At 40.1% G+C, this 72,089-nt stretch overlaps 1 protein-coding gene across 1 annotated transcript; it reads right to left on the reverse strand.

Moving 5' to 3' along the window:
* Positions 1-19,554: 19,554 nt before the first annotated feature.
* Positions 19,555-48,777, reverse strand: FRMD4B (FERM domain containing 4B). The gene is made up of 11 exons (XM_044675803.1): positions 48,689-48,777; positions 48,340-48,520; positions 46,976-47,052; positions 43,980-44,088; positions 41,999-42,227; positions 39,605-39,661; positions 36,857-37,004; positions 35,921-36,040; positions 31,705-32,510; positions 24,701-24,827; positions 19,555-21,153 (listed from the first exon to the last, which is right to left on the reverse strand). Exons 1-11 carry the CDS (start codon positions 48,775-48,777, stop codon positions 21,033-21,035), a joined length of 2,064 nt encoding a protein of 687 aa, XP_044531738.1. The 3' UTR covers positions 19,555-21,032.
* Between the last annotated feature and the right edge of the window lie 23,312 nt (positions 48,778-72,089).

The following is a 72,089-nucleotide window of genomic DNA, read 5'->3' on the forward strand; positions in this document are numbered from 1 at the left end:
TTCCATTCCTCTAGCTTCCATCATTTTTGGAATATGGGCAGGTCCTGGGTATAACCTTCCTTTGGCCTAAACCTCTATTTGGTCATTCATTCTTGGGGAGTTCCTGAAGCCTTTGAGTAACTTAGAAACCAACAATGAGGGATACACTGTATTAGAGTTATTAATAAAAAAAATCAAAACATAATATTTTCTCATGACTATAGGTCAGAGCCCCAAACTAGGATGACAACAACAACAACAACAACAACAACAACAACAACAACAAACAAAATTCCAATCCTACCACTATTTTAGGTCAAGTTTTACACCTCTGGTCTATTTGTTTTCTATGTACCACAGACAGCTCCTACTATGTACTGTGCTAAATTCTGGGAAAACAAAGAAAGACAAAGTAAGTCTTTGCTCTATTATAATCTAATGGGAGATATGACACACAAACCAAGGCACATACAGAGATAATCAGCAGAGAGAAAGCTCTAGCATCAAAAGGGATAAGAAGAGACTTTTTGTAGAAAGTAACATTTTAGCTTAAATTTAAAATAAATTTAAAATAAACAGAGGTGAAGAAGGAGAGCATTCCGTGCATGGGGAACAATCAGTGAAATAAAGAAATCAAACAGAAATAAAGAAATGGCATAAGTAGCTGCTAGCTGGAGGCAGAGAAAGGATTTGAACCTTTACTATTCTCTCTCTGATCTTGGGTTCAGACTCTTCTAATCACATTCTCCTTTTGGTATTTGAAGACACTAAGGCAGGGAGTCAAAGAGTCTTTCAAAGTCCCAACTGGGAGTGCCTCGATCTCCCCTAAAGTCAGTCTGAACTTTGCACTATTGAACATGTGTTGGTTCTCTCTTTTCATATTTAAAACTGAGTGCTTATTCTCACAAGTAATCCAAGAGATTCAATAGAACTTCAGCAACCATTATGCGTTCTTCCACGTCCCAGAGGCACTTGAGTTACACATAAAAAGGATGTAATAATCACTGTAGCTACTTGATTGAGGGGATATGAGGCTCACACAAGAGAATGTATTTAAGGTACTTTTAACATCTTAAAACAAGGGCAGTTAGATGAGTCAGAATATTGGAGGTCCTGAGTTCATATTTGGCCTTAGACATGTCTTAGCTGTGTGAACTTGGGCAAATCACTTAACCCCCATTGCCTAGCCCTTACTTCTCTTCTGCTTTGGAACTGATACACACTATTGATTTTAAGATAGATAGATAGATAGATAGATAGATAGATAGATAGATAGATAGATAGATGGTTAGATAGATAGATGAGAGAGAGAGAGAGAGAGAGAGGGAGAGGAGTGAGGAAGAGAAAAGAAAGGATTTATATTAGATTTTGAAGGTAATAGAAAATCACTAGAGTTTATTGAGTAGGCAGGATCACATAGTCTCCACTTTAAGAAACCACTTTGGTGGCTAAATGGAGAATGGACTGGAGTGGGAAAGAGCTACCTTCAAAATAGTTTATAAAATCTGTAAAATAAGGGCAAATATTCACTCAAATATGAAATGGATTTAAGGGCAATAGTTTTGCACAAAGTCTTTAGCTATTCTCTCTCACATAGTAGATGCTATTTAAATACTAATTATTATTGTCATTGTAGTTAACCTATGTGATTTGGACATCACTTTCCTTTCTTGGGACTCAGTTTTCTCATCTGTAAAATGAGGAAGTTGGACTAAGGTGCTTGACCTCCAAGATTCCTCCCAGCCCTAGATTTATGATCCTTCTGTGATTCTGGAATTGAATCAGGATTCCACCTTAAATTATTTCAGCTTAAATGAAGCCTAAAATCCCGTGAGCCTCCTAGCACAACAGGAAAGTCAAAAGAAGATGACACCTAAGATTTGCTACTTAAATAATGTTAGCAAAGCAAAAGAAAAGAAAAGAAAGGGGGAAAGGGCACTCAAGTCCATCTGAGTGACATTTACTGTGAATCTGGCAAAATCCCAGAAGAGTTGTCATCGATGGCTGGAGAAATCAAGATAAATAAGGTACGGACTGTACCTTCTCCACCAAGGAAGAAGATATGCTGAGAGCGCTGTTTCCTTTGGTGAAGAATACCCCCATGGAGGAAAAAGATGGTAAGGAGTTCTCTGAAAGAGGAGATCATTCTGGAATTTTGAGTCCTTGCTCAAACCTAGGGAAAGAATTATTCATTTTTGCTCCAAAGAGGATTTAAAAAAAATAGAGAAATGCTCTCATTGAGTATAAATTACCAACATTAAAAACAGCCATGTATACCATAGATTGTTGAGGTCATTCAATTCAAGAAGCATTTAAGTCTGAAGAAGAATAATTAAGCCAGTTCCTGCCCTCAGAGAATTATAGTCTCCTGGAAGAAAACAAGATAAAAAGTATAAGATACTGTACATCCAAAGTAAATATAAAATAAGTTCAAAAGGAGAGAGAAAGACCACCAACTAGGATAATCAGGAAAGGGACTTTAGAGACCATCTGAACATAACCCAGGGCTCATATCCATCCGCAGAAGACTCTCCTCACTTGTTGACTTTGAATATCTCACTCCCAAGACAGCTGGGTGGAATGGTGTATATATATATACATATGTATATATGTATATATATAGTTGAGAGCCTGGATTCAGGAAGACTCTTCTTGTTGAGTTCAAATCTGGCCTTAGACACTTACTAGCTGTGTGACCCTGGGCAAGTTACTTAATCCTGTTTGCCTCAGTTTCCTCAACTGCAAAATGAGCTAGAGAAGGCAATGGCAAACCACTCCAAGTGAGAAAATGCAAATGGATCCGTGAAGAGTCATGAAACAACTGAACAAAAGTCTCCCTTCCAGTGGGCATAATGTAATCTCTTTGTTTTATAGATGAGGAAACTGAGGCTAAAAGAGTTCAAGGGATTTATCAAAGGATTTGAAGTTAAAAAAGACCTTAAAAATCAGAGTTTATTGAGTAGGCAGCACCACATTTAATAAATGAGAGGTGGGCTGTGTGGTACAATGGAAAGAATACTGGACTTGGAGACACAGGTCCTGGGTTAGAATCATAGATCCCTTATAACTATCTGTGCAACCTTGGGCAAATCATTTTGTGAGCAATTGGGGCGTGATGGATTGGATCCTGGACTTGGAATCAGGACAATCTGAGTTCAAATTCTGCTTCAGACACTTATTCATGTATGACCTTGGACAAATCATTTAACCACTTGATGCCTCAGTTTCCTCCTATATTAAAATGAAGGATTTTAACTTAATAGCCTCCAATGTCCCTTCCACCTCTTCCAGCTCTAAATTTTTGATCTTGCAAAACTGAATTCCAATTCAGGTAAAGGAATGAGGATTTGATAGAATGTAATGGACTTCTGTACTAGCAGCAATGCAATGACCCAGGACAATCCTGAGGGATTTATGGAAAAGATGCTACCGACATTCAGAGGAAGAACTGCAGGAGTGGAAAAACAGAAGAAAAACAACTGCCTGAACACATGGGTTGATGTGGACATGTTTGGGGATGTGGACTCTTAAGTGATCACCCTAATGCAAATATGAATAATATGGAAATAAGTCTTGATTGATGATACATATTATAACTAGTGGAAATGTGCATTGGCTATGGGGGGGAGGTGAAGGGGGGTGAAGGGGAAAAGTAAAAACATGAATCATGGAACCATGGAAAATTGTTCTTAAAAAAAAAAAAGAATGAGGATTTGAACTCACTTATTTTGCCACCAAATTTCATTCTTTTCCCCTTATACCATAGTGCCTTTCTATCCTAGGTTACTTTTACTCTGGGTAGGTATATATGCATATGTACATGTGTGTAAATGTTTTCCTTAAAGGGAAACTGAGGAGGGGAAGAAATGAAGGAACTATTTTTCTCTGGACAGATTCAGGTGCTGGCAGAACTTTTTGTTATCTTCAGGGTTTAACTGAAAGAGAGGGACAAAATTGGAGCATTACCTAATGATGTATATTGTTGCTTATGACCATGTGAAAGGGAACTAATGATATTGCACAGCAAATAAACTAAAAATCACATAGTGGTGAAAAAACAGACTGGATTTGGAGACAGAGAACTTTGTGTTGAATTCCAGCTCCTACACTTGCTAATCCTAAAACAGAATTCTTCCTTCTCCTCCCCCCAAGTCACTTTCCTTCTCTAAGCCTCAGTTTCCTCATCTGTAAAACAAAGATAATAGTATTTACACTATCACCCTTAAAGGATTATTTTGAGCAAGTTGTTCTTTGTATATAGTATGGAAAGGTGACATTCCAAAATGATGATAATTTCCACTTGGTTTTGCAATGTGAATTTTTGGGCTACAGATTAACTTTGTATGTTTTGCTTTGGATAAAATGTAAGTCATTCCCCACTCTTTAAATCCACATTGACATTTGTTTTAAATAAGCCCATGATCTGAAATGCCTTGGCTAAACCTAGCTACAGAAGAGCTCTCAAGAACCTGGTAGATTTTCATCATAAGCTTTCATACCTCAGAAATCACCAGTGCTACAAATGACAGCCTTACGAGGAATTCAGTCAAGTGTGAATTGGAGTTAGAAAAAAAAAGGGACAAATATCCTTGATGTCATTGGTCCTCTTTGAAATGAAGGATGAACAACTAAGTAATTGATGTTAGAGGTAGAATATGAGCCCAGATCCACTGACTCTAGAGCAGTGGTTCCCAAACTTTTTTGGCCTACCACCCCCTTTCCAGAAAAAAATATTTCTTAGCGCCCCCTGTCACATATATTACCGCACCCTTACAGTTATTCACTGCCCCCAAATGCACCTGTGGCCATCGCCACCTCTCTGGATTGCTGCAGCACCCACCAGGGGGCGGTGGTGCCCACTTTGGGAATCATTGCTCTAGAGTATCACAAGATCAAAGGAACAGAGACTAGAGCTGGAAGGAACCTCAGAGACCCTCTAAACCTATGAAGTCAAATTCAAATAGAATTTTTGTTGAATGAATGAAAAATGAAAGAAAGATAAGAAGCTGGTGTATCCACATTTGAAGTGAAAAGATTGTGATGTAGAATGTAATGCCCCAATAGAATGTAAACTTTTTTAAGCAAGGGAATCTTTCTTCTCTCCTTCCTTACTTTGTTCCTTCCTTCCTTCCTTCCTTTGTTCCTTCCTTCCTTCCTTCCTTTGTTCCTTCCTTCCTTCCTTCCTTTGTTCCTTTCTTTTTCTTTCCTTTCTCTCTCTCTCTTTTCCTTCTTTTCTTCCTTCTTCCTTCTTTTCTCCATTTACTTGTTCATTCATTTATTTGTTGGTTTGTTTTTGTCTTTGTATTCTCAGCAACCAATACAGTCCCTGCTTGGTATATGGTAAACACTTGATAACTGCTTGTTCATTGATTGCCTGATTAATCGATAGTAATGTGAATGGAGGAGAAAAACAAGATGTTAGAATTGAGTTGAGAAAGAAATAAAATAATGGGAAGGTAAAAACCAAAAGACAGTCAATCACTGGGGATAAAGAATCCTTAAAATGATTCATTTCCTTATTTATGTAAGAAGATGGATCTTAATTTAGTTAAATCACCTTGATTCCCATTTCCTTATCCATCCTTATCACTTATTATTCTGATCTGGATAGGGACTAAGTCAGAGGCCTGTGTATCCATTCAAAGTGCCCTCATTCACAAGCTCTTCCTGAATCCCTCCCTAGCTTGAGCTGAATTCTCTATCCAGATATAACCCCCTGGCTCTCTCTTGTGTTTCATAAGATTATAGATTTAGAACTGAAAAGGAACTCAGAGGTCATCTGGTCGAATCCCTTGATTTTATAAATGAAGAAAGTGAAGCCTAGAGGAGAAGCTTTCTGAGGATTCAGAAAAGAAAGTTTGCTACTAAAGTTCTTTGTAAGGTCAAATGGTTCAACATCAGAAATAGAAATGGTTTTATCAATGGAAATTAAATGAAAGGGGCAGCTGGGTAGCTCAGTGGATTGAGAGCCAGGCCTAGAGACGGGAGGTCCTAGGTTCAAATCCAGCCTCAGACACTTCCCAGCTGTGTGACCCTGGGCAAGTCACTTGACCCCCATTGCCCAGCCTTACCACTCTTCCACCAAGGAGCCAATACACAGAAGTAAAGGGTTTAAAATAAACAAATAAAAAAAATTAAATGAAAGATGGCAGATGACCAAAATGCTTTGTTGCTACACCTACCATCCACTAGTCCTTTCCATTTGACTTGCTACAGTATGTTCTTCTACAGATTGTTTCCCCTCTGTGTAGATTTGATATGCAGAAATAAAATAATTTCTGAAATTCTTTTTCATTCATTCCTTTTCTGTCTGTATCCACAGCTTTGTACGCAACTGGTTCTTAATTAATGCAGGGTTTCCCCAGAGACTTAGTGCCACTTTAAGCTATTTGAACTTAAAACTAGACCAAGACTCTTGGGACACCCTGGATAAGTTGAATTGTATGCACAAAATTATCCAAAGAGGCCTTGGCTAAATTCTTTTCCCTTACAACTGTGCTGAATAGAGAGGCGATTACCCACTAATTATTATTATATTAAACCTTTACCTTCTGCCTTAGAATTAATACTAAGTATTAGTTTCAAGGCAGAAGAGCAGTAAGGGCTAGATGATGGGGATTAAGTGACTTGTCCAGGATCACACAGCTAGGCAGTGTATGAGGTCACATTTGAACCCAGGACCTCCTGTCTCTAGGCCTGGCTCTCAATCCTGAGTCATCTAGTTGTCCCAACCTGCTAATTACTAAAGTGTAATTTTAACCTTATTATTTAGTCATCTCTGATTCTTTGTAAACTCCTGGACCATACTGTCCATTGAGGTTTTCTTGGCAAAGATACTGGAGTGGTTTGCCATTTCCTTCTCCAGAGAGTTAAGGTAAATAAGGTAAAATGACTTGCCCAAGGTCATATAGCTAATGTCTGAATCTGGATTTTGTACTCAGACTTCCTTACTACAGGCCCAGAGCTCTATCCACTGAGCAATCTAGCTGCCACCCAGGCAAACGGAGACTAAATGATCCTTGTAGCTACAGAATTTAAAATCTGGAATCATATTTCTTCTTCAGTTGGTAAGTTTCCAAAACTCGTGTGTCCAAGTTATTGCAGATTTCTAAAGTCAATTAAAACAATCCTCCAAAGGCAGGTAAGTCTCATTCTCATACAATTAAAACAAGATTGAATTTTTCATCCTCAAAACAAGATACTGAGCTCAGGCTTTCACTGAAAATGCCTTGTCCTTCTCTCTCTCTTTGCAGAAACCCTGTTAAAGAGATTAAACTTTGAGAGAAGATACTTAATTTATAATAATAGCTCACATATATGGAATTAGAGTGCTAGAATGGACCTTAGAGAGAATGAAAGCCAGGCAGATCTAGCGAATGGAAATGAACCATTTTGATCTGGAGTTGTGCAAGAAGTAGGTGTAAGAAGTATAGTGTCATGCCTAGAGTCAAATCCAACCTCAGATACTTTCTAGCTGTGTGACCTTGAACAAGTCACTTAATCTTGGTTGCCTCAGTTTCCTCATCCATCAAATGAGCTGGAGAGGGAAATGGCAAACCACTCCAGTATCTATGCCAAGAAAATCCAAAATGGGGTCATGAAGAGTCAGAAGACAGTGTAAGAAACATCATTTATGTTTGGCTGTTGAATCAGAACTAAATGTATACAAAAAGCACTAACTGGCTAAATGAGCTCTTTCCTTTCTGGTTGTTATCCAGGGAAGGACGGATTTTTGCTTCTGCGTAGAGAGAAATGGAACTAGTGGTCTGCTCTCTTCACTTGGGTGGAGGCTCATGAATACATGGCCGGCCTGTCCCTTGTCTCTGGTGTGTCTATTCTTTCTGGCCCTGGTTGAAGGAATATTAGAGATGGTACAGTCTAGGATGCCACCTCCTGAGCTTCATAGGATTGGAAGAACACGTGGGGTGGGGACTTGAGTCATTAGCATCAGAAAGATGTCCTTAGTCCCTTGTTGTTACCCATAGAACCCTAAGGGAGAGATATAATGCCCTCCTTTAGGGACATAACTGGCCATTGTGAATGGGATGGAGATAAGGTAAGGACTCCCAGAGTATATAACCAAGACTTGGAAGGCATAAAGGCTCACAGACTTTCTCTCTCTCTGTCTCTCTCTCTCTGTCTCTCTCTCTCTGTCTCTCTCTCTCTGTCTCTCTCCTCCCGCTCTCTTTCTGTTTGTCTCTCTCCCTCTCTCTCTTTCTCCCTCTCTCTGTCTCTCTTCCTCTCCCTCTCTTCTCCCCCCCCCCGTCTCTGTCTCCCTCTCACTGTCTCTCTCTGTCTCTCTCCGTCTCTCTCCCTCTCCCTCTCCCTCTCTCTGTCTCCTATCTGTTTCTCTCCATCTCTCACCCTCTTTTTCACCCTTTCTCCTTCTCTCTTTCCCTCTCTCTTCCTCTCTCTGTCTCTTTCTCTTTCCCCCCTTCTCTCCCTCTCCATCTCTCCTCCCCTGCCCCCTGTCTCTATCTGTCTCTCCGTCTCTCCCACTCCACTCTTTCTCCTTCAGGTTTCCAACAATCTTTGACTCAGTCATCATGATCAAAAGGAGTCTTTTTTGACCAGAAGAAAGTATAAACCCAACAGTTGCAAAATGCCTCTCCATACACTTCAGGAGAGCACTAGGCCTTTCTATTCTGTGTCATCATGGACCTCTGGAACCAGGTTTGCCAAACATCTACATGAGTGATGGGCTCACTTCTTCTGCTTCTAAGAACTGGGGGTCTCCCTGGACAGACTTACTATAGACAGGGGCTGGATCTATGATTTCACTGGTATAGAGAAAGCATGTAAGAGGGAACTCCCTTTATCAATCCAGGTAGGCACCCACTCTGTAAGTCAGAGTTCCAGACAATTGCCTGCAGCCTTGGGAGACTAAGTGACTTGCCCAAGGTCCTACGGTCAGCCAGTGTGTATCTGGGGAAAAGAACAATTTCCCCAAAGCTGTTACTCTGCAACTAATGCATGTTTATTCAGCTGAGTATTAGCAAAGGCTTTATCTCTGGGTCAAATCCACTTGTGTATGCAGTTTCACAGAAGTTCACTACCCAGAAGCCCATTTGGCAAAACTTCGAGGTGCCCTTTCCCTTTTAAGTCTACAATCCAAAGTAGTTATAGATACCTTTTGGCCCTTGTGATGTATCGTATCAATTTAATATTTCTGAAATGTGCTCAGGAAAGGAATTTCTGGACTCTCCCTCCAGGAGCCGTTGGCAAGGGTATGAACTATATACTCCAGCAGATACTTTCCATCTTGAAATTCTTGAGATCTATTTATTCAGACTTCTGATAGCTTGGGGGGATAGGAGTGAAGAGTGAGGAAGGTGGCTAGAAAGGAGAAAAGGGCTGGAATGGACCTAAATCTGCCCCCTTGCATGAAGAGAGCCATAACTTTGTCTAAGAAAGAACCTGTGTCATTTGGTATTGGGGCACAAATTGGAGAGTCATTGATGATTTAGAGCTAGACTGGGGGCATAGAGGACATTGGACTTGGATCCAGAAGATTTATGTACTCATAGATTTAGAACTGAAAAAGACTGCAGAGACTGAGTTCAAGTCCTTCACTTTATAGATGGGGAAACTGAGGCACAGGTTAATTTAAGAATTGCTGATAGCAGCCACTTCCCAGCTGTGTGACCCTGGGCAAGTCACTTGACCCCCATTGCCCACCCTTACCAATCTTCCACCTATGAATTGCTGATAGTCATATAACCAGTGAATGCTCAAGGCAGGATTTGAACACAAGTCATCTGGACTTTAAGTCCATTGATCTATCCCCTATATTAAGGTGCCAAAGTTTGCAAAGTTTTCTATTCCAGTTGCATTACCAATACTTATTGTATCATGATCAAGAAGTCATTTTATCCTTTCTGGGCCTCAGTTTCTTTATTTATAAAAGGAGAATTGGGTTAGAAGATTCATTTTGGATTCACCTGCTATAATTCTGTTTCTAAATGGTATTAGTTCTTTCCCCCTGCTCCCAAACCCTCACCTTCCGTCTTAGAATCAATACTGTGTATTGGTTCCAAGGCAGAACAACGGTAAGGGCTAGGCAATGGGAGTTAAATGACTTACCCAGGATCACACAGCTAGAAAGTGTCTGCAGCTAGATAGAATTTTTATGAATATTGATATTTTATGTATAAATGTATTTATTTATATTTTACATATGCAAAATATATTTAGATTTATTTATAAATATATTTAGATTTATTTATAGCATACATATAAATACATTTATTTACATATAAACAAATATATTTATAAATATTATTATATTTAGAGTGGTAAGATGGTGCAGTCATCATGGATGACATCAAAGACTCAGTTGAAAGGAACATTAGAAGTCATCAAGCCCAACGCCTATATTTTATAGATAAGAAGGTCAGGGGGGGCCCAGAGAGATCAAGTGACTTGCCCAAGTCATTTGCCAGGTGAAGGAGGTGAGATTTAAACCCAGGTCCTCTCACTCCAAATCGATCAAGCTTTCTATTGTATTACAAATTGACAAGTCAACAAGTCAACAAATATTTATTAAATGCCTCCCATGTATCAGACTCTACAGATCTGTATTCAAATCCTGCCTCGAGGTCTGTATTAACTCTGTGACTTCATGTATGGTAGCTGCTGCTGTAAAATGGGGTTAGGAATTCATGCCGCCCTAATACAAGCCTATTGTGATGTTCCAATTAGATAAGACATGTAAAACACCCTAAACATGTACAAAGAATATTTGAATAAAATATATTCAATGATAATGTATGATAATGATAGTATATGATAATGATAATAAAATATTACATATTATTTTATATATAACATAAATGAAATAATTTCTTATTATTGAATTATGGTAAGCCAGTTTCCCTTGGCCTCAGAGTACTTTCTGGCTGCCAGCTTCTAGTTATGGGTGGGAGCGCGGGCATGATGAAGGGGAATTATGAATAAATTCAATAATCATTCAATATCTCCGTGTGCTGCTGAGTACTGTATCAGGCGCTGGAGATACAAAGACAAGGATGAAGCAGCTCCGGTTCTTCTATTCTGTTGGGGAGGGAACCATCCATAAACAGAAAAGTAGATGCAAAACATTTTCTATATTTGTAAAAATTGAAAAAAGTTTTGTTTTCACGGATAATTCGTAATATTTTGTAGAAATGGATAGACAAAATCGTTTGCATCCAATTCAAAGTGATCTATAGAGTTGTTTCTATTATTATATATGATGGATCTATTATATTGATTATCACAAATAACCTGAGGTAATAGGAGGAGAAGGATCCTAGGACACTGGGGGAGAGGCTTCCTGTAGGAGGGGGGATTGAAGGTTTTTTTTTTTTTTAAACCCTTAACTTCTGTGTATTGGTTTCTAGGCAGAAGAGTGGTAAGGGTGGGCAATGGGGGTCAAGTGACTTGCCCAGGGTCACACAGTTGGGAAGTGTCTGAGGCCGGATCTGAACCCAGGACTTCCCGTCTCTAGGCCTGACTCTCAATAAACTGAGCTACCCAGCTGCCCCCGACAGGAGGGATCCTTTGAGGCAGAAGCGTGGCGGGAGGGCTTCCCGCGTGTGGGTGGCACTCAAAAATGAGGTAGCAGACAGAGAACCAACAGGCAGTGCAGAAAAGAGACTTTGTCCAGATACAGAGAGATCTGGGCTTCTTGGCTGCCATGATGGAGCCCATCCTCTAGATGTCCTCCTTGACCCAACTAGTTTGCTTGGGAACGCATCTACCAGAAAATAGCACTAGCAAGATCCAGTCCTTGTTTTCAGTGAATGTTTATCCCATGATTCTCCGGAAAAAAAAAAAAATAAGTGTGCAGACACACTCGAGGCGATAGAATCGGCCTCGGGTTCTACGACAGCCTCCATTGGTCGGGGCCTCCGGGATCCTCAGCAAGAATGGGGGCTCTGTAATGAAGTGGGAACAGCCCATGAAGACAAGGATAATAATAATAAAGAAGATGACAGCCTCCTCCTTTCATCAGGGCATCTGTGAACGCTGCCCCGGGCAGGGACGTTGTCCTTCCCAGATGCACATAAAAGGTGGCCGGTCCAGCTGCAGGGGGAGCGCCCTGGCTGGGAGCCAACATGTCATTAGGCCAAGCATGCGCCGGATCGGGGGAACAGGGGGAAGAGACTCGTGTTCCCAGGTCAGCTGGGGGAGGTTCCTCTGCCCTGTTGGGTTTTCCAATGGACCTACTTCCCCCATGTTCGGTGGCAGAAGCCTTCTTAGTGTGCAACTATGAGTCAACTGAGGCAGGCTCAAGAAGTGATGAGAATCAACATTTCAGACACAAATGTGAAGATTTGTATAAAGTGATTCAGAGCAAAGAGAGTCGAATTAGGAGAACAATATACATGACCTTATAGTGTGAACAAGAATACCATTAAAAGGCAGTCAAATTCTGGCAAGCTACAATGAACGATCTTGGCTTGGAGATCTCATAATAAACATCTCTTAGTAGAGAGGTGTGAAACTAGGGGTATGGAATGGGTTATATGCTCTCAAAAGTGGTTCGCTACTAGCTGTGTGACCCTGGGCAAGTCACTTAACTCCCATTGCCTACTCCTTAGCACTCTTCTGTCTTGGAACCAATACATAGAAGGTAAGAGTTTTTTTTTTAAGAAGTGGGTAACTTCTTCAACTGTTTTTTTTTTTTTTTTTGATGTCCAGTAATTCTTTGGGATTCTTTTTGTGGGTTTCCTTGGAAAAGAGACTGGGCTGGTTTGCCATTTCCTTCTTTAATTCATTTGGCAGATGGGGAAACTGAGGCAAACAGGGTGAAGTGATTTGCTCAGGGTCACAAAGCTAGGAAGTGTCTGAGGCCAGATTTGAGCTCAGGAAGATGAGGCTTCCTGACTAGAGCCCTGGAGCTTGACCCACTGTGCCACCTAACTGCCCTCAGTTGGTTTGCTTAAATGTTAAAAGGAAAGAAGTTGCAAGGATCCTAGGCTCTTGGAGCAAAAGCTGGAAGGGACCTCCGAGGTGTCTAGTGAATCCTCTTCATTTTATAGATGAAGGAAATCATCTCGGGGAAGTGATGTGACTCAACCACAGAGGCATTATGGGTCGGTCAAAGGCAGATTCACTTTCTCTAGAAGCAGTGCTCTTTTAGGGTTAAATTGGGGAAGCAGAGAGATGAGGGGAAATGATTATGGTGTAAAAACAAAAAGCAACATTAAAAAAAACAAACCAGGCAGGAAAACTGCCCCCATGTGATCTCCCTACCTACTGCTCCCACAGTTGGACAATTGGAAATGCCGAGCTACATTCATATTTATTTGTTGGTTAGTCCCTTGGGTCCCACAGTCTGACATTTTCTCTAACAATCTCTCATTTGGCAGAATAATAACAGCAGCTGATAATCCATCACACAGGGCTTTATGGACCGAGTTTTATTTGAACCACACAACAACTCTGTGAATGTCCTTGGGTACAGACACTGGGTGATGGGCAAGAGTCACATGGGATGGGCTGTGATCTGTATCCTTGGAGGGAATGTAGCCATCAAAGGGATCAATCCATCTGAGAGTTTTACAAATGAGGAAATTCAATCTCAGAGGGATTAAGTGATTTGACTCAGATCACACAGTTAAGTGTCAAAGTTGGGATATGAATTCACTTGCTCTACCCTCTAGCACTTTGTTCACTAAAGGAAAGGGGACCAAGCAAGCATTTAATGCCTACTATGTGCCAGGCACTGTGATAAACACTTTACAAGTCTCTCATTTAATCCTCACAACAACCCTGGGAGGTAGGTGCTTTCATCTCCATTTTACAATGGAGGAAACTGAGGCAGATAGCAATGAAGAAATTTGCCCAAAGCCCATAGTTATTAATTGTCTGAGACAGGATTTGAACCCAGTCATATATCCTCTCTTCCTTTATTTTTTTTAAAACACTTTCCTTCCATCTTGGAATCAATATTGTGTATTGTTTCCAAGGCAGAAGAGGGCTAGGCAATAGGGTTAAGTGACTTGCCCAGGGTCTCACAGCTCGGAAGTATATGAGGTCAAATTTGCACCCAGGACCTTCTGTCTCCTGGCTAGGCTCTCAATCCACTGGGCCACCCAGGTACCCTTTCTCCTTTCAGTTTTTTAACATAAACATAAAACTCAAAGATTCTCAATTTAGTTAGAATTTCATTGATAAATTCAAATCTCAGTCTTATGATGAATGGATCAGTTTCCTCAACACTAGTTGCTGGTTATATCTTTGAACTGAGCCCTTGAGCTGCTTCTAGTGGGATGATCTGGTGGGGTGCTCATAGGATTCACCAATTATTCTCCTTGGGCCTCAGTTTCTCTAGTTATTCAATACAGGTAATAATTCTCTAGACTTCCTGTCCTCATAGAGCTGGGATAAGAGTAGAATGGGAGGTTTGGGGGACAGAGAAAAGCTATATAAACAAGAGGGGAGCTCTTAGCATTTTCTTAAGGCACCTATCAGCAGAACTTGGCATGGCACTTGACTTGAGGTTAGGGAGCACAGTACCCATCAGCCTCCAAAGAATACAGTGTCTGGCACATAGTAAATCCTTAATATTTTTCTTTTGTTCATCCATCCATCCATCCATCCATCCATCCATCCATCCCTCCCTCCCTCCCTCCATTCATCTAACCACTCATGTAGCTTGCTATAGGTGGGAAATTCCTGTTTAAGGGCTCTTGTATTTTCCAGCTTTGGAGATTTAACTATTTCAAACATTTCATTCCCCAGTCCTGATGAAGCATCTATGAAGTGAGCCACTTCCTTCTCCCAGTAGTTGGTGTCCCTCCCACTGGCCCATCGAATTATTTTTTTAAACCCCTATCTTCTGTCTGGTATTGGTTCCAAGGCAGAAGAGTGGTATGGCCTAGGCAACGGGGCTTAAGTGACTTGCCCAGGATCACAAAGCTAGAAAGTATCTGAGGCCAGATATGAACCCAGGACCTCCTATCTCTTGGCCTGGCTCTCTATCCATTGAGCTACCCAGTTTCCCTGTGGCCCCTTGAATTGTTAACTAGGGGGCAGCTAGGTGGCTCAGTGGATTGAGAACTAGGTCAAGAGACAGGAGGTCCTGGACTCAAATCTGACTTCAAACACTTCCCAGCTGTGCAACCCTGGGCAAGTCACTTGACCCCCATTGCCTAGCTCTTATCACTCTTCTGCCTTAGATACACAATACTGATTCTAAGACAGGTAAGGGGAAAAAAAAAAAAAAGAATGATTATCCTCAGGACAGAAAGGCTAGAGGTCCCTTATGGCCCAGGATCTTCTCTACAAGTTCTCTCCCCCAAGCCCTACAAGGAATTTCCTATTTGGGGGTGTGTTCTTGAAAGTTGCCAGGCTAGGTGGGGTCCCAGACCTAACTACCTTCCCAAAGCATTCTTTAAATGCCAATCTTGCTTCCTCCACCCTTTCTAAGAGGCACTTTTGGGGGTGGGACTTGGCTCCTTATCAGAAATATCTTCTAGACCCAACCCAGACCTGATCTCTGGTCTGAAAGGCTTTGAGCAGGTCTAGTTGGATCAGTCTTTCTGGGCTGATGAGCACCTCTGAGCTGACTAAGCCCCATGAGAGCAACTTCCTTCCCAAAAGTCAGAATTTTGGTGCAAGTTAGACATTAAAAGATCTGGCTTCAAATTCTGGCTGTCTGTACCTGTGCATCACTTCCCTTGTCTGGACCTAATGTTTTGTTGATGTGGAATCTAGAGACCCCAAACTTGTGGCCTAGGGAGATCTGATGAATCCCAAGTTTTAGGAATAGCTTGTAGGTTGGAGACCCCCAAAGCTTGTGCTTGTTCCCTGTTCCCGTGAGAATCCACCCTGAAGGGAATCTCAGGCTAGCAGTTGCAGACTGAATAATGGACCCTATCGTAAATGCTAAGTGATTCTTTTGCCTTAGAAGCTTCTCCCATTGTAGCACATCCCCCTTCTAGGGATCGAACTCAGGACCTTCAGCTTACAAGACTGACACGCTGCAGACTGTGCGCCAAAGAATCCCCCATTGCCTATCCTTACCACTCTTCTGCCTCGGAGCCAATACACTGTATTGACTCCAAGACAGAAGGTAAGGGTTAAAAAAAAATAGTGCAGGGATATTACTTAGGGTAATTTACTGGCATGGAAAAAGGCTATATTGATCAAAAAATAACTCAATTAAAAATTTATATTGATGACTATTGAGGGCAGAAAGCCGTGCGTGCATGCATGATACAGTTTGGTGATGCAGTCTAGGGAGCATTAAACCTGGAGTCAGAAAGACCAGAGTTCAAATCTAGTCTCAACATGGGGTATAATATGTAAATAGATAAAGACTATCTACACTAGGAAAGAGATACTTAAATTGGCTTCTTGGATTGGATTTCAAGACAATTGGTTATCTTTTTTAATCTACAAATTTGGTTTTATGTATTTTAAAATATTATTCTGAGGGGGAAGGAATGGATGCAAGGTTAAGAAGCCATGCATGAAAGGATTTGGAAAGACCAGCCATAAAGGGGAATGGGAGTGAAGCATTGAATTAAAGCTTGGGATTTTAAGGGGTGGAGGCGAATTCAAAGTATGGCCATCCTCTGTGCAAAGATATAGGGGCTGCAGCTGAAATGTGGACTTTGGGAAGTAACCAGTAGGTCAATTTGACCCAAACACGGAAGAATGGAAAATGGGCTTGGAAAGGCTTCTGTGCAAGAGTGGTGTGGTCTTCCGTGTTTTAGGGAGGTTACTTTGATAGATATGGAGAGTGGGAGGATAGCTGAGTGGATTGAGAGCCAGGCCCAGAGACAGGAGGTCCTGGGTTCAAATGTGACTTCAGACACTTTCTTGCTATGTGATCCTGGGCAAGTCACTTAACTCCCATTGCCTAGCCCTTACCATCCTTCTGGTTTGAAACCAATACACAGAATTGAGTCTAAGACGGAAGGTAAGGGGTTAAAAAAATAGCAGAGGGAACTTCGCAGAGCAACTAAATTATCATTATAATAGCTAACATTTCTATAATGCCTACTGTGTGCCAGGCACTGTACAATTATTATGTCATCCCATTTAAGTATCCAAGCATCAAAGCCGAATACTTTAGACCCCTCCATCCCTTCCTCTGTTCCCTCGTCCCTTGCCTTCTCTTCCTCCTCATCCCCCTCTCACTCCAGCGTACCCCATATAAATGATGCCTCTCTTCAAGAACAAGTAATGAGCTGGATGCAGCAAATTACTTCTGCTGTCTTCATTTAGAAGTAAAAAATGTTTTGTTTGTTATCTTTATAATAGAAATATGATTTATGCTCTTCATTACTAGATGGCATTCTTGTGATAAAGATGCACGAGGCTGGGATGAGTCTTCCAGGAGGGGCAGCGCAGCTTGGTGACGAGAAGGCTCGCTCCTAGCGCTGGGGCCATCTCCCCCAGCTTTACAAATGAGGAAACTGAGGCTTTCAACACCATCTTTGTCTCTTGTCATTTTAGAACTTTATATATTGTATTATTATAATTTATATTAACTTTATAACAAACATACAAAAATGTGTTCGACATCATCACTTTTTCAAATTGAGCCAAATTACCAAGTAGATCTTCCGTGTTCCCATTTTTATGGTTATGTTTCCATGAGGGTGGGGTAATTCTTTATTGCTTTTTCATGATAAAACATACAAGATATTTACTGAACAGCAGAATAATGCTGGATTTGGGGACTGAAGACTTGGCTTAAAAAGGCAAGTCACTTAACCTCTGTGCCTCAGTTTCTTTATTTGTAAAACGAGGCAATTGGACTGAATGAGCTCTGTGTTCTCTTGCAAAGAATTGGAATTCAAAAAATGCTATTTTCATGGAAGATGGTTATCTGCAGGGGACTATCAGATGCACTCCATGGCTTGGTCCTGAATTTATTTGCTGGCATTCTCAAAGGCCAACTCACTCTGGGTGTAATCAGCTCATGCATCTCTTCCTACAGAGACAGACCTTCACTTCATTCCTTAGAGGTTGGGGCAGAGGGGGAGAGAGTGTTGGTAAAGGGAAGACCCCAAAGCAAGAGAAAACAGGAGACATCCAAACCCACATCTCAGCGCCCTGGCCCTTCTGCCCAATGCTAGTTATTGTCCTGGTCATGATCCTCAATGTCTTTTCCCATTTTTTTCCCCCTAATCACAGGGAGAGGAATTGGATTCAGTATTTCCTTCATATAGAAAACTCCCTAGATGAAGAAAATCCCTTTGGAGGGAGTTTCCCTTAAGCCTCAGAAAATTGCCCAAAGCACTGGAAGGTTGGGAGAACTCTCCAGGGTCACACATACAGGATATGTTGGAGGTCTTCCACATTCCAAGACTGTCTCTTTATCCACCATACCACACTTTTGCTGGTATGGTGCTGTTGTTTCCTGTCATTCTGACTCTTCGTGACCTCATTTGGGGTTTTCTTAGCAAAGACACTCAAAGTGGTTTGCTATTTTCTTTACCAGCTAATTTTCAGATGAGGAAACTGAGGCCAACAAGGTTAAGTGGCTAGGACAGGGTCATACAACTAATAAATGAGGCCACCTAGCTGCCCTATACTATACTATCTCTCCACCAAGTTTCAGGTCTTATTAGATCTAGGTTCAAATCTGGCCTCAGACCCTTCCTAGCTATGTGTCCCTGGACAAGTCACTTAACTCCAATTGCCTAGCCCTTATGTTCTAAAATATTCATAGCAGTTCTTTTTGTTGCAGAAAAGAAATAGAAATTGAATGGCTGCCCATCAACTGTAAACAAGTTGTGGCATATGATTGTGATGGAATGAATACTACACTACTGTGCCATAAGAAATGATGAACAGGTAAATTTTGGAAAATCATGGAAAGACCTACATGAAATTATGAAGAGGGAGACAAGCAGAACCAAGGGAACATTATATACAGCAGTCATTGTTTGAGGAACTTGTGTATGGCCATCTCCAGAGAAAGAACTGATAAATAGAAATGATATATAAATGGGGAGAGGGAAGGGAGTTAACTGGCTATTTTAATGTAACAGATAAATTTTAAAAGACAGAAGGCAAGAGTTAAAAAAAATTCCTATTAAATCTCTCTCGTCTTTGTTCAAAGTCATATGAACTATAATTGCTAGGTTCCACAGAGGATACAAAACTCCCCAGACCAAGAGTCCAAGATAGCTGTCAAAGGCTCACTGATTAATGACTGGCAGGAACTGTAGTTCAACTCCTTCATCTTACAGATAAGGAGACTAAGGCTAGAGAGGTTAGCAATTTTGTGTGGAGTCACCGAGCTAAGGTCTGGTGTGAGATTTGAACCTGGGGATGATGACTCTGAAGAAGGATTTCAGTGGTTCTTTCCTTTGTCTGACCAAAAATGGACAAATACTTCATTATTTTCAGTAGCACACTTTCAGTTTATTGACCTATGTGAAAATAATAGGTCTTCAAAGTCAGAATAAGAAAAAGATATGCAAAAGGGCATTTCTGTTCCTAGTGGGATTATACAAATATGCAAAAAAAGGAATTAAGTTAAATTTTCTGTTTTAATTCTCCACTCCCCTCCCTGCCAAAACAAAACAAAACAAAACTTCATTTCTAATGATACAAATGACTAAGGACCAGTTTAACAAAACCATCTTTATGTATATATTACATGCTTTGGGATATAGGTAAAAAAATGTTCCAAAAAGTTGATCAGAAACGTTTCTATTCACAATATACACAAGGAGTTACTAATCATCTGTATAAAAAGAAAAAAAAAAAAAAAAGAAGACGCCAGAGCACCTTTGATGGGATTCTGAAGCACAGCACGGGATGAGAAACAAGAATCCTTTTTACGAACAAGGAAAGTGAGCGCTTCTGAAAAATCCTGCATTGACTCACAATTTGTTCCTCCAAAGAAAATACGAGGTAGCTTTTAGCCTCATAATTCAATCAACTGCATCACGGAACTCTTTTTTATTGTTTTTTTTAGGAGCACTCTTATGGATGTCACTCAGTGACCTGGAATCACACCTGGGGATCAGATAATGGTGCTCAATCCTAATGCCCACAATCGTAAGGCACGGTTATTCTGGGTGTTGGTTTCTGTTTTTTGCATCGCCTTAAAATACTGGCCATCACAGTGTGTTCTCTTTAAAACGTTATGACCATGGGAGCAATCCTTAGCCCAGTGGCCAAGAAGAATGGCGGCCCAATGGGATCATTAGCAACCGAACAGTAGTTCACCATGTGTGTGGAGCTCATCAGCACAGTGAAATGGTACCTTTGGAAATGTACAAAGCACATTTATAAATAATTCGACATATTGCTCCATCTCCCATTTGGGCTACCATGAAGAAAGTCCTATTTTGGGCTGCTATAGCAACTCCCGAGCCTCGTCTGGACCTCTTTCCCTCCCTCCCTCCCCAGAATCCACTTCACGGTGCTCTTGAAAACATCACTCTGTACGTCACCCTAAACACGTTTAAACCCATTCAGACCTCCAAAAAAATCCAGCCTTCCTTCAAGTAAATTTTCCAATACTGTCTAAAATCTGCCAGTCCTCACATGCCAGTATGGGACACTTCCTAAACTCATGAATCCATACGTTTGTCATTGTGAGCTCATGCCTGGAAAAATGTCAAGTGTTGCTTTTCTTCAATTTATCCATCTGAATTGTGCTCTGAAAATCCCACTTTCTCTTGAAAAAAGTCCCCCCTTTTGATCTGAGCTTTAGCCGACAACACCTAAAAAGTGCTTGCTGAACATAAATACTTCAACCAAGTACCACATCTTGTTGAGGGTTAAAAGGGGGGTGGGGGGTGGGAAACAACAAAAACTGCCATCGAACCACGGCCCAAGCTCACTCGGTCATCTTCACTTGGGAGTTTGAAGAACAAGTTTAGGGCTTTTAGGTGGTGGTGGTACTTGGTTCTCTTTAAAAGAAAAGATGAAAAAAACCTGGTGTCTGTGGGCTCTGAAGACTTGAGTCTCCTTCAGCTTTTGCTGTTTGGGGAATCTCTGAAGATGTCCTTTTCAGAAGAACAGCACACTGGGCAAGGCACACTGGGGTTAGAATGCAGAGCTTGAACAAAAGTGGTCCTGGGGGCAGTTCAGACTAATGTTCCAGGTTTTGAATCTTCGTGCCAATAGAGCCTCTGTTCGTTATTGTCCAGGTCGTTTTCCAGCCGGCTCCCATCTGTACAGTCCAGTTGACTGGCCTCGGCGTACTGTCTAAGAACAAAAAATGTGGAAAAAGTCATTGCTCTGGGACCATCTCTGTATGTGCCTTTTTTTTAGTTAGTTAGTTAAGTTTGTTTTTTTTTTTTTAAACCCCTACCTTCTGTCTTAGAACCAATTCTATGTATTGGTTCCAAGGCAGAAGAATGATAAGAGCTAGGCAATGGGTTTGTTAAGGGACTTGCCCAAGGTCACAGAGCTGGGAAGTGTCTGAGGCCAGATTTGAACCCAGGACCTCCTGTCTCTAGGCCTGGCTCTCAATCCACTAAGCCAACCCAGCTGCCCTCTGTATGTACTTTTAAATGACAGAAAAAAACAAGAAGGAAAATTAGTAGAAAAACTAAAGATAGTTAGTAGAAACCACATTTTAAAATTCAATGGGCATCACAATGTTATGTGCCCGTATTAGGGGCGACACCAAGGTTTCCCCCCACTCCCCTTCAAAGCCACTGGTGTAATCTTGAATGTCACCAGTGTCTAGATCATAAGAACCAGAGTAATTTAGCAAATGGCACTGAATTAGAAAGCTACAGGCAGCTGAAATGATCATACTGAGGCCATTCCATCATGATGCATTCCAAGAAGCTATAACCTCCACAATGGCACGAAATATTAGCAGGTTAGGCGATTAGTAGCAAAAATTCACTTTATACATTTCCACACCTTACAGAGAAGAGAGAAAAACTTCTTTGAAGTACAATGAGGTGAAAATAGGCTAATTTAACCAACTCACTGTGTGTTTTCCTGGATATTAAAAAAAACATAGGCAGCGATTCCCCGATTTCACACGCTATTTATTTATCAAGAGCAAACAGATTTATCACACATGAAGCAATGCACACAAATGGAAAATGCTGTACTTACTACTGCTGGCTATATTGAGCATAAGAGAATTTAAAAATGAGCTCATTTCTGCAGATACAACCATTCGCCCGGACAGAAGCCCTTTGTTCTGCCTGATGACAGGTGGTGTTGGCCAGGGAGAAAGGAACATGGGAAACAGGAAATAAAAGGACAGTTGCTTGAAGGGAGAAGAAAAACAATACCAATTTATGGCCGCAGGGCTAGGAACTAGACTGGAGCACAACAGAGGGTCACCGAGGACTTGGGAGCTGGAGGGCATCTTTGACCTTCCTCATGTTAGAGGAGGAAAATTGAGCCCAAGTTAAGTGACTCGCCCAAGGTCAGACAAACCAGGCTAAGACTGTACACGATGTCTATGCACCCGTCTTCCAAAATAGCATCAATCTAGCCAATCCACTTTTAGCTTTCTTTGTCCCTTCCTGTCTCTCCGCCCCAAGATAACCAAAAGGTGTGTAACTGCGATGGAATCTACATTGGCAGAGTACCTTGCCATGGATGATAACATAAATCCAGTGGAGAAGTGGAATGTCCTGTGTTCTCTAAGGATCAGATATTCAATTTATAGAAACACTGAAGGTGAGAATTTCAAATACTTCTCTTTAAGTTTAATCAACCGAGCAGTCCTAACAAAGTTCCTTATCTTTCTTTTCGGAAAACACTGTCTTTCTTAGATTTAAATTATGATTGTGACTGTTTGGGAAAATTTCCCAGGTTTCGGCCTTCCAGAAGGTTGTCTTCTGATTATGTGCCATAAATCCTTCAGACAGTGGGAGTTAAGGCACATCAGATGGTCGTAGTAACCCACGTAGGTTAATAAATTATTAAGGATCCTGGGAGTAGCTTATAATTTCTAGTTCGTCATGCTTCTTTTCAAAAGGACAACCCCAAAATTTAAATTAAAAAAGAAAAAGAAAAAATGAATAACATGGAAATAAGTATCAAGTGATAGATAACATTTGTACAACCCAGTGGAACTGCTTATCGGCTCTGGAGGGGGAGGGAGGAAAAAGGGAAGGGAAAAAAAGAGTCATGTAAACATGGAAAAATATTTAAAAAATAAAACTTAAATCAAAAGGACAACCCCCTTCATCAGGGCATCTTGGGTAGTCTGAATTACATTAACAATCTGGAAGGAGCAGGTTCTCTTGAAAAAGTATTTCTTGGCTCTGACAAGATTTGTGTCTAAGAGGCCACAAATGTCTTAGACCCAGTCAAAAAAATATATATTGCCTATGTCTTTTCTGACTGAGTCTGAAAGGCAAGTAAGACACTTTATAAACACGAAAACTATTTGTGAAAACACAATCCATCCTGGTTAGAAGAATAGCCTTCCCTCAGGGGAGAAAAAAAGAGAAATTCAAATTCTGGGCCCAAGATCAGAGTGGTGGGTTTTTATTTGAGCATCACTTGTTGCTGTAAATCCTCTGACTTCCTTTAAGATATATTTTCACTAAAATTTTCCTTTGAACAAACTCTTTCTTGAGTTGAGATAACTGGCCTCCAACCAGATAATGAGAACTGCTGATACTACTATGGCTCGAAAACACAGAAAACACTCAGTTCACCCTCTACTCTGCCAGTGTAGACAAAGCAATTCTAAGAGATTGTAAGTTGCCTTCATTAATGGGAGAATCTCTCTCTTCACTGGGAGCTCTCTATTACCATTAAAATCACAGGCCCCATTGGATAATGAAAAAATAAACAACCAACTGTCTTCTGAGACTCCTTCGGTGTTTCCCTGAATGCTTATGAAAGCCTGGCTTTAAGAAAGACTGACAGCTGGTTGCTTCTGTCAACTTCTTAGAGGAAGCAGGTTCAGGACAGAAATAAACAGCAACATTTGCTTGAAATTAAGCTTGCCAACTGTCTGATAGGATTTTGATAATAAAAGGGCGGCTTTGTAGTTGAGGCGTTTGCCGTCTGCTTTTAATAAATTATTTTAATTTCACTTAATTTTAATTCATCAACAATAATAATAGGTAGCATTTATATAGCACTTTAAGGCTTGTTGAAAGGTAATTTTAATTTTAAAATGTAATTTAATCCCTCTGTTCTGTTTTGCATACCGAAATGCTCATTCTGCATGGTTGGTGCTTGTTTAAAATGAAATTTTAAAATGAAAATGAACAAAGGGTTTAAATCCTGCCCCTGACATAGCCTGGGCTGCAAGCCTGTGGGTGAGTTACTTAGCTCCCTAGTGATGCAAAGGACCCTCTGAGACCACAAGTTATAGGTGACTTCCTAACAAGGTACATATCTGCACTGGCAGAATAAGCTCCTAGACCGGAGAGTACTACCGAGGAATGAAAGCACGGGTTTAGAACCCAGACTGAATTCCTACAGTACTTACCTCAGAGGGTTGTCAGGAAACTCAGAGGAGAGCCTGTGTGTAAAGAGCTTTGCAAATTATAAAGCCTGATAGGAACATCAATTATTATTATTATACTATAGAATGGGCGCAGTAATGGGGACAGGGCTGGGGTACAGAATAAACCCTGTAACTCAGCATAGTGCTCTATATACACAGAGAAAAACATTCAGCATACTCTAAGTTCCTACAAACATATCCTGGAAATCTTTTTTTTAAGTTAAAGAGGATCCTCTAGACGTGGATTGAGGTCTTCCTTTCTATAGAAGGTTGCCAGAAGGCTTAGAGCAACTATTTGTCTATTCTCACCTGCTTGGAGGTGGCAAAGGACTGTAGACATTGCCATAGCAGCTGGTATAGGAAGAATGTGAGAGAGGATCAGCCAGCCCCAATGTTATCTGTGTCCTCCAGTTCCCAGATGCAGTTGTGGAAGACACTAGGAATAAATAACAAAGAATCATGAGTTCAGCAGGAGTTGAATCAGCAAAGACATCAGGAAACAACGAGTACCTGAACTTTTTTTCTGAAGGTCCCTGATTCCCAGCAGTCATGAAAACGGGATGGAGGTGGTGGTGGCTATACAAAAGAAACTTCCCTCAAAAGTTAAAATCGGAGGTAATTTCTTACATGATGCAAGAAGCTTCCCACTCAAGAATGGTTGGTAGAGGGGGCAGCTAGGTGGCTCAGTGGATAGAGGCAGGTCTAGAGACAGGAGGTTCTAGGTTCAAATCTGCCTGTGTGACCCTGGGAAAGTCACAATTTCCACTATCTGGTCCTACTGCTTTTCTGTTCAGGAACCAATACATTGGATTATATTGATTATAAGACAGAAGTTAAGAGTTAAAAAAAAAAGGGGGGGGGTGATGGTGGCAGAATGTATCACAATTTCATTCTCTCAATAAAGTAAGAATGGTGGCACTTGCTTCTTCCCTTATCTAGATGCTCTGAGCAGGATAAAAGCATTATATGTCCCTCTGAACTTTCCTTAAGAAAATCACTATGCAGAGCGGGGTGGGCACAATTAGTTATTATTTCCTAACCCCTGAAACAATATTACATTCAGCAAAAGAACCTGACCTTTTCTGAATTTTATAGCTTGCCTTCTACCTAGCCCAGGTGGCTGAGGAGGGAGGGGATCAGAGGTGAGAAGATTCATTTCAAGAGAGGGAGTAAATTGGAATGAGAAACAACCTGGAGGCTCCAAGTAATCCTGGGCTTCAGGGATAGTTATTATACATTCTACCAAACCAGTTTTCCTCCATGCCTGGGATGGCCCTGCTGACCCCACAACATGGGGAATAGTCAGAAACTGATCAACATCAGGACCACAGTCATCTGTCTTACTCCTTTGTCTCCCACTCTCCAATTCCATAAAAACACAAGCCAAAACACTGTTTACTTTATGCCTAACAGTCTGCCCTCACTGCTAGTCTCTGCCCCCTTTAGAGTACCTCCTAATGCATTTCTCTTGTATATACATAGTATTTTCATGTTGTCTCTGTATTGCTCTTGTATACAGTGTTTTCATGATGTCTCTGTATTTTTCTTGTATATACAATGTTTTCATGTTGTCTTTTCCATTAGACTAGAAGCTCCTTGTGGGCAGGAACTATTTCATTATATCCCAAGTGCTTAGTATAGCTTCTACCAGTTTTACCAATTACTTTAACATTATCCAAATATGACTGAAAATGGAACTGACATGTTCTGGCAGAATTCTGTAGCTCTGACTGTTGAGAAGTATGTGTGGAAATGCCCATGTTGGGGTATAACTATGAGGGAAATATTGTCTCCTTTCCGGCAATGTCCTTTAAATCTCAGTAGAACTATGTGGCTACATGACCCCAAGTGAGCCATTTCTCTTCCTGGGACCATTTCCTCAATTGTCAAATGTGAGAGTTAATAGCCTTATCTACTTCTATAGATTCCTCCAAAGGGGTAATGAAAGGGTAAGAATGTTCTGCTTGATGTTTAATGTTCCTCACACATATTTCATTTCCCATCTCTGTATTTCCATAGACAATTTCTCCTTCATGGCTGGGATGCCTTCTCCTCTAGCCTCCATTAGGATTTAGCTCAAGCCCATTGGCTGCCTACTTTCTGGCACCATCACCTTCTCCTTCCTACTTTTCCAGTTGCGCGCCAACTTCTCCCTGGTGTGCCCACTCTACTCTGACTCTTAGGTCTGAGCTCCTCCAGCTCTTCATGTCCCTCCTCAGCTGAATCTGGTCATTTACCCCACTCTGATGAGTAGGCAGTCTCTCCAGGGGCAATTGTTTGAGCAAGATGGAGAAAAACCAGTCATTACTATTGGCCCTGCAGCACAAGTCTGTGTTGTCTCCCTTAATTAGAACGTGACCTCCTTGAGAGAAGAGACTGTCTTGCCTTTCTATTTTAATTACCAATACTTAGTAGAATGCTTGGCACAGTCAGGGCTTAATAAAAGCTTTTTCATTCATTCATTCCATTGCGCACATATGTTGTTTCCAAAAGGTTAGTGCTCTTTATCAGGGTGTGCTGCCAGAATGGAAGCTCCCTCCTTAGGGCAGGAACTTTTATTTCTGTCACAGTATCCTCAGCACCAAGCCCTGTGCTGGGCACTTAGGAGGGATCTAATAAAACCTTTGTGGTTAAATGATTGCTTTCCAGGGCGCCTAGATCAAACGACTGTAGGGAAGGCCATGGCCCCAGGAGTGTGATCAAGCTCTGGGGGCCTGGGTCAGCCATTAAACAAAATGACTAACACATACCCAAATAACTGGCAGCTGATGATACCTGCCTTTCTTCCCCTGACTTGAAAAATGACTCGATGTCTGTCTTCTAAAACATTCTGAACCACTTTTGTGCTGTGCACCCCATGACAAATCTTGTGGAGCCTGTTTAACCCATTTCTAAATGTTTTAAAATAATTTTACATTGGGGCAGCTAGGCCTACAGACAGGAAGTCCCAGTTTCAGAAATGTCCCAGCTGTGTGGCCCTGGGTAAGCCATTTAACCCCCATTGCCTAGCCCTCACCTTTCTTTTGCCTTGGAACCAATATGTTATATTGATTCTAAAATATAAAGTAGGGGGGCAGCTGGGTAGCTCAGTGGATTGAGAGTCAGGCCTAGAGACAGGAGGTCCTAGGTTCAAATCCAGCCTCAGACACTGCCCAGCTGTGTGACCCTGGGCAAGTCACTTGACCCACCATTGCCTTCCCTTACCACTCTTCCACCAAGGAGCCAATACACAGAAGTTAAGAGTTTAAAAAAATAAAAATAAAATGTAAAGTAAAGGTTTTAAAAAAATTAAATAAATTCAATGAAATGCTAAATTTAAGTTTGTTTAGTGAAAATAAAGTTGAATTTTTTCATCTAGGGTCACAGACTCCCCAAAATCTAGTCATGGGCTTCTGGACCTCAAGTTAAGAAACTCTGTCCTTAAAGAAATAACTTTTTTTATTTTTCATCTCAAATTGGTAGCAAATGATTTTTCAACTACTGTCAATGGCAGTTTATTCTTCATTCAATTCAATTAATAAGTATTTGTTGAGCACTTAGTATGTCAGGCACTTTGCCAGGCTTGGAGAAGACAACCCCACTGCCTCCCCTGCCCCAGACCAATCTCTACCCTTAAGCACTTTACATTCAAATGGCTCTCTCCTGTGGTCTAACTTTAAAAAGAAGTTTTGAGCATAATTTGGATTTGCAGCCACATAGTTTAAGTCCTAATAACAACGAATGGAAGAAGTCTCCTTTTTAATGAGTGGCCCAAGCCTGGTGAAGAAGAAAGCACAAACCACTCAGAAAAAAGAAACCAGCCCAATTCCTACTCAGGTGCTCAAACTGACAACTCACTTAGCTACAACTTCTGCTGGGAAAACCTTTGATTTTGGAGAGATCAATCGGTTCCCTGCCCTGGCATTACCCATTATACCTTTCAATCTAACTCCTTGACCCCCATCGTGCCACCTCTACCGCCCCTCCCAGCCCCCACATCCTTATCAATCTAAACCTTAAAATTTAATGAACCTTTTGAAAAACATTTAGAAAACGTTGTCTCCTTCTTTGCCCACTGCCAAGTTCTTCCAGAGAATCAGGAGCTTTATAGAAGGCAGACTTAATACAAATCTCGAGACACAAACGAGGAGGGTCCTCAGGCTATTAGAGGAGGGGGTTGGAGTGGGGCTAAAGTTTTAAACATGACTTAATTCTCCTTTCACATCAGAAGTGGGAGGAGATGTGAGAGTACACTGAAAAAACTCTGCAGGGACAAATTTGAAATATGGTTATAATGAACAACTAGAAATACCTTAAAAACAACAACAACAAAAAAAAACAACCCTGAACTCCCATCTTAGAATTAATATTGTGTATTGGTTCAAAGGCAGAAGAGCAGTAAGGACTAGGCAATGAGGGTTAAGTGACTTGCCCAGGGTCACATAGCTAGGAAGTGGCTGGGGCTAAATTTGAACCCAGGACCTCCCATCTCTGGGTCTGGCTGGCTCTCAATCCACTGAGACACCCAGCTGCCCTCAACAACATCTATTTAAAAAACCTTTTGTACAGGAAAGGAAACACAACATTACTTTTGAACCTTAAAAATTTATACTTTCTACAGTTCTGATGTCCAAGTACAGATCACTGGTGCTAAATGCCTATTGAATAAAATATAAATTCATATGTTGGCATAGTCCAGTGGGCAGAGAGCCAACTTTGGAGTCAAGAAGACCTTGGTTGAAGACCCACCTCTATTACCTACGGTGTTATCCTGGGTAAGTCACTTAGCCTTAGCCATCCCTGCATTGGTAGAAGGTATTTCCTTACCAAGAGTTTCCCATTTCACTGAAGTCACTGGCTCAGTCCTCCAAAATAAAGCATAGCCTTCTTTCCATTTGCTCTCCTACTTCCAAATTACTCTATACCTTTTTTGTTTATGGTTTACCAATAGAATGTAATCTCCTTGAAGGCAAGGTCTTCATTTTTACATAGCACATAGTCGGTGATTAATTAATGCTTATTTCCTGACAAGGCATTAAGGGGAGCAACTGTCTTGATTCCAAACTTCAGCTTGATTTCACATCTTTCCCAGACTCTAGGTTCCAGCCCTTTAGGACAATAAGACGTTTCTCATCCTGTTCTTTCCTGTCTGTCTTTAGTGTGTTCTTGTCTCTCATTCTGGGAATGGATCCCCACTACTACAACTGCCAAAATATTCCAGTGAAGGCTATCCTTCCTTAGACCTCTGATAGAAGTGACCCTCTTCTTCCCTGATCTTTCATGTTAGTCATGGAATACCTTGAATATTTTGAGTTCTTGGCATCCATGGTGCCTCCCCTACAAGACTTTAATTAGCCCCCTTTGAGAGCAGCTTTCATCTCTCATCTTTGTACATTTGGATCTCCCACATCATGCCTGTCCAAATCAAAACTCTTTCTTATCACTGTTAATCTGGTCCTTTTTCTTCACTTTCCTACTTGTTAAGAGCAGAGATGTCAAACCAAGGATTCTATCATTTACTGTTACAAAACCCCCCAGTATGACATCCCCAACAAGATTAAAACATCAATGGGGGGGAGGAAGGGGGAGCTGGGTAGCTCGGTAGTTCAGTGGATTGAGAGCCAAGCCTAGAGACAGGAGGTCCTAGGTTCAAATCTGGCCTCAGCCACTTCCCAGCTGTGTGACCCTGGACAAGTCACTTGACCCCCATTGCCTACCCTTACCACTCTTCTGCCCTGGAGCCAATATACAGTACTAACTCCAAGACGGAAGGTGAGGGTTTAAAAAAAAACAAACCAAAAAACATCAATGGCAAATTCTGAACAGAAGAAGTAAAAATACATCACAACATTGTGAATGTAACAACTTTGTGGTTTTCTAAACCCTCAAGTGTGTGTGAGCCCTCAAGTACCTGTTTCTGAGTTTGATTCTCCTACTTTAGAGGGTCACAAAAACCCTTATGGACACTCAGTGTTACAATCTCAGAATCATCCTTAACTTTCCCCCCTCTCTCTCCTCCCAAATGTCTGGCCAGCAGCCAAACCCTGTAGATCTCTCTCCCACTATAGTTTTCCCATCTGTCATCCCCTTTTCTCCACTCACTCAGAAGCCACATTAGTCGATGCCCCTACTGTGTCTAAACTGGGGCTATTGTATTAGTCTCTCGGAATTGCCTTTGGTCCCTACGCTACCTTCCAACCTGCTGCCAAATGGTTTTCGGAAAGCATGAGGTTGTATTCCAGCTCAGAAACCTCTAGAGGTTGCCCATTGTTTCTAGGAAAGAGGGTCTTAATCTGTGGTCTGTGAACCTGGTCTTTAAAATATCTAGGTAACTATTTCAATATTGTAGATTTTCTTTGTGATCCCATATATTTTACACTAAACATTTACAAATGCTATTTTGAGAAAGGATCCACAGGCTTCAGTGGACAACCTGAGGAATCCAGGACACCAAAAAGGCTAAGAACTTTTGTCTTGGGTTGTCTTCAGTTATGTCTGACTCTTTATGACCCCATTTGAGATTCTCCTGGCAGAGATACTGGCGTGGTTTGCCATTTCCTTCTCTAGTTCATTTGCAGATGAGGAAACAGAGTCACACAGCTAGTAGTGAGGCCAGATTTTTTAAAAAACCCTTACCTTCTGTTTTAGAATCAATACTGTGTATTGGTTCCAAGGCAGAAGAGCAATAAGGGCTAGGAAATTGGAGTTAAGCGACTTCCCCAGGGACACACAGAGAGGAAGTGTCTGAGGTCAGAGTTGAGCCTAGGACCTCTTATCTCCAGGTCTGGCTCTTTGTCCACTGAGCCACCTACCTGCCCCATTTCAGTAATTTTTTACATGTTGTTATCTGCATTTACTCATCTGTTTCCATGTAGTCCATTAGAATTTAAGCTTCTTAATGGCAGGGAAGGTTTTCTTTGTTTTTTTTTTCTTTGTATCCTCTGCTTGAAGCACAGTTAATGTCTTCCCCAAGTGTAGCATGAACCAAATAAATGCTGGCAATTTCTGCCTTGAACAAGATGCTTAAGAATGTGTTCATATGAATTAAGATTCACCCATGGATGGATCCCCCAAATTATAAAGCTTCAACAGAACTTAGAGATCAACTAATCCAACTCCCTTCATCCTGTCGATGTGGAAACTGAGGCCAGAATGGATTGGCTCAAACTCACAAAGATAACAAGGGAACAGGCAGTAATGAAGTCAGAGGACCTGGTGTGAATCTTGGCACTGCCTTGCTTCCAAATTGCTGGTTCCTAACCTCTTTATTTTCTTTAAATTTTAAAGAAGTTAAACAAACAAACAAACAAAAAACAACTCAACTCCTCTCTTACCTGAAGTATAGGAAGAAGCTCGACTGCTTGGGGAGCAGGGCACCTGCAGAGGAGCGAACCCCAGACTCCTCTGGGAGCCTCGGTCAGAATCAAAGCTTGCCTGCAAGCCATGACCCAAGTCCTTGTGTCCAGAGGCTCGCTGGTACCAGCCCCGGAGGTGCTCTGCTACTAAGGCTTTGTGAATGTTTTTGGTGATGTGCTCAGATTTCACGGGTGCCTTCCTGGGCAGTCGGAGAGTTGCATATGGGTTGTGGGGCACCCGGTCCATTTCGTCCTCATGGTAGGACCTGTACTCCTTGTGTCGGTCGTACCCGTAATGCGCCGACGAGCGATAGGAAGGGTTCACACTGTATTGCCCCTCGGTGTCATTCTCAAAAACGTATGCTCCGCTGTAATAAAGATCACACTCGGCGTAGGGCGGGTACCCGGAGATAAAGTAGTTGCAAGAGGGCTGTTCGTGACTCTTTGGATAGCCACCGTTCCTCATGTCCTTCGGGGCCAGATTGGGCATGCTCCCGGAGTTGGAAGTCGAGACGTGGTGCTTCTTGGACCTCCTTCGGCCCCTTGTGCGCGTGTCAAGAGTCTGTGTGGTGTAGTATGGGCCGGCGCTGGGCGTCACACAGTAATATTCTGCGCTCGACTGGCTCGTGTAGGAAGAGCCGTCGTCCAGGATTTCTGTGCTGCTACTTCTTTGGGATTTGGAAAGGGAAAAGAATGGCTTGTCACCATCCAGCTCAGAGAGCAGATGGGTCTGAGACTCCAGGCTTCCACTCCGCTGGCGGCAGTGCTGTGGAGAAGAGTTGGGCCTAGGAGAGACGGGAACCGGACTTAAGAAAAAAATGACCAGAAAGAAGGAGAGTATCTCAAGATTTTAATACTATGTCTGGGAGTTTCGGTAGATTCTTCTCACTTCAAAATATTATTTATAATATTTTATAATTATTATTATTATAATAGATCTATAATGATATTTATATAAAATTAATTAGTAATAACTTGTCATTCATACATAATAGTATAATTTACTAGCAACTATTATTAACAAGAACATTAAATTTGTTAATAATGTTTCATAATATAATCTTATATATAATAATATATTATGATATAATCTTATAAATATATAATCTTAAAAAATGTTAAAATATATACAATTACAGATTTAAGGCTGGAAGTGAATTTAGGTCTTCTAGTCCAACTCCTTTATTTTATTTTATGTATTTATTATCTTATTTATTATATTTTATTTATTGTCATCTTAAAAAATGTTAAATACATAAAATTACAGATTTAGAGCTGGAAGTGAATTTAGGTCTTCTAGTCCAACTCCTTTATTTTATTTTATGTATTTATTATCTTATTTATTATATTTTATTTATTGTCATCTTAAAAAATGTTAAATACATAAAATTACAGATTTAGAGCTGGAAGTGAATTTAGGTCTTCTAGTCCAACTCCTTTATTTTATTTTATGTATTTATTATCTTATTTATTATATTTTATTTATTGTCATCTTAAAAAATGTTAAATACATAAAATTACAGATTTAGAGCTGGAAGTGAATTTAGGTCTTCTAGTCCAACTCCTTTATTTTATTTTATGTATTTATTATCTTATTTATTATATTTTATTTATTGTCATCTTAAAAAATGTTAAATACATAAAATTACAGATTTAGAGCTGGAAGTGAATTTAGGTCTTCTAGTCCAACTCCTTTATTTTATTTTATGTATTTATTATCTTATTTATTATATTTTATTTATTGTCATCTTAAAAAATGTTAAATACATAAAATTACAGATTTAGAGCTGGAAGTGAATTTAGGTCTTCTAGTCCAACTCCTTTATTTTATTTTATGTATTTATTATCTTATTTATTATATTTTATTTATTGTCATCTTAAAAAATGTTAAATACATAAAATTACAGATTTAGAGCTGGAAGTGAATTTAGGTCTTCTAGTCCAACTCCTTTATTTTATTTTATGTATTTATTATCTTATTTATTATATTTTATTTATTGTCATCTTAAAAAATGTTAAATACATAAAATTACAGATTTAGAGCTGGAAGTGAATTTAGGTCTTCTAGTCCAACTCCTTTATTTTATTTTATGTATTTATTATCTTATTTATTATATTTTATTTATTGTCATCTTAAAAAATGTTAAATACATAAAATTACAGATTTAGAGCTGGAAGTGAATTTAGGTCTTCTAGTCCAACTCCTTTATTTTATTTTATGTATTTATTATCTTATTTATTATATTTTATTTATTGTCATCTTAAAAAATGTTAAATACATAAAATTACAGATTTAGAGCTGGAAGTGAATTTAGGTCTTCTAGTCCAACTCCTTTATTTTATTTTATGTATTTATTATCTTATTTATTATATTTTATTTATTGTCATCTTAAAAAATGTTAAATACATAAAATTACAGATTTAGAGCTGGAAGTGAATTTAGGTCTTCTAGTCCAACTCCTTTATTTTATTTTATGTATTTATTATCTTATTTATTATATTTTATTTATTGTCATCTTAAAAAATGTTAAATACATAAAATTACAGATTTAGAGCTGGAAGTGAATTTAGGTCTTCTAGTCCAACTCCTTTATTTTATTTTATGTATTTATTATCTTATTTATTATATTTTATTTATTGTCATCTTAAAAAATGTTAAATACATAAAATTACAGATTTAGAGCTGGAAGTGAATTTAGGTCTTCTAGTCCAACTCCTTTATTTTATTTTATGTATTTATTATCTTATTTATTATATTTTATTTATTGTCATCTTAAAAAATGTTAAATACATAAAATTACAGATTTAGAGCTGGAAGTGAATTTAGGTCTTCTAGTCCAACTCCTTTATTTTATTTTATGTATTTATTATCTTATTTATTATATTTTATTTATTGTCATCTTAAAAAATGTTAAATACATAAAATTACAGATTTAGAGCTGGAAGTGAATTTAGGTCTTCTAGTCCAACTCCTTTATTTTATTTTATGTAATTATTATCTTATTTATTATATTTTATTTATTATCATCTTAAAAATTTTTAAATACATAAAATTACAGATTTTAGAGATGGAAGTGAATTTAGGTCTCCTAGTCCAACTCTTTAATTTAATTTAATTTATTTATTTTTAGAATACTTATCTTCTACTTTAGAATCAATATTGTATATTAGTTTCAAGGCAGAAGAGCACTAAGGGGTAGATGAAGGGGGTGAAGTGACTAGATCAGGGTCACACAGCTAGTAAAGTGTCTGAGGCCATCTTTGAACCTATGACCTCCCGTCTCTTGGGACTGCCTCTTCATCCACTGAGCTGCCTAGCTGCCCCCTTCCTCATTTTATGGAGAAGAGAATAACTTGTCAAAGTTCACACAGGAAGTGAGGGACCCAATTTGAGCCTCAATGTCCAGATTCCAAATTTAGCTCCCTTTGCCATAATTCTCCAAAAACCAAAGGTTAGAATTCATCTTCTACTCTGATATTCTTCCCATAAAGAGGCAGAACTCCAGAGAAAAGCCAGGCTCCAGAAAATGTATGATCTGAATTTTTCCTCTAGGGATGGGGAAGTTGATCTAATGATATACAACCTTCCCAAGGAGCATAAGGGGAAAAAAACCCCAAATTACCACACGGAAGTCATTCTTTCTGGGTAAAAGATTAAGGAATGAGACTCTAACCTTCAAATCTAGCTTCAGTCTGGCTTTCTGTTTCTTCTATGCTATTTAAGTAGTGGTAAAAAGTAACACACAGGGGCAGCTGGGTAGCTCAGTGGATTGAGAGCCAGGCCTAGAGACGGGAGGTCCTGGGTTCAAATCTGGCCTCAGACACTTTCCCAGCTGTGTGACCCTGGGTAAGTCACTTGACCCCCATTGCCTACCCTTACCACTCTTCCATCAAGGAACTAATACACAGAAGTTAAGGGTTTAAAAATATATAAAAAAAAAAAATTAAAAAAAAAAAAAGTAACACACATACAAGATGTCTGATCTGCTATTGGAAAAATGTGAAGGCATTCATTCTCATTTCAAAAGGAGAGAAAACCATTGTCTTAAAAAAAATGTCAATCCATGAATAGAGGCCAAAAGAGAACAATGACAATCTTCTTATAAATAAGCTTCATGTACCTCCTGGTTTAAATATAGCAATTCCCTTTCCTCCTTTCAAATAAAACTTAAATCAATGAACATTTGACTCTTACTCTAAATGGCTACTGCTGTAGGCATTTCGGGTGAGAACAGGGGTGGTCGGCATGCTTCTGCCCCCCTGGGGACGTCTCTCCAGAGTCCTATAGGGACTGCTGTGTGTCGACAATATTTCTCTGTGAAAAAGAAGAGAATCCAGTTAGTAGTTGCCTTCAAAGTATCTTCTGATAAACAAACCAACAGCTGATACTAGAAAGTTGAGAGGATGCTAAAAAAGAAATAGCAGTCTAATTTTTATTCCTTTAGCCCTTAAATGAATGTTAAATAACAAAAAAATAGCACTTTATATTTACAAGACAGGCACTGTAGAATAGCCAAGAACATACAGGATTTGGGAGTCTTGAGTTCAAATCCCATCTCTAGCTACTGTGACCCTGAACAAGTTACTTAACTTTTCCGAGCCTCAGATAACTCAGATGAGACTTCAGATCACTGATCTGAGGTGGCGAAAAAGGAGCGGCCCTTCTACCCCTGGAAGAAATCTGGATCCTTATTTACAGACACATTTTAAGAGTTACAGTTCATTTCCTTTGTATTATCTTCCATAACTTCAAGAAACATGTCCTGGGAGCATTAGCTTTCTCTTCTCAGTACTAAAGTTTCACAAGAATGTGTTCGTTGAATGAAAGAATAAATAACTGAGAAAGAATTTGTACGTAGGTCTTCCTGAATCCAAATCCAGCAAAGCCATGGAGATTTTAGAAGAATAGTAAGGTTAAGCCTCATGGTTTAACCATCAACACGGGTCTACTTGATTTTCTGAAATGGACTTTGTAACAAGGTCAAAGGTGGGAAGACTTTGGACGTCTGGGAGAAACGGATGTTGGAGAACCCAAAGGTGAGGCTGGGATGAGCAGCGCTGACCATATGGTAAGTGCTAATTAAGCTTTGTTGAACTGATAATAGAAATAAACTCTTGGCCAACAGCTTACCTAGACTGTCGGCCTTCCATGAGTTGCTCATTAATGGAAGACTTCCTGAAGCGGATTCTTTCCAGACCAAGAGACTTGGGTGGAGGAATTCTCGGAGAATGCGGAACTGAACTGGACCGCTGGGCAGGGAGGGTGAAGGAGTCGTTGGCTGTGGGGAATGAGAATATTTCTTAGCAAAACGTAAAAGGAATGTATCTGATGACCTAGCGAAGAAAACATTCCTTCAGGAAGCAAGATGGGATTTTGGGGGGGTAGGTTGCATTCCCCCTCTGGGACCTGAAACCATTCTTGCATCACTAAATGGGTCAATTCCTAGAAAAGTGCTCACGCCATTGGAATGGGTAAGTAGAAAAGGCAGGTAAGGAGGGGAAATATAATCACATTCCAGCTATTCAAGCCGTAGAAACAGATTCCGTTTTGGTAACTTTAATGTATCCTCTCACCCGTATCCACATCCCTGTATCTATAGCCTTCCCTCAGCAGCCCAGACAGGAAGCAAGGAAAGCAGTGAGATAAAAGGTGTGAGTGATTTACTGTGTTACCCCTTTCAGGACTCTGGCGCAGCTAGAGAGTGCAGTGGATAAAGCACTGAGCCTGAAGGCAGGAAGACTTGAGTTTAAAACCAGCCTCAGACACTTAGTAGTGTAAGGAAAAGTTGGCGCAGAGAAGATTTGGAACATCGAAAAGCAACATTGAGTGACAGGAGCGGTAGATATGAGAAACTGAGGCAGGAACCAGGGGAGAATCCTTCAGTTTATCTGGACAGGGTAGTTGAAGCTGCAGAGAACATTCTGGGTTTTCCAAACCTTCTCTGTGCCAACTTTTCCTTACAGTAGCTATGTGACCCTGAGCAAGTCACTTAATCCTGTTATTTGCCTCAATTTTCTGTAAAGTGAGCTGAAGAAGGAAATGGCAAACCACTCCAGTATCTTTGTTGTATGACCCTAAGCAAGTCACTTAACCTTGTTCACCTCAGTTTCCTCATCTGTCCAATGAACTAGAGAAGAAAATGGCAAACCACTCTAATATCTTTGCCAAGAAAACCCCAAAAGGGGTCCCCAAGAGTCAGACATGACTGAAAACAATTTGACCATCACAAGCACTCAGGATTATCCTCATTAAGAAAGAGCAGTCCCAGGCTAACGGAACCAAAAGAACTTCGACAAGGGGGCGTGTCTTTAGTCACCTGCCAACTCTAAAGCCAGATATGTCAGTCAGGCAAGGGGGCAATCTGGGGACCCTGAAATCCAAAACATGCACAACTCCCTTCTGGGTTCTTTAGGAAAACAACATGCCTTTGGGGCTATCTTTCTTTATCCCTCACAATTCTGCCTTCCTTCTGCCGGATCATTTCCTATTTATCTTCTATAGTTTGTTTGTGCCTCGTTTTTTACATATCCTCCCTCCATCCCCGTGGGCAGAAAATGTCCACTTTTCTTTGAATCCTCAGGACCTGGCACATAGCAGGCACTTAATAAATCCTCACTTACTGACTGATTCCAGGAGAGTTTTACTAGTTTTCACTAAGGAAGCATCTGGAGTAAAGAAGACATGAGTTCAAATCCTGAAAATAGTTATCGACTATATGATGCTTGGGCAACTGACAACTTATCTGAGCCTCAGTTTTTCATATGTATTGAGGGAATAATAACTCTTGTACAATCGACTTCCTCTTGGGAATATCCTGAGGGAAATGCTTTATGAAACAAGAAATACTACATAGATATGATCTGTTGCCATTCTTTGGAAATCCAATAAGTATTTAAGATGTTCATTGTCATACTGAAATGAAGTCTATACCTATTTGCAGCAACACAATGATCTAAGACAATTGCAAAGTATTCATGATGAAAAATGCTATCCACCTCCAGAGAAATAACTGATTGGAGTCTGAATACAGATTGAAGCATACTTAAAAATTTTTTAAAGCGAATAAATAACTTTATATTTCTTTCCCTTTTTTCTATTTTCTTTCACAACACAATTAAAATGTAAGTATGTTTTACATGGCTGCACACATATAATCTATATCAAATGGCTTGCTTTCTTGCTGAGGGGAGAGGAGAGAGAGAGGGAAAGAATTTGGAACTCGAAATTTTACAAGACAAAAATTAAAAATTTTTCACATGTAATTGGAAAAAAATAAAATATCTGAAAAAAGAAAATTAAAATAAAAAAAGAAACAAAGTATTTTTGTGCTGTGTTCTGATTCTCTGAAAAATTAAAATATAAATATAACATAAAGAGGCGTGAAAATCATTTTAGAGAGGGGAAGTTAAGGGTGGTGACGGGCAATTCTTAAACTTTACTCTCACTATAACTGGTTCAGAGAGGGGAAAACAAGTATACTTAATACAAGATAGAATTCTATCTTACCTTCAGAGAAGTAAAAGGAGAGTAAGACAGGGGAACGGGGAGATAATTTGAGGGGGAGGTGGGAGGGAGCAGGAGGGGGGAAAGATAGAAGGGAGGGAAAGAAAATGAAATCTGTAAATGTGGAAAAATATTTTTAAAATTAAAAAGTTTTAAAAAGAAAAAAGAAAAATTAAAATCTACTATTACTTATAGGCATTAATTAGCCAGGATATTCAATTAACCAGAACACCCATGTCCTCAAATGTTCTTTTGGAGAATTTTCTAAATCTCAGTAATAAACAAGCTTTAAAAGCAAGAAAAGAGGATATGTTTGGATTTTTTTACATTTAAAAAATAAAATCCATTTGAAAAAGAAAAAAAAAGCCAACTCACCATCATCATAGGTTGTTGTATCTGATAAAGAACTGCTTTCAGATGGGATTATATCTTCTGTGAAGGAAAATTGAATCTCTTAAAAAGAATTTTTTAATACAGAATGTATTTAGTGAATTATAATAGGACATTTCTTTTTCTTAATTCAGATGAAAACATTAAGAAGAATTAGCTATTTAAATTCCCTCAGCAGAATTTTTTTTGGAGGGCAGGGTGAAAGCAAAAGAAACTTGAAATACCCATTACAAAGGTTTTATCTGAGTGTTTCCTGTTTCCCTTCTTGGCTCCCTCCTGGCACCCTTCGTATAAGTCAGCATCCTCCATTCAATGTAAGCCCTTATCAAGCTTAACACAGATACTGAAAAATGAAGCAATGCAGTTCCTAGTCCCTATCACCTTCATTTTAGTACTACTTATATAAGCTTTCCTCCAATTTTGTTAAGTTTGATAAACGTAGTTGGTACTTAATGTACAAGTACAAATGTAGTTAAGTTTGATAAAAGTAGCTGTACTCATGAGAGTACAGATTTAGTGCCAGGAGGTCCTGGGTTCAAATCTGACCTCAGACACTTCCTAGCTGTGCGACCCTGGGCAAATCCCCTAACCTCAATTATTTAGCCCTTGCAGCTTTTCTATCTTAGAATTAGTACTAGGTTTTTGGTTTCTTTTTTTTTTATTTTCATTTTGAATATTTTCCCATATTTACATGTTTCATGTTCTTTCCCTCTCCCCAAACTCCCCTAACTCCCTTAGCCAACCGACAAGAATTAATACTGGGAATGAAGGTAAGACTTGAAAAAAAAAAAGTCACTAAGGAGGGAACCTCTAGCACCTTAAATGTTCGTCTTGATTAATTCCATGCAGTCTTTGTTCTTAATTAGGCAGGCATTGGAGCCTTAAGGCAGGATGCCAAACTAGTCAGCTGTCTGACAGCCAGTTTTCTTTCTTTAAAAAAAAAAAAGAAATCGCAAAAACACAAAAATCCCCTCTAGCCAATCTATGCTCAGACACTTGTGCCATCTGGTGTACCAAAAGTCTGCCTGTGTGAAATCTTTCTCGCAAGAATAGCAGAGCCTTCCCCAGCTCAGGTGTGAAGAGTCTGTCCCAACGGGCACCCTATGAAACAGTGAACATGGCAGCCAAATCCATGGCGAATCACTCCAGCTCTGAGACTTGGATTCTATGGATAGACATTTTCACTGATTCTCTGGGGTTCTCTAAGCAGCAAGAAAGGGTTCTCTCTCTCTCTCTCTCTCTCTCTCTCTCTCTCTCTCTCTCTCTCTTTCTCTCCCTAGAAAAAAGGGGCATTTTGCTTTTTCTTTGCCAATGAAGATTCCCACAACTTCTTTTTCTCCTCTTCTTGATAAAGCCAGTATTGCTAGCACTGCACTGAATAAGAGGTAAAAATGGCTAAAAGATGGGAGTAAAAACAGACTTGTCGCTCCCCTCTGAAAGTTCCTTTGCTTCACGCATGAATTTAGAGGAAGCCATCCCAACCTCTGCAGCTGCGGCTGGCTCTAGCTGGCGAGGTTCCTTTCTTTCACATCCCCTGTCATGGGAGAGCAATAAAGAACTCCTGTTTTGGGAACCCTGCGCCTGGGTAGACTTGGATGTACCTGAAATCCGGTCGGCACGGCGACCTTTGTCTTCAGGTTTGATGAACTGGTCATGACAGAAAGAAGGAATTTTCTCAAAGCCCTGCCCTGCCCGCCTCTCCGAGGCAGGGTTTGTAAGGAAATGACACGCATGAAAAACTTTGGAGAGCACTAGGTCACGCCTGCAACTTGGTTCCCCAAGTTATACCAGAGTGCCAGCGGAAATCGTCTTCTCTTCTCTCCTCTTTTATGAATTCAAAGTCTTTGTTGGCACGAATGACCCCACAGCCCAAGAATCCATCTAGAAAAACTAGGCTTGTCCATGAAAAGTCAGACTAATTCCACTCAGTGAGGTCAAAATGACGGCAGAAGGGGCCCCAGAAAATCAGGTTTATTTGAATTAACCAATCCACATTCTTGAGGTTTCGGCATCTATTATCTCTTGACCTGCCAAAGCCTTATGTCCAGCCCAGTTTTTCTTCTGTCCGCCCTTCAGCCCTGAGAACCAGCCGCTCAGGAAAGGCGACACACAGTCCTATTAGAATTGCTCCTAAGAACCTTTAATGTATATTATATAAAAATATATGTACAACCTATCTGATATTACTTGCCTTCTCGGGGAGAGAGGGAGAGGTGGCAGGGAGAATGAAGGCATGGATTTCAAAAGATCAGAAAATGAATATTAAGAAATTGTATTGACATGTAATCTGGATAAAATCAAATTTATTTAAAAAAAGGAAAAAAAAGAATGACTCTTAAGACTTACAGCAAGGAAGTCATGGCTTTTTTGGATGCTTACCTGGTAAAATGAGAGTCGCCTTCTGACTCGGTTTCTTGCCACATGTAATTCGGTATTCGTTGATCGCATTCTCAATCTCCTGGAGCTTCTTCACGGCATCCGCGTAGTCTTGCTTCCGCTTTCTTTTTACATTTTTGCAGAGGTCTGGCTCATTGGCAAGCTTCTTGGCAGCTTCCACCAGTTTTTGCTGGATGACAAAATTGCTTTCCAGCTCTTGTAAGGCAGGATCCTAGACGATTACGAGAGAGTGTGTTAATGAAGGCACAAATGGGCAAATCCAGACTCGCAAAAGTTGCCTCATGTTCCATTCCACTCCAAACCATTCCAAAGCGGCCGCCATGAACCCAACAACAAGCAGGAGACATGAAGGGCAAAAAGAGACGGTCGCCTGAGGAAGCTTCCATCCCTCTGGGGGGAATAGCGGATACACCTCCTTGTCTATTCTAGAATTGAGATTAGGGAGTCTCTACAGGTTTTGTCTTATTGGCATCTTTATGACAAGCATAATAATTGAGTATATTTATTATGAGCAGAATGAAAACAGTGTTGAACTTGGAGTTGGAAGGCAAGATGTCAGGTCTGCCATTATCAGTGGCACGAATATTTGTGACACTGCCTTCTTGAGGTCAACTTCCTCACCGATAACATGGAAAAATTCTGCTTATTAATCCCACACGTGGTGGTTTGTGAAGATCGAATGACAGGGCGCACGTGAAAATAATTTGTAAACTTAAAGGCACTTCATCAGTGTAAGTGGCTTCTGTTTTTGTCATCTGCCAAATGAAGGCCACCCTATCCCCGGCTTTCTTGATTGACTTCTCTGACTCTTCTCACAGATGAGAAAACGAAGAGGTTCTGAGGAGAATCAATGATTGGCTCCAAAAGCCACATCTACTGCAGCAGAGGAGACGAAATACAATCCCAAGTTTCTCCCAACTCCTTTCAAATAAATTACTCTGACCTGAAAAACCTCACCAAATAAAAGTGATGACCGTATGCATAGTAAGAGAAAAAGAGGGTTGATCGTGAAACTGTAGCTCTCTCTTATGTAAGTTTGTTTTTCTTTTAGAATATGTAATAAATTCAATGTATAGTTTTCCAAGCTGCAAACGACAACGAGGTGACTCAATGGATAGTCAAGCCTGGAGACGGGAGACCCTGGGCTCAAATCTGGCTTCAGACACTTCCTAGTTATATGACCCTGGGCAAGTCACTTAATTCTCACTGCCTAGCCCTTACTGCTTTTCTGTCTTAGAAATAATACAGAGTATTATTCTTAATATGGAATTAGGTCTTGATCAATGATACATGTAAAACCCAGTAGAATTGTGCGTCGGCCAAGGGGGGTGGGGAATGGAGGGGAGAGAAAGAACATGAATCATGTAACTAGGGGGAAAGATTCAAAATGAAAATTTTAAAATTTTTTAAAAAAAGAAATAATATATAGTATTATTCTAAGTTGGAAGGTAAGGGTTTAAAGGGAAAAAAAGCTATCCTGCTTGTATTTGCTGCTTCCTTCTGCTGTGGCCTCAATAAACTTTTTTTCTTTATTGCCCTTTTTTGGGGAAAGAAAAAGAAAAGGAGGGAGGAAGAGAAAGAAGGAAGGAACAAAGGGAAGGAGAGAAGAAAGGGAGGGAGAAAGGAAGGACGGGAGGGAGGACAGGAAAGAGGATGAGAGGGAGAAGGAAGGAAGAAAGAAAGGAAGGAGGGAGGGGAAAGGGGAGGAATAAAAGGAGGAAGAAAGGGAGGATGGGAGGGAGGATGAGAGGGATAAGGAAGGAAGGAAAGAAGGGAGGGAGGGAGAAAGGAAGGAAGGAAGGAAGGGAGGAAGGATGGAAAGGAGGAAGGGAGGAAGGAAGGGAGGGAGGGAAAGAGGAAGAAAGAAAGAAAAGGATTGCTCAGGGAATCCCAGTAATTCTTGGCTGGATTCTTGTGGGCTGGAGAGGTCTAAGAGGACTTCTTGGACGAGGATGAACTTAACTTTGAAGGATGGATAGGATTCAACTAGTCCAGGCAGCGGGAGATACGGAGGAAGCACCGAGGAGTTCAGGAACTCTGTGGGAACGGTGTGGGTGGGGGTGCCCCAAAGCCTGAGAAAAGAGGAGAATCACATCCTCATTCCTGGCGTACTGAAGTTGGTATTAATTATTGCAATCTGCAGGGAGCCTCCCTCTTCGCCCAGGAATAAACAAGCCCCAGAGAGAAGAGGAGTCTCTGGGACATGTTATTTTTATTTTGAGTACGTTCTGTCGGGACCGGGGTAAAAATGGCCCTCCATCTGGCCCACCCCTCTGCCAAGCAGGAATGATTGATGCCTTTGTGGGGGAGGCTGGGACTGGGAACGCAGTGGGGCGCCTCTAACATCTCGATCCTTTCCCTTGGCACTGAGCCTCCCTCCCCATCAAGGATGGAGAAGCGTTTTCTAGCTAAGCACTGCAGTTAGGTCTACAGCGATGGTCCTAGGAGTAAAAGTGTGAGGAGTTATCTCTCTCCTACCCTTTTTAACCGCCTCTCATTCCTCCATCACACACACACACGCACACACACACACACACACACACAATTGTCGTTCTCACGTTGGTCAGTTCTCAGTCTGAGTCTGAACCTCATCTTGAATTCTTTCCTTGGCTATGGATGCCTACACAGCTCCAGTAAGAAAGCCCTGTTTTAGGGGGCAGCTGGGTGGCTCAGTGGATGGAGAGCTAGCCTAGGGAGGTCCTGGGTTCAAATCTAGCTGTGTGACCCTGGGAGAGTCACGACCCCCCCTTGCCTAGTCCTTACTGCTCTTCTGCCTTGGAGCCAATACACAGTATTGATTCAAAGATGGAAGGTAAGAGTTTGTTTTTGTTTTTGTTTTTGTTTTTAAAGTCCTGTTTCACCCAGAGAAACAAGACCAGCAAGAAATGGTATGATGCAATGGATAGAGAGTCTGTCTCAGTATCAAGAAAATGGGAGTTCAAGTTCTTCCCTTGACTTATATAACCCTTAGTATTTCATTGGCTTTAATTTTTAAAATTTAATTTAAATATTTTATTGAAAACAATATTGAGGAGGCAGCTGAACAGGTCAGCACATAGAGAGCCAGGTGGGAGGTCCTGGGTTCTAATTTGACCTCAGACACTTCCTAGCTAGGTGACCCTGGGCAAGTCATTTGACCCACCTTGCCTAGCCCTTACCACTTTTCTGCCTTGGAACCAATATACAGTACTAAATCTTAAGATGGAAGGTAAAGGTTTAAAAACAGAACAAAACAAAACAATACTGAGCATCAACTCAATCGCCTAAACTAGTTTAGTAAATATGTACTAAAATTAAATTTAAATTAATAATGAAATAACTAATAATATTAATTAACAATTTAAAAATAATAATTAAAATAAAATTAACAAAGAGGAAGGAAACATTTACATAACATTTGCTTTGTGCCAGGCACCATGGTAAAGGCTTGATAAATATTATCTCGTTTGATTTTCACAATAACCTTTGGAAGTGGGTGCTATGATGATCCCCATTTTATAGTGAAGGAAACTGAGGTACAGATTAATGACTTGCCCAAGCTCACACAGCTAGTAAGTGACCGAGGTCAGATTTGAACCCAGGACCTCCCATTTCCGGGTCTCAAGATCACATTGTTAATAAGTGTCTGGGTCTAAATTTGAACCCAGGTCTTATTGACTCTAGGCCCAACATTCTATCCACTTTATCACCTAGCTGCCTCCTTAGATGTGAGGAGATAAATACTTGAACCAGGGTCATGGCAATATCTGAGAAGGAAAGGATGGCTTTTTTTGGAGACCAATAGGGTTAAGTGATTCAACTAGGGTCATTCAGCTAATAAGTATCTGAGACTGGATTTGAACTCAGGCCCACCTGACTCCATGACCAGAATTCTATCCCCTGTGCCACCAAGCTGCCCCAAAGGGCGCCATTTTCAAGAGATATTACTAAGGAAAAAAACAAGTCTTGGCAACTGATTGGATATTGAGGGTAAGAGAAAAAGAGAAGAGTAGAGGACTAGAGATGGAGGTGTCCTAGACAAGAATAGGGAATTTTGGAAGAGGGAAGATTTTGAGGGAAAAAACAGTGAATTGGGTTATAGACATGTTAAATTTAAGATGTCTATGGGACATCCAGTCTGAGATATCTAATAGGTATCTGGAAATGTGTAACTGAAGGTTGGAAGAGAGATCAGGGCTAGATAAGGAGATGTGAGAATCAGCATAGAGAAAATAATTGAATATATGGGAGCTGATGTCATAATCAAGTGAAATAATATAAAGGTAGGAGAGAAGAGGAGAGTGCCTACTTGCCGTTATCATGTCATTAGTCAACCAGAAACCAGTTATATATTAATTGTTCGTGGGTAGGCTGAGCCAATATAATTAAAATGACACTTCTACATAAATTAATTTACTTATTCAGTGTTTACCAAAGAAGCTATCAAAAATTATTTTATAAAGCTAGAAAAATAACAAAATTAATCTAGAAGAATGAAGTCAAGAACATCAAGGCAATCAATGAAAAAATGTGAAGAAAGATGGACTAGCAGTAGTAGATTTTAAGCTGCATTACAAAGCAGTGATCATCAAAGCAATTTGGCATTGACTAAGAAACAGAGTGGTGGATCAATAGAATAGATTAAGTGCCCAATATTCAGTAACAAATGGCCACAGTAATCTCATGTATGATAAACACAAAGATCCAAGTTTTGGGGACAAGAACTCACTATTTGACAAAAATTGCTGGGGAAATTGGAAAGCAGTTGAGCAGAAATTAGATAAAGACCAACATCTCACACCATATACCAAGATAAGGTCAAAATGGGTCCATGATTNGGCGAGGATGGTAAGGGATGGAGGGGGAAGAAGGGACAAAGGAAAAGCCATTATTCTCCTAATTCAATTCGATGGCTACTTTTCCATTTCGTTTTCAAAACAATTCTTTTCCAGCTAGGAAAAGAACCATAATAATGCTCACCTGCGAGGGTCATGAACCTCGACGGCAAATTTCTTTTCACGGAAATATAAGTTCTCCAGCTGTTTCCATTGAAATAACTAAATAATAAAAGGAACAGAAAACAAAAATATTTTCAATTTTGAAAGGCTAATGACCTTTATGTGTCCTGTTAAAGCTTCAAATTATTTTACATTCATTATTTCATGAGAAATACAACCAACTCAGTAGTCGGTTCTGTGGGTACTATGCCCATTTTACAGACAATGAAGGCTCTTGGAACTTATGCGATTTGTAGATCCTTGAGCAAAAGAAAACCATTTAGTTATTAAGACACCAGACGCTCGATCTGTAAATAAATATATTATCTGTATTCAGTCTTTATAGCCTCAAACCCATTAGGACATAAACATGGTTCAAAAATCCAGCTTTCTTCTTATCAGAATCATGGGAAAAAGGCACACCACTGAGCTGAGTTAGATTTTAACTATTAATCTAGCTAGCCATAATCTCCTTGCTGATAAGTTTCCTCTGTGCCATTTAATTTTGAGTCTGTGAAGATAAAAGGCAAACTACAATCCCCAACGAGAGATAAAGATTGGAGGCTTTCAAAAGAACCCCACATTTTGCAGACTGAAGGTGTCGTGCCCAGGCTGCTGCTGTAAGGAGTGAGGAGATGACCAGAACCCAAGAGGCCAAGTCCAAGGCGGCCAACTATGTATAGTGATTTTTTTTTTTAAACCCTTAACTTCTGTGTATTGGCTCCTAGGTGGAAGAGGGGTAAGGGTGGGCAATGGGGGTCAAGTGACTTGTCCAGGGTCACACAGCTGGGAAGTGTCTGAGGCCGGATTTGAACCAAGGACCTCCTGTCTCTAGGCCTGGTTTTTAATCCACTGAGCTACCCAGCTGCCCCCTTGTTCAGTACTTTTTCTGCTGCCCCTTCCTCTTTCCTCTCCATCAGACAGAACTAAGCTAGTAAGGATGATTATATCCCTCCAGATCATGCCAAATCGGGGGCTCATTTCTTATCTATGGTCAGGACATGCTGGTGTTCTCAAAGCAATGAGGAAATGAGCTGCAAAGAGTGAAGGCTTCAATAGGACCCTGGAGGGTGATATTTCAGAAACTTGTGCAATATCAAAGTGAAAGTAAGATGAAGCCTGCATTGCTTGTGGGGTACCCCCGCCCCACTGTCACCCGCTCTGTCTCCCTGCAACCTGTGGAAATTCTTGGCAAAAATGTCAAATCAAAGAGGACATCGTCTCGGTAAAGGAAAACTGCAAGGAGGGCATCCCAGCAGCGCCCTTTTCTGCCACTTGTCCATCTATCATGAAACTCTTTCATTCTGTGAGGCATGTTTTATCTCCTAAACAATTAGCGCCGTCTACATGAAATCCTAACAAGCCCTGATGAGAGCGGCCGACTCCTGAAACGAAAGCTGTCCGGCTCCATTTTAAATGGACGTATGTTATCAAGTTCATTAATAATGCTGTCGGTCCAGACCTGCTGGTTCCCTGCGGCTCTCCCACTGAACTTGAACTTCGGAATGTTCCATTTAGTTCAACCCTCCTTTGCAAAAGGGAAAAAAAGAAGCTGCACTTGATTCTTCTTGAATAATTAGTCTACGGATTTCTTGCCATCCTTAGCCCTTTGCTCGAGTTCAGAATGGCAACGGCCGGACTTTTAGAAGCATGAAATAAAAATCCTCCTGAGTGATGGGTTTATCGGCTGCCCGACCAGGGCTGGCATTTTTCTGCTGAGTGAGAGGGCATGAGTGTTTGTGGACCCACACCGCTATTCCGAAGCCCCTGGGACAAGGAGGGCATTCTGGTGCCTGGAAAGATCAAGCTGTACACGCTAGAATGGCTGATGCTCTTTGCTTGTAATTATCGAAGACAATTATCCGGACTGTTTTCTTCACAAACACAGACAGAAAAATAAAACCTGGAAGCACTCGCACTCTACTCTTTCCTCCCGTTTCCCCTACTCCAGGGGAGCACACGCCGCTGTCTACACTCCAAAATCTGCTCCAAGTTCAAAGAGTGCAGAGGAAAGTTCAAAGAAAATGAAACTTTTAAAAAAAAACAAACAAAAACATACCTATTTGTTAAAAGGTCCCGCAGTGAAATGTGATCCTCTGAACCATTCCTGGTCTTCTGGAGTGGCAGAAGAAGGGCAGGGAAGCCCCCTCGCGCCTCTCTTCTTGTCCCCCCTCCACCTAGGGGTGCTTCCTGAAGGAGCTCCGCTCTGGCCTTAGTTTCATCACACGCTTTCTAAGGTGTAACTCGGTTTCACAGACCTAACCTCCCACTGCTGACACATTACTGACATCAGCAGCTCTCTCGAATGACACCTCCCCGTTCCCCTCCTTCCCCCTAGAGAAAGAACTCGAGGAGGGCCAGACAAAGTTCTCTCGCCCAAGGATTTCTCCGGAGAGGAGGTGGGGGAGAGGGAGGGAAAGAGGGAAAGAGTTCTGAAGGAGACTGGCTCTTTAGGGATTTCTAGGGGACCGAATGGGTTGGAATTCCCATAGGGATTTCACTGGAAGTTGGTTTAAAGGCACATTTCTGGCCAGGGCTGACTCACCCTGGAAATGAACAGGTTAGACAGGAAGAGTTAGCCTGAAGCCTCAGCTGTGTTTTCCTTTAACTCCATTCCCACACACATAAAAACCAAGGCTGCACTTGAAATGAGATCTCTTAAAACTGACACCACACCTCCCCCTTCACCCCTTATCGCTTACAACCAAGAAACACTATCTCTTTTGATTCCATTCAGAATGTTGGGGGTAGTTTTTTAAAAGCAGGGAGACATGCCATTTCCCTTACAAACCCAAAGGGCCCAAACAAACTAATAATAATAATAATAATAATAATAATAATAATAATAATAATAATACCAGCCTGTAAGTCAGGGACTTCTGTTTAATTGGGTAATTTGATACAATTTCAATGGGAAATAGTTTTGTATGTATGTGTATGTTTGGGAGGGCAAGCAATTTCTCATCTGAAATCTTCAATTCATGAGTCCAGTCTAGGGTGTTTTACTAAAGACATTCAAATTCTAAACATTTTGTGAATGATACAAAGACACTTTGATAAGGCTGGCTCAGTTGTTCAGAATGATCCAAAGGTTATAGGGAATATAAGAAGAAGAAAATTTGAACTGGGCTAAAAAAAGAAATGGCATTAAAAAAAAAAATGAGTATCTTCGATATACGAGGGACTGTGTTGGGTGCTAGGGCAGTGATGGCAAACCTTTTAGAGACCAAGTGCCCAAACTGCAACCTTGATGTGGCATGTGAACCACCTTCTTATCCCAGACAGGGGAGGGAGGAAGTGCTGCCACTGAGTTGCTGGGCAGAGGGCAGGTAAGGTGAAAACTGTCCTCAGGTACAGTTGCCATAGGTGCGCCAACCCAGTACTAGGGGATACAAGAGACAATTATTTCTTTCTGGGATGCTCTCTTCCATATAATGATACCAATATATTTTAAATCTAATCAAAAGAGAAGGCTTTGGCCTAGAGGGCAAAACAAGGACCAATGGGCAAAAGCTTCAAAAAGGTAAACTGAGGTTTGATAGAAGGAAGAACTTTCTACACAATTAAAATGACCAGAAAAATGGAATGGGCTTCTTTAGGAAGTAATAAGTTTCTCCTCCATGGAAGACTTTGAACAGAGGCCAGATGACTACTTAGTGGGCATGTGAGAGCAGAGGTTCTTCTTAGGGGGTATATTTCAAATCAGATGACTACTATAATGACTTCTAACTTCAAAATGTTGTGACCTGGGGCAGCTGGGTAGCTCAATGGAGTGAGAGTCAGGCCTAGAGACAGGAGGTCCTGGGTTCAAACCCGGCCTCAGCCACTTCCCAGCTGTGTGACCCTGGGCAGGTCACTTGACCCCCATTGCCCACCCTTACCAATCTTCCACCTATGAGACAATACACTGAAGTGCAAGGGTTTAAAAAAAAATGTTGTGACCAAAGAAGGCATCAGAAGCATGTGGTGTAGAATTGGTGTATGCATGTTTTCCCTGGCTAGACTTTCATTTTTGCCTTTGTGTCCCTACAGTGTCTGGTAAATAGTGTCTGTTGATTGATTGCTTAATGATCCAAAGGAAATATAGGAAGAAAGATATATTAACAAAATCTGAATGAGTTTGAAAGATGGTATAGTCAAAAAGAAACCATCTTAGCCTTAGGGCCAAAGAAAAGGGTTCAAAAGTAGACAGACACATTTTCCATATTTCTATATATTCACCCTACAATAAGTTGGTGAACGCTAAATCGGGCCTCGTATTACAGATTGTTAAGCACATTTCTAAAGAAGTAAACATAGAGGGGAGTTTATTTTAATGAGATTTTAATTTCCTGGTTTGGAAAAAAGCTCTGAGACTCCTCTTATTTTCAATGAAACACATTAGAAAAATAGGTCAACAGAAAAATAGAAGGCTTTTAAGTCAATCAAAAATCATTTAAGTACCTATCACATGCCAGACACTGTGCTAAACAGTCTGGTTACAAAGACAAATGTGACACTGTCTCTTTTCTCTATGTTATCAGAAGACTTTTGCAAAGCAGTCTAGAGTATTTTTCTTAAAATCATAACTGGTAGTAACGTTAATTAGTATTTATTAAGTAAGCTTTCATTGTTTGCTTTAGAATCTGTTTCTTAGTAGTTTTCTTACTGGCCCTTAAGGGAGAAATAATTTTGCAAAAATGAAAAATTTTCCTATGCCTTAGTTTCTTCAACTGAAAAATGAAAAGACTAATAATGGGAGAAAGACTGAGTTTAGCTGAAAAATCTCTGAACTAGCATTCAGGTTTCCTAAGCACTCTACCTCTATTATACGAATCAACTTTGTAGCATTAAAAAGTAACCCCTTTGGTATAAAATGGAGTAGATAAGGATACCTGAGATAATATTTGCAAAGCACTTTGAGAAATGGGAAAAGAAAGGGGAGACTGATAAATTATATCATTACTGTTGAAAGATAAAAAATAATGATACAACAGGGAAATAATTTGTCTGCAAGGTTACTAATCATATACTGAAAACAAACTTATCAACGTTCTGAAAAACAATAATAATAAGGTGGAGGAATCAAAGATAGATTTTGAAAGGTGAGGAGATTAGAAATGATTGAGATATTTTAATGGTAGGCTTGTAATCAGAACAAATTGTCTTCCTCTTTAAGGCTAGAGAAAGGAAGTAGATCTTTCTAAAATCACTTAACCATACACCCTATGGTGATTTAGTGAATAAAATTAGTGTTGTGGAGAATAATAACTTGTTAATGACCCCCTTTACATCTGTATGCAACTACTTACCAAGCAAACTTCTTTTATAGAATTAGAAAAGTGAAAGAAATTTCTTTTTCTTCCATTGAAATCATAGTGACCAACAATTTTGAAACTGGGAGGAATTTTAGCACCAAGGAGAATGAGAAAACACTGAAGAGCACTGTTAATTTGGCTGGAGAGTAGCTGAAAAGATCTACAGTTCTCTTTCAAATGGTTTTAAAGTGCCTAGCTTGGGAGTAAAAGCACAGGATTTTGAGTTTGAGGATTTAAGTTCAGATCCTGGCTCAGGGACAGTCGACCTTAAGCAGGCACTTTAGTCATTCTGGGCTTCGTTTCCTCATCTATAAATCAAAAAGGAGAGACTAGATGATCTCTAAGGTCCCTTTAACCTCCATATCCCACAATCCTAAACTTATTTTGTAACATGGAATCTAGTAATGTGGGCTCATGGCTTAGTGGATATAGATAGCCTTAGAATAAGGACTAGCTAGAAACTTTAAATTCAAATGTAGCGCTCTCTCTCTCTCTCTCTCTCTCTCTCTCTGACTGGAGAAATCTAAAACCCCAAGCAATTCTCTAAGACAGTAAGTTACTGTACAATTTAACAACATGTACTGATAGACCAATTTCCCTTATCAGAAGTGCCCTATATCACTAAAATTATAGGTTCTCTTTTAAGAAATAATGGAGTGGGGGCTCAGTGGATTGAGGCCCAGGCATAGAGGCGGGAGGTTCTGGATTCAAATGTGGCATCAGATACTTCCAAGTTGTGTCGGGCAAGTCACTTAAAGCCCATTGCCTAGCCCTTACCACTCTTTTTCCTTGGAAACAATTCACAGTATTGATTCTAAAATGGATGGTAAAAGGGATTTTGAAAAAAATGGCATGTATACTTGTGTGAATCTCCATTTCCCTAAAAGCTGTAATCACACAGGTCTTTGTCTTTATTTTGGCTTTATCCTCAAGTTTCCTGAAACACCCTCTAGATAGGAACTTGCTTTTCTATTTCTGTATTAAGACATGGCACAGCCGAGGAGAAGAACAGGGTGGGGAAGGGGGGAAGGGCGGAAAATGAAAGCAAGACACCCAGATGTTAAGTAGAGAACTCCCATCTGGTTCAAAAAGGGCAGGAATGTGCTTGGCAGACTAAACAATGCAGGTGAGGAAGTGTGTGACATTGACTGCCAAAGGGAACCTCCCTGAAGTCATGAAAGAACCGAGGAGAGTCCCTGACAGAAAGAGGTAAAAAGTCATTTTTAACTTGGATCAATGCCATGTGCACACCCCTTGAAGGTGTGCGATGACAAAACGGAAGTTGTAGTAGTGGCTTGGTTGAGGGGGAAAAAAATTACCAGGTTAATTATTGAACTGAAAATTCACCTGGAAATGACTAAATCTGAGGAGATAACAACTGAATCAGAGAATTCTCTATCAATCCACAAGTGACTCACCTTGGTTGATCACATAGTGGTTCATTGGGGCAAAATGAAACCATCATTCATGCTTTTGTCCATTGTAGGAATGAAAGTATCCCATCTGTCCTGTCCAGTCCTGTCCTGTCCTGCGCCACCCTCCCTTGTGCCTCTCTTAAACTCGTTCTTGTAGAAGTTATAGACAGGTCTCATTTTACTGAGTTTATTTTTTTTTTTAGTTTATTTTACTGAGTCGCCCTAATGAAAGTCACGAGATCCAAGAAAGAATTGGATGGTTCCTCAGAGATAAGGATAATTATGGCTGGCACAAGGGCCACAGATTTAGAAACAGAAAGGGACCACTGAGGTCATCTAGCCCAAACTTTTCATTTTATAATTGAACAAGCTAAGGCCAGGGAAATTAAGTTAGACCAAAGTGACAGAGGTTTTGGTGGCAGACCCAGAACCTAGAATTGACTTCTCTTGACTCCATCCAGCCCTCTTTCCAGGGGAACATGCTTTCCCCCATTTATTTGTATAATTAGAATTTTGAACCCCAGGACTCTCTCTTCCAGCATTTCATGTTCCTTCTCAAAGGACACTAAAGACTTTAAGGTATGCAAAGTGCTTAATGTACATGACTGCCCTTGATTCTCACAGCAATCCTGTGACATAGATGTTTATATTATTATAGATTATTATTCCTACATAATTATAGATTATTATTCCTACATGACAGATATGGAAACTAGTCTCAAAAAGGTTTGGTGGATCACATGCCTTGTCAATATCCAAGATAGAGAAAGAAAACAAAGAAAAAGAAAAAAAAATCCAAGGTGGGATTTTAACTACCTCCTGACTTAGCTGACTTCCTTTGTATCCTACCTTCTACAAGAAGCCTTTTCTGATCCTCCTTAATGCTAACCCCTTCCTTCTGCCGATTATTCCCAATTTATCCTGACCCTATTTTTGTGTGTCCATAGTTGTTTCTATGCTGTCTTACTTGCTACTGCCAACATTTTGTTCTATAGCTGGCATAAGGTACCTTCCCTGGAGCAGATCATCCTTGGAATTAGGGCATGGGTTCCATATGGCATAAATGTCTTTTATTTTTACTTTTATTTCTTCTTCTTCTTCTTCTTTTTTTAAACCCTTTACTTCTGTGTATTGGCTCCGTGGTGGAAGAGTGGTAAGGGTGGGCAATGGGGGTCAAGTGACTTGCCCAGGGTCACACAGCTGGGAAGTGTCTGAGGCCAGATTTGAACCCAGTATCTCCCATCTCTAGGCCTGACTTTCAATCCATTGAGCTACCCAGCTGCCCCCTTATTTTTACTTTTAAATAGATGCATTTTTCTTCTTTTGGGGGCTATCATTATCACTAGCCTCTCTCTCTTATAACAAATAAACCTAGTTGAGCAAAACAAATCCACCCATTGGTCGTGAAATAGTCCATCTTGTTCCACCTCTCTAGTCCAGCATCTCCCCAACCATGGTTAAGAAGCAAACACCTAAAGCCATTCCAGATGCTCTTCTCCATTCTGTATATTGCTTTATCTGCCCATTTTTTTGTCCTTCTAATGAGACAGGTTATGGTGTGCTAGGAAGAGGGTCAGGTCAACTGTCACTTTAGAAGACCAAAGAAGTCTGCTTCCTTCCTCTGATCAATGGGAAGATTATACTTATTTGTTATTAGGGAGAGAGGGGCTAGTGATAGTGATACCTCCAAAAGAAAAAAAAATCAATAAAATAAAATATATAAGTTGCAGAAGATAGACTTGACATAAAAACAACAACATGAACTTTCTTTTCCTTTCTTTCTTTCTTTCTTTCTTTCTTTCTTTCTTTCTTTCTTTCTTTCTTTCTTTCTTTTTTGAATGTTGGAATTGGAATGGAACAATACTAGGTATTGGTTCCAAGGCTGAAGAGCAGTAACAGCTAGGAAATGGGGGTTAAGTGACTTGCCCAGGGTCATATAGCTGAGAAGTATCTGAAGCGACATTTGAACCTTTCGCCTCTGGGCCTGGCTTTCAATCTATTGAGCCTCCTAGCTTCCCCCTAAAAATAAACTTTCTAATAATTATCACTACGAAAGTTAAATGGGCAGCCCTGGGAAGTGGCACACTGTAGAAATTATTTTGAAGATATAGGCTAAATAGTGACCTGAAATTCCTTTTTCCAAAGAAATCTAAACTTCTAAGATTCCGTAATTTAATTTGAGGGACAGTGTGGTACAGTGGATGGCAGGATTGGTAGTTAGAAAGGTCAGGACTCAACTTCCACTGTAGATACTATGTGACCCTCTGTCTCAGTTTCCACATCTGTAAAATGGAGGGGTTAGACTCAATGGTCTTTTAAGTAACTTCTACCTCTGAAATTATGATCCTATAAAGGAAAATCCCAGACGACTGTTAATGAACCTGTGAGAAATTTTTTCTTTCAGAAATATTATTTTTGACACAAGAAAAGCTTAATGATATACTTTTTGTTGTTGTGCAGCCATTTCAGTTATGCTTGACTCTTGGTAACCGCATTTTGAGGTTTTCTTGGCAAAAATACTGGAGTGGTTTGCCATTTCTGTGTCTAGCTCATTTTATTTTATTAAAAAAAATAAATACCTTACCTTCTGCCTTGGCAGAAGAGTGGTAAGGGCTAGGCAATGGGGGTCAAGTGACTTGCTCAGGGTCACACAACTGGGAAGTATCTGAGTCCAGATTTGAACCTAGGACCTCTGTCTCTAGACCTGGCTCTCAATCCACTGAGCTTCTCCAGCTCATTTTAAAGATGAGGAGTGGAAGCAAACAGGGTTAAGTGACTTGCCCAGGATCATACAGATAGAAAATATCTGAGGCTGGATTTGAACTCATTAAGAGAAGCCTTCCAAGCCCAGTGTTCTACCCAGTCTACCATTTAGCTGCCTATTATATTATACACTTTGCAAACTGGATAAACAAGACATTTGTAACCTAATATTCTTCCTCATCCAACTGATTTCTTTTTTTTTTTTTTATTTGGACAGTAGGGCTGAGAAACTCCAAAGTGTAGCCCATTCCTTTTTTTTTCAAGCCCTGATAGATTTTCAAGCACGTTTATCCTCTAATAAATTCTTCAGGAGCAAAGGGGACATGACTGTCCTGAGAACAACGAACAGGTAAGTAGCTTCTTGAAAGTCCGATGCAACTTACACTCTTAGGAAAAACAAACAGGGAGTCATAAATAAGTGTGTGAGAACATTAGCCAATTCATTCAACCCAAAGCATAGAAATTAGGGACACTGGGAACTCCAGTCTGTAGAGGCATCTCTAAGGACAAGATCACTAGAGCAAATACTCTAAAATGCCCCAGGGATACAGAAAGGACATCTAAACACTTAGGGGCAGCCAGGTGGTGTAGTGGCTAGAGGGTCGTGCTTAAGGACAGAAAGATCTGAGTTCAAATGCAGCCTCAGATATGCATTAGCTGTGCAATCCTGGGCGAGTCATGTAACTGCTGTATGTCTCAGTTTTTTCATCTTTTAAAAAGGGGATACTAACATCCCCTTCAGGGTTGTTGTGACCATTGAAGGAACTAATCATTGTAAAGCACTTATCGCAGTTCCTGGAGCATAGTAAGCACTATATAAATGTTAGGTACTATCAGTTCAAATTTGGCCCCAAATACGTAGCTGTGTGACCCTGGAAAAGTCACTTAACCCTGTTTGCCTCAGTTTCCTTATCTGTCAAATGAGCTGGAGAAGGAAATAGCAAAACACTCCAGTATCTCTGCCAAGAAAACCCCAAATGGAGTCATGACGTGTCAGAGATGACTGAATGATACCTACTATGATTTATTACTGGCTATGGAAACTAGCCAATGGCAGATAATAATCTTAAAAGCCATTTTCCTCCTGCCTATTATGCTTTGACTAAAATGCCTTTTTATGACTACTGTTTGTGGGAAACTTGGCCTTCTTCTGCATCAATATCTTACTTAGAGAATCAGAGCTTAGTACCTCAACTTTTAGAATTCTATTTACCTGGTGACCCATTGAAATGGGCCACTTTCTTACTCGTTTCTTTAGGAAAAAAAAAAAGCAGATTTAGGCAGGCAGCTAAGGGATGTATTAAATAGAGCACTAGATTGGTCCGTGACACTTGAGTTCAGATCCTGCTTTTGGATACTTATTTTCACTAACCTCTCTTTGCCTCAGTTTTCTCATCCGTAAAGATGGGAATAATAACAGCACCCACCTCCCTGGGTTATTGTGATGATCTAATGATTATTAATTACATTTGTAATCCTTAAATATTTTGTCACCCTTAAAAGTCATAAGTTAAGGCTACCTATAATTTGAAATACAGAGTAAACATTAAAAACATACATCATGAACACCAACATTTCCTAATTTACAAATAAAGTGAACATCAGTGTAGGGGAAGAACAATGGATTTGCAAGTGGAGAACCTGGAGTCTAGTCTGCCTTTTTTTTTAAACCTTTGCCTTACGTCTTAGAATCAATACTGGGTATTGGTTCTAAAACAAAAGGGCGATAAGGACTAGGGAATGGGAGTTAAGTGACTTGCCCAGGGTCACACAGCAAGGAAGTGTCTGAGGCCAGATTTGAACCTTGGATCTCCCATCTCTGGGACTGGTTCTCAATCCACTGAGCCACCCAGCTGTCCCCTGTCTTTTTTACTTATGTGACTCCATACAAGTCACTTTACTATTTGGACTTCCATTTCCTTAGCTGTTCCATGCGGAAGAGAAGTTAAATGATCTCAAAGTTGCTTCCATCTCTGAATTTATAACACTACTGGAAAATCATCAAAAATCATCAGCATATAATATAGCACTTTCTCGTACTAATGCTGGAAACAAAGACTAAGGCAGCAAATTCTGCAGCACTGACTGTGGAATTAGACCTTCGATGGATAAAGGAGGAGAGACAGATCAGTGACGAATCATCCACAATCCAGTCACATATTAGGCACCTGCAACGTGCCAGGCACGGATGGATACAAAGACAAAACCAAAGTTTCTGTTTCACATTCACCTGAAGGACATTAGAATTATCAGAGAAGATAAGGAAAGGAAAAAACCACATTGATTAGTGACAAGGTTGGATGTCCACTAAATAAACTACGAGGGATTACATTTTGTGGGAAGACGGAGGAAGGATTCATGAAGAGGGAGGCCCTGACCCGAGTCTTGACTCTCAGTTGTCTGACCCGAGTGCTTGACTCTCAAGTGGACAGCTGTACAAGCTCTTAGGGTATCAGCCTAATAGATTTATATATTCTTAAAAAAGGGGAAGCAGTGGAATTGCGTGTCAACTACAGTTGGGGGGAGGATTGGAGGGGAGGAAAAGAACATGAATCATGTAACCATGAAAAAATATTTCTAGAGTAATTAATAAAAATTTTCAATTAAAAAAAAAGATCTGGAGGAAGACATGTGTGGGGAGAAGGAACCAACTGGAGCAAAAGTGGATCTTTATGTGGAGACTTTTGAGTTACATACAGGGGATGGAGACAGTGGGCGGGCTGTTGCAATAAACCAAGATTATTTTTATTGTTATTATTATTAGTCCTGATTGGATGATAGGATTCTTCTTTTTCTTCACGGGGGTGGTCAAGACCAGGTTCTTGAAAGCAATGCCAGTAGGATGCAAATGATGGCCAAGCTGGAAAGGTTATCTACTGGGGTCATTTATGAACAAGCAGCCTATGTGCTGGTCAAGGGACGGCTCTCTAAATCAGCCAGCATTGATTAATGGCTTACTATGTGCCAAGCACTGTGCTAATTATGCTGAGGATTATGTGAATTTAATATAAATTTGGACTCCCCTTTCCTTTCAAAAAGGAAAGTTTTAAATCCTTTCAGGCTCATCCCTACCCTTTATGGGGCCACATGCATACTATGGGGGGACACCAGAGGCTTCGTGATTCCCCGGAGTCCCAGAAGACGCTTGCCTCTCATCTGACATGACTCCTGGTGTCCAGAAGACTGGCCTCTGACCCAGACTGAGGTCACGTCTGTCCAACCACGGAGACCCAGAAAAAGGGGTCTCTTGGCTAATGGGATTGAACTGGGCATGTGGTGAGCAGCAAGCTCAGGTTGGCAAGGAACTGGGCATGTGATTATGTGCCTTTTCTGTCTCCAATCCACTTTCACTATCTAATAAATTATTATAAACTAGAATATGATTTCCAGAGAATTTTAATCCAAATAAGCAAAAATTCAGAAAGATCCATTGATAGGATGGCTGGAGAATACTACATTTCTAGGCACTCAGGAGCAGTATCTATTAAGGCAGAGGAGCTGGGATCAATCTACAGGGAGAGCTACCCACCGTGAAAAAAAACCATAGATTTTTTTTAAGCCCTTAACTTCTATGTATTGGCTCCTTGGTGGAAGAGTGGTAAGGGTGGGCAATGGGGGTCAAGTGACTTCCCAGGGTCACATAGCTTGAACCTTGGACCTCCCGTCTCTAGGCCTGGCTCTCAATCCACTGAGCTACCCAGCTGCCCCCAAACCATAGATTTTTAACATTCTGAAGATATGAAGACCTCAGCTGGAATACTGGCAGTAAAGATGATTGAGGGCTGAATGAGGGATAACTTGGAGAAGTATGATAGCTTTAAACAAAGTCAGGAATAAAGCTGGATTGGAAGGGGGCGAAGGATGAGTTTGTTTTTTGTCATATTTGGGTTAGAGGGACTGCTGGGATATTTAAGAATAGAGTCCATCAATTCTGGCCGCAGTCACTTCCTAGCTGTGTGAGCCTGACCAAGTCATTTAACCCAATTGCTTAGCCCTTGCTGCTCTCCAGTCTTTGAATTGAATTTAGGACAGAAGGTAAAGGTTTTTTTAAAATGCTGTGGGCACTTGACCCCCATTGCCTAGCCCTTACCACTCTTCTGCCTGGGAGCCAATACACAGTATTGATTCTAAGATGGAAGGTGAGGGTTTTAATTAAAAAATAAAAAATAAAATAATAAAATGCTGTGGGGAGGGGAAGAGAAGCTGAGATACCTGGAAATGAATTCTATTAATTAAAAAAAAAAAAAGAATCGAGTTCAATGGGCAGTTGGGAACTTTGGACTGGAGCTTTAGAGACAGGTATGAATGAGGAAGGGTGTGGGGAAAGGGGACAGGAAACCAAGAGAAAGGTGTTCTCAGTGTTGGGAATTTCTACAATCAAAATGATAAGGGACCACAGGACAAAGGGCAAAGGAGAGCTACCTGGTGTGTCTGTGGATTAGTGTAGATCACCAGCAAGGACTTGTTTCAGAAGAGGAGAAAAAAGACATCTTCAAGGATGGCAATTGCATAATTGGATTAATAAGGAGAGGCATAAATAAGGAGAGGCATAGAAGATGGGCACAGTGGAGCACTAATAAAAGAAAAAGCAAAGGAAAGCCTTTAGCCTGCTGAGTGAATTCCTTTTGAAGGACTCGTAGTTAAGAAGGGATAAGAATTCCACCCAATGAGAGGACAGAGAGGTTAGAATGAACATGTTCTAAATATCAAGAGAGACAGTAGATAGAATGGTGGGTCTGGAGGTCAGGAAGACCCGAGTTCAAATTCTGCCTCAAGATAGTGATTACTTGGGCAAATCTAAATCTCAGTTTTCCGTCTCATCTGTAAAATGGGGATAATGAACAGCACCTGCTTCCCAGATTTATTGTGAATACTGAACTAGATACCTACAAGTGCTATGGAAATGCTTGCTATCATTATTATTAATTATAAGTATCTAAGCAATATTTTCCCATCATCCTTTTAAGTAAAGGGCTGATAAAGACTATAATCTTGGATTGTTATTTTTTATTTGTGTTTGTGCCCTCAGGTGTTATGGGATGTGAATGGACAGCAATAAAAGGGTGTTCCCCGGCTCAAACAATGGAAATTTGAGTCCTGGTTGGGACATCAAGGTTAAGGAGAGCAGATTACTCTTAAGAACTCTCCAAGAACAAGTCTCTACCTCTTCCCTCCATCACCAATTAATGCCTCATTTGTTCCTAAGGTCGGTGCGTCAGGTAGACAGGAGGAAGATTATTTACACTTGGTGGTGTGGCCCTGGAAACGAGGGTTCCATGTCAGGAGTCTGTCCTGGGCTCTGGCTCCTGTTCTACCACTAATTAGCTTCATGACCTTGGAAGAATTGCTTAACGCTTCTGATACTCCTCCACCTCTGTAAATGGAGTTTTACAAAGTGCTTTCATCACCCAACCCCAGAGCAGGAGTGAATATCTTTATTTTACAGAACGAGAAGCTGAGACTCACAGGTATGAAGTGACTTGGCCAAGGGCACACACTTCTAAACTACAGAGCTAAGAAATCTGGTCTAGGTCTTCTGTCTTCTGAATAAAATTCTTTTCAAATGGTGGCCCTCATTTCACTGACTGGAAGCCAGTTCAGAAGGATCAAATGGTTTGCCCCAAGTCACATGGCAAAAAGGATGCTGCCAACATGCATCAAGGGCATCGAAGGGCATGAGTTACTGCAAAGGAGAATGGAAGGAGGGCTGGATTTATAGGCAGAGGAATGGGATCATATCTTTGCTTGGTGGCTCACTGCCTGAAAAAATGACATTAAGTCACTGTCTTTCTGCTCTTGTCTTTTTCTCTGCAAAATGAAAGGGATTGGGGGCAGCTGGGTAGCTCAGTGGATTGAGAGCCAGGAGTAGAGATGGGAGGTCCTAAGTTCAAATCTGGCCTCAGACACTTCCCAGCTGTGTGACCCTGGGCAAGTCACTTGACCCCCATTGCCTAGCTCTTAACACTCTTCTGCCTTGGAGCCAAGACACAGAATTAACTCCAAGATGGAAGGTAAGGGTTTAAAAAAAAAAATGAAAGGGATGGAAGGCAGCTAGATGTCACAATGAATAGGGAGGAGACTTGGGTTCAAATCAGGTCTCAGACATTTCCTAGCTAATGTTTGCCTAGATCGTAAACTAGAAAATGTTTGCATTTTTCAAATGATTTATTCTATCTCGACAGAAAGGAACTGAATTCCCTTCATTCAGAAAATGAAAGGGATGAACCAAATGACCTCCAACTCCTCTAGCTTTAAATCTACGGCCCTATGATATATATCTCTTTATCTATGTGACCAGCTAGGTGTCTCAGTGACTGAGAACCAGGTCAGAAGGTCCTGGGTTTAAATCTAATCTCAAGACACTTCCTAGTTGTGTGACCCTGGACAAGTCGCTTAACCTCAATGGCCTAGCCCTTACTGCTTTTGTGCCTTGGAACCAATACACAATATTGATTCTAAGATGAAAGGCAAAGGGTTTTTTTTTTTTTAAATAAATAAACAAAATAAAGTATATTAAATCACAGGTTAGAGAATTCCAATTGCCCATTCCTGCCAATACCTCTCAGTTGCTGCCCTGGGAACAGCTCTATCCTAGTCACACAATTCTTTTTTTAATTGCTTAGATCGCTCTTAAGGTTCCAATGATGCCTTTCCCAAAATTACAGTTCCCTGGGTATAGTATTTATTCACTAACCACTGGATTTGGACAGAAATAGTAACTGTGGAGAAGAGATTTTGAATCTTAAAAAAAAAAAAACATTTCATTTCTCTCCCTACTATATGTAAAAACAATTTTTAAACATTATTTTTAAGTTTTCAGTTCCAAATTCTCTTCCTTCTTGTGGCCCTCCTTTCCCTTCTTCCCCCCTCCCTCCCCTTTACCTGAGACAGTAAGCAATCTGATACAGATTTCACTTTTTTAGACAAGAGGTCAACAGGGTAGAGCAACACAGAAATATTTGGGCACAATAACTGGACAACAGTTGGTATTTAATACTTGTTAACTTGAATATATAGTAGGTACTTAATAAATGCTTGTTGGCTTAAAATACTTGTTGAAATTGATAGCAATTATTCTTCCCTAGCGTAGCACCACAAGTAGGATTTTATATGATTCCAAGAATCTATAAATTGGTATAAATAAAGATAGTCTCAGGGATAAAATGTTGCATTATGGCTTAAAATAAAGATTTAAAATACAATAAAATAAAATTCTCTAACTGGTAATTTAATATACTTTATTTTGTTTATTTTTTAAAAAAAATAAATGGTTCTTGTCTTTTAGGAGTGCACGATTAAAATGAACCACATTATGAATTTCAGCAGTGTATGCTATGGTTCCATTTTGGAATGACAATTTCAATTGGGAATATATTATAATTTCAAATGGTTCTTTGGCATTAATCCCATTCTTTCCTCCCTTTGTCTGGTCTTTATGCTACTAATTTTAATAAGGCAAGCAATTAATATGGTAGCTAATCCTGTTTGAGTGTCTCCATTAGGGACCTTATTTCATTGAAGCCTGCTAATCTGACCTTCCTTCTAGACAATCAATTTGGTATGGTAATCTATATAGAGAGCCCATGAAATGGATTAGTTCCAGGATCTTCCTTTCTTTCCTAATTCTATCTTAATTGCCCTTTAAATTATGCATTCCTTCATTTCTCCAAGCTGGACCCAGTAGAGGTAATTATAGTTTCTCAAAATGGTGCAACATCTGGTTTCCAAAATAAAAGCCTAAAATTATTTGGGATCTCTTAAAAGAGTAAGTGAAAAGAAAACCCACTATCAGATTTTTGTGGGACAAGGGGAAGCCAAAACGAATATAAGAACAGAAACTTTGTGAAAGAGCTGGATGGGGCAGTAAGATAGCTTCCTAGTTGTGTGACCTTGGCCAAGTCTCTTAACCTCTATTGCCTAGCCCTTACCACTCTTCTGCCTTGGAACCTATACTTTAACAATTCTAACCCAGAAGGTAAGAGTTTTTTTTTTTTTTTTTTTTTTTTTAATGGTGCATAGTTTAAACTCACAAGGACAAGGATAGCTCTATTTTGTAATAACACATAAACATTTGAACATTGCATTTCTTGCATACCTTCTTGAGTGCTAGATTCTTTTATCCTATCTTAAGAGTTTTATTTTGAAAATTTGCTTTCATATGAACCCTCAGCAGAAAAGTACTTATTTCTTGCCAGTTATCTATTAACAAGAAGACTTTAATTTGTAGTTTTAAAGATGAATCCCCAAAGTTTTCTTCATGCTGCATTGACTATTTGGGGCTGTTCAGTTCCTGTTGAATTTTCTTTTGCTTTTTTGTGTTTTTTGTTTGTTTTTACTTTTGCATTTAAGACCATTAAATTTGATTTTGTTTTGCTAAAAAAAAAAAATGGTGCAGTAATGTCGTATAGTAGACAGGAAAGTTAAGGGATGTAGGTTTTCCTCTAATCTCTAAGATCTACTACCTGTGTGTCCTTGAGCAAGTCATTTAACTTGGATCCCTTATCTGTAAATTGAGAATGTTACTTCTTGACCCCCAAGCTCAGAAATACTTTTCAGGATCAAATGAGGTTAAGTAGGCTCATACATGCTCATAGATCAAACATTGTCTAACCCAAATGCTTTGACAATTTTTTATTAACAGTCAAGATGATTTTAAAAACATCTTGAATGTTTTAACGGACATACACTCCATCCCTAAAAGAAATTCTCAATATGAATGATGATGTGGTTAAGATAATGAGTGTGAATTGATACTGGCTATTCAGATGCTGTTTATCTTTTTAGTGCCATTCTTCTAATCTTTTAGGAAAGACTTGTTTGCCTGTGGGTTCTTATGAAAAAATAGTTTATGTAAGCTAAGACAGCAAGTGTGGAGGTGGGGAGCTGGACTTGAATCCACCTAGACTTGGAATCAAGGTCTGCCTTGGCTGTGTATCATTCTGGTTTGGGATACTGGGCAAGTCACCAACTTTCAGGGACTACAGAAAGTTCTCCAAAGTTACAAATTGCAGAGAAAGTGCTACCTTGCATTGATAGAGGGAATTCCCTCTACTAGTGAAATCACTATCCCTATCTCTTACTAAATCAGAGGCAAGTTTTCTTTATCCTTATTTTACCCACTGAAATTTGAAGCATTGAAGCTTATGTTTCCCTCTCTGGGAGTTCCCTATATCAATGAAACCACAAGTCCAGTCTCTATGTTATTTAGTTGTTTTCAACCATTTCTAACTCTTCATGACCTCTTTTGGGTTCTTGGCAAAGATCGTGGAGTACTTTGCCATTTATTTCTCCAGTTCATTTTACGGATGAGGGAACTGAAGCAATGAAGGTTAAGTGACCAGCCCAGGGTCACACAGCTAGTAAATCCCTGAGGTAAGAGAAGAACTCAGGTCTTCTTTTTTTTAAACCTTTCTGGTCCATCTTATTTATTTATTTGTTTGTTTATGCCTCAAAAGAAGTAACTCAAAAGAAATAAATATTGAAGACGTAGCAGGAAGCTGATGAGGGAATCTGTGATCCATTGAGGCTCTTCAATCCACAGACTCCTAACTCTACCAGACTTTCTCTGCAATGCTTCCATGTCTGGCACCTTCATTTCTGCTCTACCTCCTCCCCTTTCAGCATCTTTTTTAAGTATTGTCCTTCCTGATGACAACAGAAGGTGATCTCTTCGAGGGACGGGGACTGTCTTTTTTGTATGTGTATTCTTAGCACAAGGTTTGGATGGATTCTAGAAGTGGTTCCAGTTTTTGCTGCTACTGAGCCGCCATCTTGGTTGCACCTTCCCTCTAGTCTTAGCACTTGGTACAATGCCATCATAAGTACTTACTGACTTGACTACTTGCTATTACTGATATTAAGGTAAAAGAGTTCATGTAAGATAGTATATTTGTGTGTATTTTTTTTTTAAAAACCCCAATCTTATGACAGTATCAATTCTAAGCCAGAAGAGAGACAAGGACTAGGCGATCAGAGTTAAGTGACTTTGCCAGGGTCGCATAGCTAGGGAAGTGTAGAATCCAGGTCCTTCTGACTCTAGGGCTGGGGCCGTGCTACTTAAGGTCCCATATTTTAATGGAATGAAACTCGAAATTGGGAAATCAGATAAGCTTGAAAAGCAAAGGCAGGTGGCTTATTATTTTTGACCTTTGCATCTAGATTTTAGAGGGAATATGTAAATCTGATTCTGATAGCTATCAAGAAATGCTTAGCAGCTTCCTGAATGTCATTGATACTATTAGGAGCATTTAAAGTGTCAGTTTTTTTTAAAGGGTGTCTACTATTTATAAGCAAAAGAAGAGGCAGTAATATTAGTGAGAATACTTTCAATGTAGATAATAAAAACGAGGTAGTTAAATAATAAAAGAGCTAGTTGGGTCACTGAATGATTATTTATAGAGACTTCTAAAGGGTTCATTGGCATTCTGCCTATCAACAAAACTTAAGTTTCCTCCCTTTCGGTTCACATTAGCCAAGAGAGAGTGTCCAGGGGGAATCAGGAAGACTCATCTTCCTGAGTTCACATCTGGCCTCAAATATTTATTAGCTGAATGACCTTGGGCAAGTCACATCCCTATTTGCCTCAATTTCTTCATCTGTAAAATGAGCTGGAGAAGGAACCTCCACAATATCTTTGCAAAGAAAAGCCTAAATGGGGTCACAGTGAAAAAGAGGGTAATACTCAGAGAAATGGGCAAAGAGAAGTAAATGGGGTAAATTATATCACATAAAGAAGCATGGCGGAGGGAGGGAAGATGGAGAGGGGAGAAGACTAAATGTGGTCACACAGAGTCAAGGCACTACTGAGCAATGACTAACCAAAAATATAAATGTATGTTTGTATATATCTTTTTTTTTTTTAAACCCTTGTACTTTGGTGTATTGTCTCATAGGCGGAAGATTGGTAAGGGTGGGCAATGGGGGTCAAGTGACTTGCCCAGGGTCACACAGCTGGGAAGTGGCTGAGGCCGGGTTTGAACCTAGGACCTCCCGTCTCTAGGCCTGACTCTCACTCCACTGAGCTACCCAGCTGCCCCCTGTATATATCTTTTGATCTTTTAACAACCCTGTGATACAGACACTCCTGTTTTATAGATGAAGAAACTGAGGCAGAGGCTTAAGTGACTTGTCCAGGATCATACACCTAGTGTCTGAGATGGGATTTGAACTCAGTTTTTCATTTTAAGAAAATCAAAGATCTCTAGATATTTTTTCAAATGAAAACTGGGGGTGGTGGGAGGAGACATTTAGAATAATTATCCAGTTAAAACCAGTGGAAATGTGCATTGGCTATGGGGGGGGGAGGAAGTAGGGGGTGGTGAAGGGGAAAGTAAGAGCATGAATCATGTAACCATGTTAACTTTTCTAAAAAATAAAAATTATTAAATGAAAAAAAAAAAAGAATTATCCATTTAAAGAAATCCTGATATATATAGAAGAGGCACCGGGAAGCAGTTGTTTGCATCCCAAAGGATTCTTTGCTTTCCAGAGTTCTCTTAAATATCAACTTGCCTCTGTCTATATAAAGTAGGATTTGTTTCCAGCACCTAGCACAGTGCCTGGCACATAGCAAGAGTTTAATAAATGCTTATTGCTTCATTTATAAAAATGAATTTTGCATGTAATTTTTCAGGAACAGTTTTACTTAAATAAGGAAAGATACCAATGTGGTATTAACACTTCAAAACTGACCTAGAGTGTTTGTGATGCTCATTGGGCTTTCCTCCCCAAACATTTGGCTTGGAAAAGCATTCTAGTTCTCCTAGAGCAAGGGATCCTGGTAGTTTCTCTAACCAGGGTAGATTGAGGCCCCCTGGGAGATGCTTCATTATTTATTTTGATTGTTTCTGATAAGAGGTAACCAAGTCTCTACGGGCTGCCATCCAAGAGACTTGGGTTTCAGTCCCAGGGTTGCCCCAGTCTGTCTATGGCCCGAGGTCAGTCCCTTCTCTTCTCTATCTTGGTTTCACAACTCTAATGTATGGGGTGATGGTGATTTTCATAACTTGGAGGGAAGATGGAGTGGGGTGACTGATGGGAGGAGAAATGCTTTGAAGATGAAAAGTGCCGAGTATGATGACTAGGTTGGCTTGATGAAGGATCCGGCTTTTTCTAATACTCATGAAAGCAAGATCCAAATGAGAGGTATGACATTAGGCTCCGGTGTTGGGTTCTGATAACATAGCAGGTCTATTATTACATTGGCTGATTGACTCATGACAAGGGGAGATGTCGGCTCTACTCCCAATCTTGTCCCTCTCCCATCCTTCTACCACATGGCTGACTTGTTACCCTTCCTACTCAAAAACTTTCAATAGCTCCCAATTGTCATTAAGACAAAAAAAAAAAAGAATTTCACAGCTTAAAGTAACTTCACCACCCCTGATACACAGAAGGTCCTTTCCATTTAATTGATTGTCAATGTCTCCACCATGGCATGGAACAATAGAGTGGATACTTATTCTGTAATCAGAGATCCTGGATTCAAATCTTGCTTCTGATCCTTGGGAAAGTTATTGAACTTCTCTTAATCTCAGTTCTCTTATTTACAAAATGAAAGTGTCAAACTAGCTGGCCTCTGGGGTTCCTTTGGATCACACTTGACATCACTCATGTTTCTACACTGCTGTGGTCACACTGGCTATTGGATCTTCCCTGGACACAACACTGCATATGGATTCTGAGGCAGATAGAGTTGGAGAGTGGGAGAAGAGAAGAGAATAAGGATTTATGAAGCACCTACTAAGTGCCAGGCATGGCACTAAGCACTTTCCAAATATTATCTCATTTGGTTTCACACACACACACACACACACACACACACACACACACACACACACACACACACACACACACTTTCACCACCTTCCTATCAAGTCTCAACTCTTGTGTGGTCTTTGACAAATCTCCAGGACCCAAGTTTGCTTATCTGTAAAATGAAAGGGTTGGACTTAATGGCTTAAACCTAGGCTACTACAATCTCACCTCGCCAGAAGGTCCTCCAAGTCTGGAATGCACTCCATCCTTTTCCCCATTTCACAAAAGCTCTAGCTCTCTATAAGAAACAGCTCCAGTACTTGCTCTTACATAAAGCCTTCCTTGATCTCCCCCCACTGTTCACACTCTCTTCCTCTTGAAATATCTTGATATTATTTATTTTGTATGAAGTTTTATTTAATTTTCCCCCTTTAAGCTATGTATATACATAATTATACCAACAAACAGAACTACATATATTTCACAGGTAAAATGTTCCATGTGCAAATATAGCAATAATACAATAAATGTGTATATATGTCTACACATACCAACAAATAGTACTACATATATTTCACATGTAAAATGCTCTACATGCAAATATAGCAATATAATAACTGTGTATATATGTCTACACACACATTTTGCAAATCTTATTGAATAGCATAAAATACAGTGTCTATGATAATTATGCAAAAAACAATTATCTCATATTTGCTAGCATGGATTATTTGATTATAGAAATAGTTATCTGTCCAGATTTCCCAGTGTTCTGACTAGCATATAGTAAAAGGAACCACTGACTTAATATTTCTTTTTTAAAAATAATTTTTCTCTCCCTAATTACATGCAAAAACAAATAATATTCACTAAAGAAAATTTTATTCCAAATTTTCACCCTCCAACTTTCCTTCCCTTAATCTCCCTTCCCCAAGTTGGTAAGGAATCTTATATAAATTTTACATGAATGACACATACATTTTATATTGATCTATTGGTCTACAAATGTGTTGTACCCTTCTTCCACCAAAAGAATGTCTAATCCTTGAGATCAGGGACTGTCTTGTTTTTGTGTCTCTAGCAGAGACACTTTAATACATGTGAACTGCATTTGTGCCAAAACAAAGCTAAGATAGCTGATGTCACTTATGGTTTAGTCCTTTTTCCATTGGTTATCAGGCAACAATGACTAGCAAACTACATGTGGGCACAGCTAAAAGGGCAGCAGGTTTGTAATGGGCATCCTTGCTTTATCTTGATCTTAGTGGGAAGGCTTCCAACTTGTCCCCATTATAGATAATGTTTGCTGATGGTTTTAGATAGATACTACTTATTTTAAGGAAGGTTCCATTTATTCCTATGCTCTCTAGTATTTTTAAAAATAGGAATGGGTGTTATATTTTATCAAAAGCTTTTTCTGCATCTATTGAGATAATCATATGACTTTTATTAGTTTTGTTTCTGATATGGTCAATTACGCTGATAGTTTTTATAATATGGAACTAGCCCTGCATTCCTGGTATAAAACTCACCTGGTCAAAGTGAATGATCCTTGTGATATATTGCTCTAAACTTGCTAGTAATTTATTTAAAAATTTTTTGCAGTGATATTCATTAGGGAGATTGGTCTTACTCTGGTTTTGCTCTTACTGGCTTAGGTGTCAGCACCATATTTGTGTCCTAAAAGGAACTTGGCAGGACTCTCTCTTTGCCTATTTTCCCAAATAATTTATATAGTATTAGGATTGCTCTTTAAATGTTTGGTAGAATTCACTTGGGAATCCATCTGGCCCTGGGGATTTTTTCTTGGGAGAGTTCATTGATAAGAACTATTTCCTTAAAAAAAAAAAAAGTGGCTTTTAATAACTACAGTTCAAGTGCAAGGGGCACTTTATGATTGACAAAAAAAAAAAATCTTTCTCATAACTACCCTGTGAGGGAGTCACTATCATCTTATAGGTGAAGATAGCCAGGCCAAGAAGTTAGGTGACTTGCTCAGGGTCACACAGCTCTTAGGTGCCAGAGACATAAATCAAACTGAGGTCTCCTAGTACTGAGGGTTATTGTTCTTTCCACTATCCCAGGGGATCTTACCCTGGTGGCAATTTGCTTTTAAAAATTCCATCTTAGGGGGCAGCTAGGTGGCTCAGTGGATTGAGAGCCAGGCCATGAGACGGGAGGTCCTGGGTTCAAGTCTGGTGTCAGACACTTCCTAGCTGTGTGACCCTGGGCAAGTCACTTAACCCCATTGCCTAGCTCTTACTGCACTTCTGCCTTAGAAACAATATACAGTACTGATTCTAAGATGGAAGAATTACAATATAATTCTATGTATTTATTATCCTGAAAAGGAATCCACAGGCTTCACCAGACTGCCTAAACTGCCACAAAATGGGCTAGTATTTGACACTTGCCTTATGTTACCTCTGAACCCATGCCTTTAGTATGCCATAGGATCCCTAGATCCAGGCTTGGAAGGGAACTCAGAAACCAACTAGTTTCCAATCTCCTTGTTCATAACTGAGGAGATGAAGGGACAGAGGAGACTTAAAGTGATTTATCCAAAGTCATACAAAGGTAGGATTTGAACTCAAGTCCTGATGTGATTCCTTAAGCAGGGATCTATCCATGTAGCATGGAGGAACCCTAAGGCCCAGAGAATAAAACTTTCCATATGACTTTTGTTCCTGGAATCGTTCAAAGAGCCATAGCAAATTTTTCTCAAAATCATTCCAACCAATTCGAGCTTACCTTTCGAGGTTTCACTTTATCTTGTAAATCATACTGGCCAATTCCCTTATAGCTGATCCCAAGCCACCAAGGAATCCCTTGTTTATCCTACGAAATGGGAAAAAGACTGTGAGAG

This window comes from Gracilinanus agilis, chromosome 1 (genome assembly GCF_016433145.1).
Source record: "Gracilinanus agilis isolate LMUSP501 chromosome 1, AgileGrace, whole genome shotgun sequence".
NCBI classification, from domain to species: Eukaryota; Metazoa; Chordata; class Mammalia; order Didelphimorphia; family Didelphidae; genus Gracilinanus; species Gracilinanus agilis.

Bases quoted from the DNA above. Each gene is read 5' to 3' on its own strand.
- FRMD4B (XM_044675803.1), bottom strand. From the start codon at position 48,777: ATGCCCTCCTTGTCCCAGGGGCTTCGGAATAGCGGTGTGGGTCCACAA. The intron at 47,053-48,339 runs GTAGACGGCGCT...TTTATTATTTAG, and splicing joins AGGGCTTGTTAGGATTTCAT to TTATTTCAATGGAAACAGCT. The intron at 21,154-24,700 runs GTGAGAATAGAC...TTTTGTTCTTAG, and splicing joins CCTTTGCCACCTCCAAGCAG to ACAGTACGCCGAGGCCAGTC.